The sequence below is a fragment of the Dendrobates tinctorius genome, unplaced genomic scaffold (assembly GCF_039654945.1).
Source record: "Dendrobates tinctorius isolate UK_male_01 unplaced genomic scaffold, ASM3965494v1 ptg000093l, whole genome shotgun sequence".
In the NCBI taxonomy this organism is placed as follows: domain Eukaryota; kingdom Metazoa; phylum Chordata; class Amphibia; order Anura; family Dendrobatidae; genus Dendrobates; species Dendrobates tinctorius.
Window position 1 is genome coordinate 5,918,111 of NW_027361761.1, and position 72,089 is coordinate 5,990,199.

A 72,089-nucleotide genomic window follows, 5' to 3' on the forward strand; every position below is an offset into this window, starting at 1 on the left:
CAGTGCTCTGTGGTGCGGGGGGCTCCGCCGGCATGTTGTGAAAGCCCGGAGATCCCCTGCACATCCATTACTGCGCTGCAGTGGCCTCCGGGAAAATGCTCAGACTGAGATCTTGGCAACATCACAAGATCTCGAGAGACTGCTGCCAGTACAGATCCCTGCGGTCCCCACTGCTCCCAGTACAGATCCCTGCGGTCCCCACTGCTCCCAGTACAGATCCCTGTGATCCCCACTGCTCCCAGTACAGATCCCTGTGGTCCCCACTGCTGACTATATGCCATTTAGGGAAAGTACCATTTATGATGACTTTTTTTCCTGTAATTTAACCAATTCCTTACCCATCTGCATATATTTTCCCCCAGTCCCTGCTTCTGTGGCTTCAGTATAAGGCTGTTTTGTGGACCAGTATCAAATACCTTTGCAAAGTCCAGATAAATCACATCAGCCGCATTGCCAGCATAGAGAACTCACCAAATACCCATCGTGTGCACGCAGCCTTAATGCCATTTCTTCTTTTTTTAGGCCTTGATCAGATCATTCGCCCCATTGAGAAACCCGTGTAAGACTGACTATGAACCGATTAAATTGATCGGCAGTGGAGCTTTTGGGTGAGTTTTACTTGTGAATAATCTATATTTCCCAGGGATCCTAATGACGATCCTCAATCTCTGTGCCCGGCCCGCACAATGTTACCATAAAGGAATGATGAGTCCACGTCACCGTCCACATCTAATTATCACTGTTACGGTGAGTCAGGAGGTGACACAGATGAGGACCTCCGAGAGATGATCATCGATGTAGTGACGGCTGCGCATCTGTTATTCACCATTAGTGCTGGAGACATGTGATGAGGTCTATAGGCAGACTGCTAGTAAGAATTTATTATAAACCATGAATTTTTCTTCTCTTCAGATCCGTTCACTTAGTGCGCCAAAAAGACTCCAACCAATTATATGCCATGAAGAAAATAGACAAGAAGAACCCGAAAATTAAAAATAACCTGGAATGGATCTTTGTAGAGAGGGACATTATGTCATTCATTGATTGTCCCTTTCTGGTCTCCATGCTCTGCTCCTTTACGACTCCTCATCACCTATGTATGGTCATGGACTATGTACCAGGTAGGCCGCCCTGCAGTAAATAGTATATGCTCTGCAGGATACAACATATCTCCTTGTATCTCTAGTTTTCATTCACACTCATCATGTTCAATTTACACTGTAACGAACCATCTCCTGTCATATTTTCTTTTTGCTGTAGGAGGAGACTGCGAGAGTCTTATAAAGAAGAATGGTCGTATATGTACCACCAGTGCCCGCATGTACATTGCCGAAACAGTTCTGGCTTTGGAATACCTGCATAGCTATGGTGTGGTGCACCGAGATGTGAAGCCGGAGAAGTAAGTGCCCCCTGTAGTAGAATAAAGGGGATGACATTTAGAGTTTGTTATACCATTTACAAGTTATTACTTGGGACTGACACCATCTTTTTTTCACAGTCTGCTGATAACATCAACCGGTCACATCAAGCTAACCGATTTTGGGATTTCCAAACTTGGCCTCATGAGAGTCACATCAGACATCTACAAGCCTCCAACTGAGGACGTCACCAAAGAGTTCCGTGACAATGAGGTTAGCTTTACCTACAGGATCTTGTTCTTTACTGATCTCATCTGTTTCTCCATCTCTGATATTTTCTCATCTAGAAAACATTTTCCAACTGTTATCTTCTCTGATCCTCACCTTCTTCTTCTGTTGGTTTCCAGGTGATTGGCACCATTAGTTACTATGCCCCAGAAGTCATCCTAATGGAAGGCTATGGACGGCCTGTCGACTGGTGGGCAGTAGGAATCACCCTACATAAATTCCTTACAGGCCGTCTACCATTTGTTGGGAAATTTACACTTCAGATTTTATACAAAATTCAAACTGGTAAGTAAGAGAATCTGCCTTCTATGATCTCCTTGTGATTTGGTCAGATTAGTTCTTTGGTTTAGGTGTTTGTTGTGTTAACCAGTTCATGACCAGGTCATCCCCACTTGACCCAACTTCTTTTCCTAGGGGACCCAAAAGTTCCCTTTGGATCATTTGAAAAAAGTACTAGTATTAAAGACTTGAAAAAATTAGGGGCCCCATTGGAGCTTTTGCATTAGGGTCCACAAGCTTTAAGTTACACTTCTGTCAGTGCTTCCTAATCCGTATACACAACGGACCAACGTTCAGTGTTATGCATACGATGAAAAGAACCATGTTTAGATTCTCTCTGCGGAGTGTGGCTGTGTGCGACAGTCACTTCACTCATCCACAGCTTCACCATGTTGTGCAAGCTGTTTACTCTGCACTGATGTTTTAGAATGTCAGTGCAGAGATAAGTGTGGACTGCCTACAAGTTTATAGTCTATGGCCAATCCAGAAGTAGTTAAATAAAAGGTTTGTTTATGAAAGTAAATAAAGAGAGGTTTTCTTTACTGTAATATTTTGCTTTTTATATAACAGCTGACGTAACGTGGACATTTGATAATGATACTCCTCCACCCGATGCTCAGGACCTGATAACTGAACTGCTGAGAAAAAATCCAGCCCATAGACTTGGGACAGGTAATGTATATAACAGTATTAATAATGACTTATGACACCTCTGGGACCAGATAAATGATCATGCCCTTGAGGATCAGCACTGAGGTTCTATGCTTTACCTGCTTATCTATTCCCTTTCTTCAGGGTATGACTTTCAGTACATTTTCTTCACATAGGCTCTGTTACGTCTTCAGTTCAGATTAACATAAATGGTTGAGATATGGAGTTGTCTCTCTGACAATGGTTTACCATTTTCTTTCTTTTCTTTTCCAGGAGGAGCAAAAGAGATCAAAATGCATCCGTTTCTATGTGACTTAGACTTTGATAATCTTCTAAGTCAGAAGCCCCTGTTCATTCCGGAGCTTGAGTCTGATGAGGACACTAGATACTTTGACCGTAAGTAGAATGAGATGTCATCTGCAGAAAACTGTTGTGTGTCTTGTTTTCCATGTTATGTGTCAATCAGTTCCCACCATTATTCATGATAACACGGTGACTGTCTTATACTAACAATTTCTGATAACACTTGTACTTTGCAGCTCGCTCTAGCATACATAAACATATGGATTCAGACGAGGACGTCAGAATAGAGAATGACTTGCCAGAAATCCAGAACTTTTTATCAGCTTCCCAAAGGTTCCTTGAAGTAAGTGTGTGACTGATAAAATCCATAAAACCTTACAATTATAAACAAAAACGTTTAAAAAAATAAATATATATATTAATTTTCTTTGTTTGTTTTAGCCATATAACAATACCAGGATGATGAATGATGAGGATCCCACGTCATCAGGGTTATCCCCAAAGAGCAGAGACAAGTGCTCAGACGAGTGAGTAGATGATTATTATGGGGTCTGTTTCTGGTAAATGTCCAGAAGACCAACTACAAGACAGGTGTAACTCAAGACTAAACAAGCACCCACCAGCCAATGATCACCAGGTTTAAGGCTCGTAATGACGCCGGCGATAACAGCTGATCATTGCAACAAGCCAATCATATACAGCTCATTACAGGCCAATATTATAGTGATTCTCCATTCTTGTTGGTAGATGGGGGTCCATAGCAGGGTGTCTCCACCATGTTGTCCATATAGGCCTTATAGATGGGTGTTCTTCTCTTTTGTGCCGTTTTTCCTTCTAATTTATTCTTCTTCCTTTTACCAAACAGGCAGAAAAAATCTTCCGCTTCTAAAACTGGTAGAGACAATATGAGCTTCAGTACTCTAAGCAGCAAGTCATCCTCTTCATCCTCATGTTCAGGTGTGTACAGGTCTATAGGACATCCTACTACAGCCTGTGATCAAAAAGTCTAATGTGAACATGCACATAAAGGCTCACAAAATTACTACTTTTTTGTGCCTTTCAAACGGTGAACAGTCCAGAACTTCAGTGTGCAAAAATTCTCACTTTTATGCCTCACAAGGTATAAGCGGCCATTCTTGTGCTGAGCTGATCCCAAATACTGCGCCCACGGCCCCATATGGGCTCATACTGACCTTTATGCTCTTAATGTTACCCTGATGCTTTATCTAGCTGATTATATGATAACACGGTGGCACGCTGACAGTAAGATCATGTTGATAATGGAGGGGAGACACTAGAGATGAGCAGATCAGGCAAAATAAAAATTTACCTTTTTGTGTGGATTTTACAGAGAAATTTGGTTTGTAGAGAAGTTGTTCTCCATCAATATGACGTTCATTATTATGGTCTGGGTTCTCTCTAGACCTCAGAGTGTAATCAACGAAATAGGAAAAACATTTAAAAAAAATGCTCACGTTCACCTCACCGCTCCCCTCTTTGGCCCCTCCGCTCCTCTCCTTCACCCAATTGGACGTCATTGTATCTTCAAATTGCCGCCACTCGCACTGAAATCCCAGAGTCTCTCACGGTGGGGTTGTATAAGCTAATTACAAAAATCCACATTTTGGAGAATGTGGATTTTTGGAAAAAGCAAGTAGAAATCAATTCCACTCAAATGTATTGGCTCCTCTCCAGGAGACCCCACATGGCGGCCCACAGAAAACCTATGGGAGACATTAATCATTGCCCTGGACAATCTAATTCTCACCCCCTCGGCCTATGTTATGTATATGTGACGTATTCTCACCATTATGGGGCAATAATCGATTACCAGGACTACAGGACACAAGAAGAACAGAATCCGACAGAACGATGCAACGATCATCTTTTAGGAGTTTATAATTAACATCTTTTTCTTGTCTTTTCTTTAATAGAACCTCCAGTTCAGGGGAAAAGAAAACTGAAAAAACAACAAAAACCTGAGAGAGTAGAAGAAGGGAAAAGAAGAAGAGGTGAGTGTGACAATAAGCCCCATGTTGTGTGATGTCGGCCATGGAGCAGATCTGTCAGTAGTGGGATTGTCACATGTATGATGGCGGACAATCACCCCGTACCTGTGTATGGATGATTCCTCTGCCGTCCGGCCACAGTGACAGCACAGCGGGATCCTCTGATATGGAGTCCTGTTACTTACATTAGTGTTACGTCTCTTCTCATAGGTTCCATCTTCCGCCGGGTGATCTCATCCTGCCGGCGAGGATTATCGAGGGTGGCTCACTCCATCAGAGAAAGCTGCCTATTTGCAGCCTGTCAGCGCGGCTCCATAAACATCGCGAGGGCAGAAGAACTCAACATCTAACGCCACGAGCATGTCAACTGTGTGTACAAAGAAGTCTTTTATTAAGATACTGAACAATTGTAAAAGCCCCATAATTTTGTACACACAAGCGGGACTAACTCCTAGCCGCGGTCTACGGACCAAACATTGGGCATGGGCAGGGCCTTGGGGGCAGATCCCAAGTGCGCTCAACCATGTGAAATAGCTTACTCTCAGGAACATTGAGGGATAGCGCTATCGAATAGCTCTACCTTAGTGTTGCGTCTCTTCTCATAGGTTCTATCTTCCGCCGGGTGATCTCATCCTGCCGGTGAGGATTATCTAGGGCGGCTCACTCCATCAGAGAAAGCTGCCTATTTTCAGCCTGTGAGCGCGGCTCCATAAACATCACGAGGGCAGAAAAACTCCACGTCTAATGCCACGAAGAAAGTACAGCATGTCCACCATCAATGCTGTACCTGTATGGGAGGACTTGTACCATCCAAATGTAGCCTACAGACCAGCAAGGAACATCTGCAAAAGAAGAAGAATGAGGTTCCTCCAAGAACATCTCCTCATCCTTCCATGCAATTCTTAATTATAAAATAAATTAATACAAATTTGAAAATGATTAATGAACTTTGAATTTATTAGACATTTATGGGCCGTCAATGCTATACGTCATACATGTGGAGGGGAGAAGACCGGACATTGAGTGCTGACAGGGCAACGGGTCCGGAACTACTGGGCAAAACCTATTGGGACCGAGCCTAGTGTTGCAGTAGGGAAGGAAATTGAGAACGGAGGAGACCCATGACCTGTGTAGAGGGGGCGTGGTGAGCCAGGAGAGGATAAGGGTGTTTGTGTGGGAAGAGAGAGAGGGTTCCTGCCAGAGAGAAGTGACAGTGAGGACCTGCGCCGTGCCGCGAGTAACGATAGGCTGCGTGCAGAAAGGACCCGGACATGTTGTCGGGCATACAGAGGATTGCACGCCGAGTGGGAGACTGCTGTGAAATACTCTTGGCTGCAGAGCAGCGTAACGGACTAGGGGCTCAGCGGGTCAGACCGGTGACCGCCCGCTGCCGCCAGAAGAGAAAGACCGACTTGATAGGCGGAAGACCTCAGCCGGCAGCCGGCATTCAACCCAGAGGAAGTGACAGGCACCCAACTCACGTTAAGTGAAACCGACTTACATATAGACTGCCACCTTAAGTTGCTCTTTCCTTTTGTAATTCCTCGCATCTGATTTATTCCCTGTTGCTCCCTGCAAGGAGATTTATCCCTGTAACTACTAAATCAAACCACTGTTTTCCCCTGTTAACCCTTGCTCTGTGCCTTTGTGTCGCTGCATCCAATTACCTGTGTTACACATGTCTGATGGGCGGGCTACAGACATTAATCCTCTAACCCCGGACAAAAGTGGCGGAGAGGAGACGTGATTGTGCTCCACCTAGGAATGGCCGTCAATCTGGGCAGAAACCTGTTCTGATCCGCTGATGTTACTGGAGCTCAGAGCCTTTTACCTAAATGTGGCGTTATTTTCCGTTCTCGGCATTGTCTTACTACTGTACATGTATAAAGTATACCACATTACAGTAGGCAGAATTAATGCTGCCATTCTGAACATTTAAGTAATGCCGTCATAAATCACTCATTAATAACACAATTATGCAGTGCACGGTACAAATAAATTACACTGGCATACTGTACAAGTAAATGATACCGCCATACAGTACACAAATTAAACTGGCATACTGTACAAGTAAATGATACCACCATACAGTACACAAATTAAACTGGCATACTGTACAAGTAAATGATACCGCCATGCAGTATGCATAAATTACACGGGCATACTGTACAAGTAAATGATACCGCCATACAGTACACATAAATTACATTGGTATACGGTACAAGTAAATGATACCGCCATGCGGTACACATACATTACACTGGCATACTGTACAAGTAAATGATACCGCCATATAGTACACATCAATAAAACTAGGGTCTGTGGTACCGGATCATCACTTCCAGGACTCCCGCTGGATGTTAGGGTTCATTGTCCAGCTGCAGAATAAATTTGGAGCCAATCAGACGCCTCCTGATGGTATTATATGATGGGTAAGTATCGTCCTGTATTTCTCAGCATTGAGGTCACCATAAATTCTGGCCAAATACAGTACACAGAAATAATGGCACCATGCAGTGCAGAGAAATAACTGTGCCATACTGTACAAATATATGGTGCTGTTATACAGTATATAAATAACACAGCCATATAACGGAGTCCATAATGCCCCCATTACTAGCGCTATCTTAGCCAGCAGAGATTACCCCATAGACTGTAGTGTCAGTACATCACGTAACAGTGTCAGAAAAAGGGTTAAAGTACACCAGGGGGTGAAAGGGGGAAATGCTTAGGGTGATTGTCACTATGCTGCAGATCTGGGGGGGGGCGCTCTTTTGTCCTGGAGCCCCATGATTTCTGTGTATGCCCCTGTGTATTTCTCTGATTACTAGAGACCCTGCAGAACTTAGCAGACGGACGCTCCGTCCCATTTATACCGCAATCCTGTGTGCAGGAAACGGTTTACACTGACATGTAGGTTATTTCTGAAAATTAATGTTTAACCAATGAGCTCCCAAACCAATTTATTCCAATCTTCTGAGTCTCGTGCATAACCCCGGATGTTATCCCAGGGCAGAGAAGACTTCCCTCACAGGGATTTTTTTTTATAGTTAACATTTGGAAAATTTTTATATATATATATAAATGCTCACTGACTGACCGATCCAAAGGACAGGTGATAACTTCTAGATGGGTGAGGGTCCGACTGCTGGGACTTGCACTGACCATCGGGACAGGGCACTTTTCCAGAGTTCCTGGTCCAAAAAGACTCAGTGTGGACACAACCTAGAATGGTCGACCACTGGCATGGTGCCACGAGTTGGTGACCGCACACACGAGGGACGTCCTTGTTCGTTGCTGTGATGTTATCTGAATTATTTATTTCTAAGCTCAGAGACTTGTCAGACATTTTGCCCCTTAGGCCGGGGTCACACTCGCGTGTGGAATGCGAGAAACTTGCGTGAGTCTCTCGCCTCAATACCCAGCACTGCCGCCGGCACTCGGGACCGGAGTGTGCGGCTGCATAGAAATACATGCAAAGCCTGCGCTCCACCACTGTTAGGCGTCGGATTCCTGTAGCTACACAACAGGAGTCCAGAGCCTCACATACAGCTTTGCAGCAAGTCATTCCTGAGGCTAAGTCCCGCTGCCGCTCCACTGAGCATGCTCATGAGACGATCTCCCATTGGAGCTCGGGAGTCATGTGTTCAGGTCCTTCCCCTGATCTGATTGGTCTATCTCAGAGATCTGGAAGGTCCTGGCAGCACACGGCTATAAAAGGACCGTTTGGCCATGCGCTAGTATAGACATTACTTGCTAGATGTGTGAATGGTGACTGATGTATGATTCTGGTGACTGACTTATTTGAAACCCCTTCCCTCTGATATTACGCATGTGGACAGTTCAGCAGTCAGCGCCAGTCAGTGGCAAGCCTTAGGCCACTGTGCACACCGCGCCTCTACACTAGCGTCCGATTGTGCTACTCCACACGGCACTATCGTCTCGCGGCAGTGTCCTACGCCGCGCTGCAGTTGCAGCTCTTTTTGCTCCCGCAGTTGCTACGCCGCACACACGGTAGGTCTAGACGGACGCAGTTCCTTCTGCCTTTGGTCCTGCACCTGTGACCTGATACCGTGTGTGCATATATCTGAGACCTGTGACGCTAACAGGCTCAGCCTTTTTGTGTTCACTCCTCCTGGAATCTCTGTGATTAAACAGTGATTGCTTTGCGCACCTGGGTGATGTTTAACCCCGTGCGCATTATATCGCCATATAGCACGTCTGCTATTACTGAGCAGCAGTTATAACACCTTCTGCACGGTGGACCCCGAGCGGCGATCGCACTTTATTATTTTATTTAGTGCGTTCCGCCGTTCCTAACAACCACTGAGCCACATCCCCTGATGGATGTGACAATGACTCATGTCACAAAACATGATGAGCGCGCCGCCATTGTGCGCGTTCAATTATAGGTGGAGACTAGAGAGGGGCGAATCATATTTACAGGATCCGGGACCACTCCTGTGGCTGCTAGATGGGAGCCCCGCACACATCCTCCTACCTGACGCTGTTCCCAGCACATCTTTTTTGTAGGCCTTCTGGGACATTATGGTTGCGGCATGATGTCCACTTGATGTTACACCAGACCTACTAATCAGGGGTGTTGACGGGTAGTAGCAGGATAGCTGGGCTCTCGTATGGTGGCCACAGAAAACTGATGTGACCACTGAGCCAGGGTAATGCAAATTGATTCTACTAGAAACATATTGTGATAAATTATGTTGGCATTTTATGTTGTGAACTCTATATAGTAGTATTATGTATGCTCTGTATGGTAGTATTATGTGGGCTCTGTATGATAGTATTATGTGGGCTCTGTGATAGTATTATGTGGGCTCTGTATGATAGTATTATGTGGGCTCTGTATGATAGTATTATGTGGGCTCTGTATGATAGTATTATGTGGGCTCTGTATGGTAGTATTATGTGGGCTCTGTATGGTAGTATTATGTGGGCTCTGTATGGTAGTATTATGTGGGCTCTGTATAGTAGTATTATGTGGGCTCTGTATGGTAGTATTATGTGGGCTCTGTATGGTTGTATTATGTGGGCTCTGTATGGTAGTATTATGTGGGCTCTGTATGGTAGTATTATGTGGGCTCTGTATGGTAGTATTATGTGGGCTCTATATGGTAGTATTATGTGGGCTCTATATGGTAGTATTATGTGGGCTCTGTATGGTAGTATTATGTGGGCTCTGTATGGTAGTATTATGTGGGCTCTATATGGTAGTATTATGTGGGATTTGTGTGGTAGTATTATATGTGCTTTGTATGGTTGTATTATGTGGGCTCTGTATGTTTGTATTATGTGAGCTTTGTATGTTTGCATTATGTGGGCTCTGTATGCTAGTATTACAGTGGTTTTGGAAAGTATTCAGACCCCTTTAAATTTTTCACTCCTTGTTTCATTGCAGCCATTTGGTAAATTCAAAAAATGTATTTTCTTTCTCATTAATGTACACTCTACACCCCATCTTTACTGAAAAAAAACAGAAATGTAGACATTTTTGCAAGTGTACTAAAAAAGAAAAACTGAAATCTCACATGGTCATAAGTATTCAGACCCTTTGCTCAGTATTCAGTAGAAGCAACTTTTGAGCTAGTACAGCCATGAGTCTTCTTGGGAATGATGCAACAAGTTTTTCACCCCTGGAATTGGGAATCCTCTGCCATTCTTCCTTGCAGATCCTCTACAGTTCCGTCAGGTTGTATGGTGTACGTTGGTGGACAGCCATTTTCAGGTCTTTCCAGAGATGCTCAATTGGGTTTAGGTCAGGGCTCTGGCTGGGCCAGTCAAGAATGGTCACAGAGTTGTTCTGAAGACACTTCTTTGTTATTTTAGCTGTGTGCTTAGGATAATTGTCTTGTTGGAAGGTGAACCTTTGGCCAAGTCTGAGGTCCAGAGCACTCTGGAAGAGGTTATCATCCAGGATATCTCTGTACTTGGCCACATTCATGTTTTATTCAATTGCAACCAGTAATCCCATCCCTGCAGCTATAGCATGATGCTGCCACCACCATGTTTCACTATTGGGATTGTATTGGGCAGGTAATGAGCAGTGCCTGGTTTTCTCTACACATGCCGCTTAGAATTATCACCAAAAAGTTCTATCTTCGTCTCATCAGACCAGAGAATCTTATTTCTCATAGTCTGGGAGTCCTTCATGTGGTTTTTTTTTAGCAAACTATGCGGGTTTTCAAATGTCTGGCACTGAGGAGAGGCTTCCGTTGGGCCACTCTGCCATAAAGGCCCGACTAGTGGAGGGGCTCCAGTGATAGTTGACTTTGTGGAACTTCCTCCCATCTCCCTACTGCATCTGTGGAGCTCAGCCACAGTGATCTTGGGGTTCTTCTGTACCTCTCTCACCAAGGCTCTTCTCCCACGATTGCTCCGTTTGGCTGGACGGCCAGGTCCAGGAAGACATCTGGTGGTCCCAAACTTCTTCCATTTAAGGATTATGGAGGCCACTGTGCTCTTAGAACCCTTGAATACTGCAGAAATTCTCTTGTAACCTTGGCTAGATCTGTGCCTTGCCACAATCCTGTCTCTGAGCTACTTGCCAGTTCCTTTGACCTCATGATTCTCAATTGGTCTGACATGAACTGTGAGCTGTGGGGTCTTATATAGACAGGTGTGCGCCTTTACAAATCAAGTCCTATCAGTGTAATTAAACACAGCTGGACTCCAGTGAAGGAGTAGAACCATCTCAAGGAGGATCATAAGGAAATAGACAGCATGTGACTTAAATATGAGTGTCTGAGCAAAGGGTTGAATACTTATGACCATGTGATATTTCAGCTTTTCTTTTTTAATAAATGTGCAAAAAATTTCTACATTTCTGTCTTTTATCAGTCAAGATGGGGTGCAGAGTGTACATTAATGAGGAAAAAAATGAACTTTTTTGGATTTACCAAATGGCTGCAATGAAACAAGGAGTGAAAAATTTAAAAGGGTCTGAATAGTTTCCGAACCCACTGTATGTGGGCTCTGTATGACAGTATTATGTGGGCTCAGTATGATAGTATTATGTGGGCTCTGTATGGTAGTATTATGTGGGCTCTGTATGGTTGTGTTATGTGGGCTCTGTATGGTAATATTATGTGGGCTCTGTATGGTAGCATTATATGGGCTCTGTGTGTTTGTATTTTGTGGGCTCTGTATGGTTGTATTATGTGGGCTCTGTATGTTTGTATTATGTGGGCTCTGTATAGTTGTATTTTGTAAGCTCTGTATGGTAGTATTATGTGGGCTCTGTATGGTAGCATTATATGGGCTCTGTGTGTTTGTATTTTGTGGGCTCTGTATGGTAATATTATGTGGGCTCTGTATGGTTGTATTATGTGGGCTCTGTATGGTTGTATTATGTGGGCTCTGTATAGTTGTATTTTGTAGGCTCTGTATGGAAGTATTATGTGGGCTCTGTATGGTAGTATTATGTGGGCTCTGTATGGTTGTATTTTGTGGGCTCTGTATGGTAATATTATGTGGGCTCTGTATGGTAGTATTTTGTGGGCACTATATGATAATATTATGTGGGATCTGTAGGATAGTGTAATGTGGGATCTGTATGGTAGTATTATGTGGGCTCTGTATGATAGTATTTTGTGGGCTCTGCATGGTAATATTATGTGGGCTCTGTGTGGTAGTATTTTGTGGGCTCTGTATGGTACTATTATGTGGGCTCTGTATGGTAATATGTGGGCTCTGTATGGTAGTATTTTGTGGGCACTGTATGGTAATATTATGTGGGATCTGTATGATAGTGTAATGTGGGATCTCTATGGTAGTATTATGTGGGCTCTGTATGATAGTATTTTGTGGGCTCTGTATGGTAATATTATGTGGGCTCTGTATAGTTGTATTTTGTCGGCTCTGTATGGTTGTATTCAGTGTCGGACTGGGGTACCAAGGGACTGCCAGTAACATTGACTTTAGGGGGCCCACTTTTCACCTGCATATAAATATAAAAATATTACACTGCCATCACTGACAAACCTATCTACATCTCTAATAAACTGGGTAGTTTTGTTAATGAATGATGAGATGCTGCTTTTTTCCAAGTGAATTATGCCACATACTGCCCATACAGCGGGATTGGTGGCCCAGAGCTGCACAGGGGCACATCGGGGGATTCCCCTGTTACCTTTTGTGACTGTCCGAGCCTGGTTTTATTATGTGGGCTCTGTATGATAGTATTATGTGGGCTCTGTATGGTTGTATTATGTGGGCTCTGTATGGTTGTATTATGTGGGCTCTGTATGGTAGTATTATGTGGGCTCTCTATGGTTGTATTATGTGGGCTCTGTATGGTAGTATTATGTGGAATCTGTATAAATGTATTATGTGGGCTCTGTATGGTTGTATTATGTGGAATCTGTATAATTGTATTATGTGGGCTCTGTATGGTTGTATTATGTGGGCTCTGTATGGTATTATTATGTGGGCTCTGTATGACAGTATTTTGTGGGCTCTGTATGGTTGTATTATGTGGAATCTGTATAATTGTATTATGTGGGCTCTGTATGGTAATATTATTTGGGCTCTGTATGGTAGAATTATGTGGGTTCTGTAGGGTAGTATTATTTGTGCACTGTATGCTAGTATTATGTGGGATTTCTATGGTAGTATTATATGTGCTCTGTATGGTTGTATTATGTGGGCTCTGTATGGTTGTATTATGTGGGCTCTGTATGGTAACATTATGTGGACTCTGTATGGTTGTATTATGTGGGCTCTGTATGTTTGTATTATGTGGGCTCTGTATGGTTGTATTATGTGGGCCCTATTTGGTAGTATTATGTTGGCACTTTATAGCAGTATTTGTTATGCACTGAACTTAACCCATTGTATTGTGAACATTTAGAAACACTCCCATCTATTATTGTTCCAACACCACAGTGCCATACAATACTGTCTGTATGTTTCCACTCCAGGACCTGTCTCCTATAAGACATATATTTTAAGATTCATCATTTTTTGACACACATTCTTTTTCTCTTGTAGTTTATAAGCCAGTAGCTTCCAGCTCCACCTTTTCTTGAAAGTGAGTGCAGCTTATCCTGGAATTGCTGAAGCCAAGCGCATTTGAAAAATTCATCATAATTTAGAGCACAAAAGTTATTAGTGCTGCAGCCAATCAGTGAGCTCAGCGGCTCGTGCTGCCTACCCAGGTAGAGCTCAGTGATTGGCTGCAGCACTGTATGTTCTCTTAGAGTGTTACCAGATAACTTTCAAATTATTCAGAAATCTGAAAAAATGTGAGGAAACTCCCTGATCATCTGTGTGGATGTAGCGCAAGGATCGGACTCACCACTAAGTATCAGAACGACTCACTTTTAAGAATTTGATGTCAATTATGTGTCAGACACTAGGGGGCGGTGTAATCAGCACATACCGGATGAAAAATTATATAGTTTCAAAGTATAAAAATGATTTTGTTATTTTTTTTCTCTTACACTCGAAACTTTTTATTTTACACTTCTCATAGGGGTGAACATGTGATCATGTGATTGCACTGATAATACACAGTACTACTTATGTACTGCAGTGCACTAACCTGTCTGCAGCCTACGAGGGATCTTATAGAATAATGTATAGGGCAAAAACAGAGGCCAAAGTTAGGACTTTGGTTACCGTAAGAATCCAATCAGGGGGGTGCCGATGTGCTGACAGAGGGAGCGATCTTCATCTGTCCAACTACTTAGATACCTCAATCAGTATTGATAGCAGCATCTGAGGAGTTAAAGTGCTGGGATCGGGGTTAGGTCTGGTCCCAGCACATACAGAAGGAGATCACCTGTGTATAACCACTGGCTCTTGCTGCAGATGGTAACAACTTTTGAGCCCGTGCCATCCCCCCAAAAATAAGATTTCTAAAAAGAAGGATTCCCGGTGCACAACCTGAGCGTAAAATATGACAGTGCCATTGTTAGCCTACAGGCTGCTTATATTAGTTGCATCTGGAGTTCTCTTTGCCTATTTATCATGAGATCTCACTAATAGATTCACTAAATCATAAAATTCTCTCTGCGTTCAGCCACCACTAGAGTAATTAACAAAAAAAGAAAAAGAAATAGGCCACACACAGGGGCTCACCCCAGGCAGGGAATAGCATATACAGTACCAATTTTATTGGACACAGAAAAACAGGCACAAAAGGTATTAAAAACATTAAAAATGGTCACACATGTGACACATACACAAGCTGCACAGAGCTCATAATAGAGCAAAAAACCTGCTACCAAAAAACCCCACCGGGAATAATACTTATAACCCTAGGTCCATGTAAACAGCATACCCAAATGAAAGGTATCTGCACCCTCACATAGAAACATTGACCCATACATGAGTTAGGAGAATAGACAATATGTGATTATAGTGGGCAACAAATTCATAACCTACAAAGGATGAACACTGGTAGCATGGAGCAGCACACATAGAATAACATTGCCTAGGAAATGTCTTCATCAAATAAGGTACATAGATCATAAAGGCAATGCAATCCCAATCATCCTCCGTCAGGAGTATAAATACCCCAACCTAAAGGCTAGGCATGTAACATACAAATAACCCACATAGTCTGAATCCGTAGGGGGGATAAAGTAGGCAAAAATAGCCACCCTCAATAGTCAGCACATGTACATGTCAGCAATATACAAAACCCATGTGGAGTGGAGCAGGCAGAGTGGAAAGCCCCGACGCGTGTCGCCACTCTGGGTGGCTTCGTCAGGGGTACTAACTGCCCGTCTGCTGACTATTTTTTCATGCATTTACCGTGTGGGATAGATCACATAATTTTTCAATATTTTGGGCTTTTATGGAAAAGGCAAATCTTATTAACGATGAATTCTTTCAGTTTTCTTACACTTAAAGGGATTGGTTCCCACTGTACATTGCTGTAGAGCGCCCTGATGGAGCCCGATACAAGAAGAAAGGTCACTTACCTACGGGATCAGGAGCGATGTCGCCTTTCAGCCGCCGCTGATTGTCTGCAGCCCGTCACGAGATCATCAGGGGGCGCAGCGCTCGGAGATGTTCCCATCCGGGAGGTGTTGTACGCTTTCTTCCTAATTGATTGAGACAATAGAAAAGAGTCGTCCATTAGTGAACAATCCCTTTAAAAATATAAAAAAAGGGGAATTGTATATTTTTAATTTGCTTAAAAAAGATGCAAAAATGGCAAAAATAGAATCCCCTCCTCTTCCCATATTGTAAAAATAACCAAATAATAAAGAATTAAAGACGAGTAGTTTTGCCTCGTCCCTAATAGTCCAGACTGTTGGAAGATGATGTCATTTATGCTGCAGAATTATCAAAAAGGAAAAACTAATTGTGAGAAGATCTATGATGGTAGATTCAGAGTCAGATTCTCGTCATAGATCGTTCTCAGAATTGAGATCACACATCAGACGGTGTGTACAGGGGATGTGGCTCAGGGGTGGAGCGCATGCCTTGCATATATGAGGCCCCTGGTACAATCCCCGGCATCTCCAGCTTTTGTGACAAATAACTAGAAAACTTCCAAAATATTCAGAAATCTGATAAATGTGCGGAAATTCACCAGTCTTCTGTCTGGATGTAACACAAAGACCGGACTCAGCGCTAAATATCAGACAGATTTGCTTTTGTTGAGGATTCTATGTAGAATAACTGTCGGACACCAGGGGGCGCTGTAACCAGCACTATACATGTACAGACCGACATCGCTAGAGACTACAGAGGAGCAGATTGTCTTTGTAGACCCCTGGTCCAGTGATTCTGAGGCTGTGAAATGATAGCCCCCCGAACCTCCCCCTACCTGCCGCTGCTCCCAGATTTGTAGGCTCCGCACAACGTTTTCAAAGATGCAGATCTGATGCTGGCAGGTGGAAGGAGGTTCACATAGTAGCAGTATTATGCAGGCAGTGTATGGTAGTATTATGTGTGCACTGCATAGTAATATTACGTGGGCTCTGTATGGTAGTATTATGTGGGCTCTGTATAGTGGTATTATGTGTGCACTGCATAGTAATATAACATGTGCACTGTATGGTAGTATTATGGGGGATCTGTATGGCAGTATTATGTGGGATCAGTATGATAGTATTATGTGGGATCAGTATGATAGTATTATGTGGGCTCTGTATGGTAGTATTATGTGAGCTCTGTATGGTAGTATAATGTGAGTGCTGTATGGTAGTATTATCAGTCTCCCTTTAACCAAACTTTATCCTCTCCAATCCATCCTGACTGTGGCACCCAAGGACGTATTTCTATCCAGCTGCTCCACCGATACCTCTACCCAGTGCCAGTCATAGCTCTGGTTACCCATCCGCTACAGAGTTCAATATAAACTTATTACTCTTATACACAAAGCTCTCCACAGTTCTGCACCACCTTATATTTACTCCTCAGAGGCGCAGCTAGAGGTTCAGCTCAGAAGGTAAGGTGAAACATCTAAGCGGTAACCCTGATGATTACTACTAAGGTGGTGCACCCTATAGTGGATGTAGGAGAAGCAGATGACCGCGCTGTTACTGAAAATAATCTCTATACAAAGACCAACATTGATATTACGGCCATATGTTCAGTGGTAGATACCAGTCCTGCAGAACATGTAAGACATCACAGCACAGTTATAGATGGTGACTTACAGCTGACGTTCTTTCTGGTGGAGTCATTCACTTTTCCCTTCTTTTCCATCTGACCCGGACCGACATGACAACTTCTCCAGCCAGGACTCGTCTGCAGAGAATACAACACAGACACATCTGACTTCTCACATTTCCAGCCCCATCACCATCTATTCCCAACCTGTACAGACCCCTCATCCCGCTGATACCCCAATACTAAGCCCCTATGACTGCACCTGTTGTGTGGTCCAAAAACAGTGCTCCTCTTACAGCCCCTCATAGTAACGCCATCACTGTGCCCTTTACAAAGTAAAATGCCTCTTTTATGCCCCCGGATGGTAAAATTACCCCTTTGAAAATTAGAAAATATTAATACCCTGTGCGAGTGCCCTAAAAAACAGTGTCCAGATTTTGCTTCCAGAAATTGATAATCACCTTTGACAGTCACAATACTTTGAGTGCCCCTATAACAATAATGCTTCTTAAGTGCCGACTTAGCATTTAATAATGTCCTCATGTACAGCTCCCTTATGCACAGTATAATGAACCCCACAGTAGCCCCAACACTGTATGAGGGACCCCACAGTAGCCTCAACACTGTATGAGGGGCCCCACAGTAGCCTCAACACTGTATGAGGGACCCCACAGTAGCCCCAACACTGTATGAGGGACCCCACAGTAGCCCCAACACTGTATGAGGGGCCCCACAGTAGCCCCGACACTGTATGATGAGCCCCACAGTAGCCTCAACACTGTATGAGGGGCCCCACAGTAGCCCCGACACTGTATGAGGGGCCCCACAGTAGCCCCAACACTGTATGAGGGACCCCACAGTAGCCCCAACACTGTATAAGGAGCCCCACAGTAGCCCCAACACTGTATGAGGGGCCCCACAGTAGCCCCGACACTGTATGAGGGGCCCCACAGTAGCCCCAACACTGTATGAGGGGCCCCACAGTAGCCCCAACACTGTATGAGGAGCCCCACAGTAGCCCCAACACTGTATGAGGGGCCCCACAGTAGCCTCAACACTGTATGAGGGGTCCCACAGTAGCCCCGACACTGTATGAGGGGCCCCACAGTAGCCTCAACACTGTATGAGGAGCCCCACAGGAGCCCCAACACTGTATGAGGGGCCCCACAGTAGTCCCAACACTGTATGAGGAGCCCCACAGTAGTCCTTATAATGTACTTACAATGTATGAGATACCACCGTACTTTATGATGCCCTCACAGTCACATGATGCTGCAACACTTTATGATGCCCCTGCACTGCCCCATACCTTATGATGCCCCCATACTTTGTGAACTTTGTGATGCTCCCACAATGCCCCATAGCTTATAATGCCCCCATACTTTGTGATGCCCCCATACCTTATGATGCCCCCACAATGCCCCATACCTTATGATGCCTCCATACTTTGTGGTGCCCCCACAATGACCCCATACCTTATGATGCCCACACAATGCCCCATATCTTATGATGCCCCCATACCTTATGATGCCCACACAATGCCCCATACCTTATGATGCCCCCATACCTTATGATGCCCCCACAATGCCCCATGTCTTATGATGCCCCCATACCTTATGATGCCCCCACAATGCCCCATACCTTATGATGCCCCCACAATGCCCCATACCTTATGATGCCCCCACAATGCCCCATATCTTATGATGCCCCCACACCTTATGATGCCCCCACAATGCCCCATACCTTATGATGCCCCCACAATGCCCCATATCTTATGATGCCCCCACACGTTATGATGCCCCCACAATGCCCCATACCTTATGATGCCCTCACACTTAATAATGCCCCACACATTTTAATTTAAATAATAAACACTATATACTCACCTAATCCAGGACCCTGACAAGTTCTCCTTCCTTGAAAGCTCCACACCAGGCACTGGCCATCAGAGCGCTGTCACGGCGTGATTATCTATTCTGCGTTGCTTACATCGCACCATCACATTCTGCAGCACTTTATATACATCATCATCATCAGTGTCCCCATTGCGGGTCACAAGCTGGACTCCCCATCAGTACGTCGTTGGAGCGTGGGATGAAAACCGGAGGAAACCCACACAAACACGGAGAGAATTGACAAACTCCTGGCATATGTCTTCCATGGCGGGATTTATTTTGCCTTATATACAAGTCGTTATACAGGAAAGAATGTTTCTTTACATTGTTTCCTGTAAAATCCATTTTATCTTCGGTTTTGTATGTTTGTCAGTCCATAAAAGTGGCGTAATCCTCTGACTCCCAGGTCGCTCCTGGGGACGATGTTGTCAGAGACGCATCCAGGGGTCTTCCCTACGCTTTTCCCATTCCATTTCCATCCTTTTTATTGATTTTCCAGTCCCCCTCCAGACCTCCTGGTGGGGTCAGCCGAAAAAATGTTCACGTTTCCCCACTGACTTCCATTATGCTTGTTACTTGGGTCGAGCACCCGATCATTACGGTCTGCTGGATTTTAGTAGAGAATTATGGAGCATTTCAGCGCTCGCTCATCACTACTGCTCAGTAATGGACGAATATGAGAATGAGATGAAGGGGAGGACTTGTCTTCAAATTCCCCAGATCTAAATCTGATCGAGTGCCTGCAGGATCTGCTGGAAACAAAGTCCGATCCATGGAGGCTGCAGGGAGCAATGCACAGAAGTTATAAACCTGACCTTCCTTTGAGCTAGTTGAGAATCTGGAGCATTACATTTGTTGGTTCCATTAATCTCTCAAAATGGCCAGAAAAAAAGAACTTTCATGTGAAACGCGACAGTCTATTATTTTTCTTAGAAGTGAAGGCTATTCCATGCGAGAAATTGCCAAGAAACTAAAGATTTCCTACAACGGTGTGTACTACTCCCTTCAGAGGAGAGCACAAACAGGCTCTAACCAGAGTAGAAAGAGAAGTGGGAGGACCCGCTGCACAACTGAGCAAGAAGACAAGTACATTACAGTCTGTAGTTTGAGAAAACGACGCCTCACAGGTCCTCAAGGCAGAGGCAGAGGCAGAGGCCCGGAAGTCAATTAAGGCCGGAAGCCAGCAATTGTTGACGCGTCATCATGACGAAAGCGGCAATCCGCCGGCCCGTTCACTACCCAGCATCCGACACCAGAAACACGTGAGGCCCCACGTGAGCCGGCACCGAGTGCATCGCATGCACAGATGTTATGAATGGGTCACCGAGGAGGACAGCAGGAACAGACTAAGCCACCAGAAGACCAGAGAAGTTGGTAACTAAGCGGATTTCAGACCCCTGATCCTAGCAACACAACTAGCAGTAGCCGTGGAGCGTTCCTACGATGCCCTAGACCAGTGGTCCCCAACCTTTTTTCACACCAGCAAGACCATTCTTCCATGGCCCAGCGGGGTGAAGGTGGGGCGGGGGGGGGCTTTTTGGCTTTTTTTTATTTTTTTATATATATATATATATATATATATATATATATACACACACATACAGTACACACACATACATATATATATATACACATACACAGATAAACATATAGATACACACATACAGTATACACACACATACATACACACAGATACACACATACATACATACACACACACATGCACAGATACACACACAGATAAACACAGATACAGATACACACATACACAGACATACATACACACAGATACACACATATAGATACACACACATACATAAACACACACACATATACATATATACAAAAAAAATACCTCTCTTCCGCTCTTCATTCCCTGCTGCTTCAGTCGGGCCATGGCTGCAGGGTTACTATGGCCATGGGCGGGAAAGCAGAGGGCTTGTTCCCTGCCCACAGACAGCGCTGCCGCTGACACATAACAATGTCAGCGTGTTCCCCCGCCTGTACGCGCGACTCGCCCCGGCAATAATGAACAGCCGCCGCAGAGCACACTGCCGCCTGTACGCGCGACTCGCCCCGGCCCCCGGTGATAATGAACAGCCGCAGAGCACACTGTCAGTATTTACTGCTGGTCTGCGGCAGCTCCGCGGACCGGCAAAAGAAACCCAACGGCCCGGTCCTGGGCCGCGGACAGGTCGCTGGGGACTCCTGCCCTAGATGCTTCGTCACAGCCGGAGAACTAACTAAGCCTAAACACAGAAAGGTGAAATCTAAACTGCCCCGGAGCAGATCCCCAAAGGAATAGACAGCCCCCAAACATATAGTGTCGATGAGACAAGATGAGACACAAACACAGGCAGAAAACAGACTGAGCAAACGGTGGGGCCCAAAAAAAAGGCACAACCAGATTAGATGCAAAGAATTAGCAAAAGAATCATTTAACTGAACATGCAGATCAGGCAGGGGAAAAAAGAACTCCAAATGCACAAGGAGGAAAAATCACCAGCAACCTTCAAGAGCAGCCAGCTCCATTATATGCTCCCAGCCAGTAATCCCAGGTTCCCAATTATTGTCGTCAGGTGGAGAACTTCCATCCACCTGGCCAGCTCCACTACTCTCAGTAACCACCAGAGGGAGCAGAGGGAACTTCGACTCAGAAATGCGAGCAAGGGAGTTCGCAACACCCAGAAGCCGATAGGGGACGGCGGCAGCAAGGAGGTGCATGCGCACTATTGTGCAACAGATGGAGAACCATATAAAGTACTGGCAAAACCGGGGTACATACAAATAAAAAAGAATATACATATCAGCAGCAAACTAGTGCATAAATATATATAAGGGCTGTCAAGCAGCCATCAGAATTCACAATACCTCAAAAAGTTAATATAATAATACAAAATGATATAAATGCAGAAATTAACAAAGCACACGGCTGCCAATCAGCCATCAGATGATTATATCCAAACATTATAGAAATTTATATAGGAAGCAACAATACATCATATCGTATACAATTACAGACGGGGAAAGATACTGCTAAATCACCATATACAGTTAATAATTGGTTAGATAAATCCTAGTTAAAATGTACAATGCAATGGATCAACCACGAAGGAAAAAGAGAAAAATATTATAGCAGATACTACTGGTTATATTGAATATATAGACATTCATACTTGTATATAGATATAAGTACTTGCAGATTATATCAGGATGGATATTGTATATAGAATTTAAGGAAAGGACACAAAAATGCCTCAATACACAATAAAAATTCTATATTCAAGGATTAACCGAAAATCAGTGTATACAGTGCAGTCAGTCAACCCCCAAACATGTTACAGTATATATTATCATGAAAATATTTTTTTTTTTAAAGTTTAATACATTTTTACAGAGGCGACCTGAATACACAATATCCACCCAAAGAGTTATTGGACACCTCATCAAAATTGTCAATATACAAGGACAGAAGAAGACCATATATATATACAGCTCTGGTAGAAATTAAGAGACCACTGCACAGTTTTATAAAAATCAGCTTCTCTCCACGTCTGACAGCCATTCCATTCCACTGTCAGGTGAATTCCAACCAGAGCACACCTCATTCTATTTAATGTGCTTCTGATTAGTTGATCACCTGAACCAAATCTTATTTAATGAAGGAAAGTATAAAAACCACAGCTGTGGTGTTCACAATCCTTTTGCAATAGGACAAGTTGGATGGAAAACAAGTGCTAGTAATATCCCAAAAGTAATAGGAATGAAAAAATAACTTTTATCCATGCCAAAGGAGTTGAAAAGTGTTGAGTGAGGAAAAGAAGGGTTCAATTCTCGCTTTACTAGCAGAGGGATACAATGAGCATCATGTTGCCTCCATCCTTAAAATTTCTAAGACAGCAGTCCATTACAACGAGGTCAAGCAGCAGACATTGGGGACAACAAAGCTACAGACCGGCAGAGGATAAAAATGACTCTCCACTGACCGGGATGACCGTCATCTTATTCGAATGTCACTTGGCAACCGCAGGATGACATCAAGTGACCTACAAAAGGAAAGGCAAATGTCAGCTGGGGTGAAGTGCACGGCAAGCACAGTTCATAACAGGCTCCTAGAGGCAGGGCTCAAGACATGTAAAGCTAGAAAAAAGCCTTTCATCAATGAGAAGCAAAGGAGAGCCAGGCTGAAGTTTGCCAAAGACCATAAAGATTGGACCATAGAGGACTGGAGTAAGGTACCGTATTTTTCGGACCATAAGACGCACTTTTTTCCCCAAAATTTTGGGGGAAAGTGGGGGGTTGCGTCTTATGGTCGCAATGCATGGTACCTGGTGCGCTGGAGGCAGCGGGCGAGGCTCTGCGGTGCGGTGGTGGCAGCGGGCGGCGCTCTGCGATGCGGTGGTGGCAGCGGGCTGTGCTCCGGTGCAGGGGCGGCGGCTCCGCCGGCGTTTCTTCGCAGCCCGGAGGCCCCCGCACACCCCTTGCTGGGCGCCACCATGTTGCGGTGGCCTCCGGGAGCATGGACGCCGGCAAGATGGCCGCCGGTCCGGGGACGGAGCATGCGCAGCTTCAGATCTCGTGCCAAGATCTCGGGGGACGAGATTCAAATCTCGGCAACGAGATCTCGTCCCCCGAGATCTCACGACGAGATCTGAAGCTGCGCATGCGCCGTCCCCGGACCGGCGGCCATCTTGCCGGCGTCCATGATCCCGGAGGCCACCGTAACATGGCGGCGCCCAGCAAGGGGTGTGCGGGGGCCTCCGGGCTGCGAAGAAACGTCGGCGGAGCTGCCTCCCCTGCACCGGAGCACAGCCCGCTGCCACCACCGCACCGCAGAGCGCCGCCCGCTGCCACCACCGCAGAGCCCACCTGCCCCAGCACAGCTGCCCCTGCCCCAGCACAGCTGCCCCAGCACAGCTGCCCCTGCCCCAGCACAGCTGCCCATGCCCCAGCACAGCTGCCCCTGCCCCAGCCCACCTGCCCCAGCACAGCTGCCCCTGCCCCAGCACAGCTGCCCCTGCCACAGCTGCCCCTGCCCCAGCACAGCTGCCCCTGCCCCAGCACAGCTGCCCCTTCCCCAGCACAGCTGCCCCAGCACAGCCCACCCACCCCAGCCCCAGCGCAGCTGCCCCAGCACAGAGCCGCCACCACCGCACAAGCCTGGACCACTGAATGACCCCTGTGACTACTTCTCCACCTGTGCCGGATCCCTTCCCAGGTAAGCTGAATTCGGACTGTAAGACGGACCCCCATTTGACACATTATTATTTTTTTCCCTATTTTCCTTCTGAAAATAGGGGTGCGTCTTATGGTCCGGTGCGTCTTATGGTCCGGTGCGTCTTATAGTCCGAAAAATACGGTAATCTTCTCTGATGAGTCTAATTTTCAGCTTTGCCCAACACCTGGCCATCTAATGGTTAGATGGAGACCTGGAGAGGCGTACAAGCCGCAGTGTCTTGCACCCACTGTAAAATTTGGTGGAGGATCGGTGATGATCTGGGGATACTTTAGCAAGGCTGGAATTGGGCAGGTTATTCTTTGCGAAGGATTTATGAATCAAGCCGCATACAAGGTTATCCTGGAAAAACAGTTGATTCCTTCTGCTCAGGCAATGTTCCCCAACTCTGAGGACTGGTTTTTCCAGCAGGACAATGTGCCATGCCACACAGCTAGGTCAATCAATGTGTGGATGAAGGACCACCACATCAAATCCCTGTCATGGCCAGCCCAATCTCCAGACCTGAACCCAGGGGCTTGCTGGCACTTTTCAGCCTGGGGGGCAATCACAAGGCAGTGGCCCTCCAGTTGCGGTGCTTTTGCCCTGCTTATCTCTGGCTGCTGCATTAAAGCAGCAGAGATAACAGGCTTTAAAAACAGGCTGGTACATAGATATGAGAACAGAACAGAGCTTGCTGCATATATATGGGAGCAGAACCAAGCTTGCTGCCTACTTAGATAATGTAACAGAAGCAAGCTGACTACATAGACACAAGACCGGAGCCTAGATTGCTACGTAGATATGGAAACTGACTGGAGCTTACTACAGAGATATAGGAAAAGAACTGAGCTTACTACAGAGATATGGGAACAGAACGGAGCTTACTACAGAGATATGGGAGCAGAACAGAGCTTACTACAGAGATATGGGAGCAGAACGGAGCTTACTATGTCTACTACAAAGTACGGAAGCAGAACCAAGCTTACGGCATACATATTGTACCAGAATCTAGATTACTACATTGATACTGTACCAGAACCAAGGTTACTGCTTAGATATGGTACCATAACTGATATAGTTACCGTATAATACCATATACAAGGAACAAATACCTCCACACCATGACCAGACCACATATTACCATTACATAGTCACCAAATAATACCACATACAGGGAGAAATATGGCCACATCATAACCATAACCAGATCACATACTACCACCACATTGTGACCGAATACTACAATACTAATCATTAATAAAAAAAACACAACACTAATGCCATTATACACAGGAGCTCTGGATATAGTGTATAGTGTACAGTTAATACAGCGATCACCAATGCCATTATACACAGGAGCTCTGTATATAGTGTATAGTGTACAGGTAATACAGCGATCACCAGTGACATTATACACAGGAGCTTTGTATATCGAGTCAGTTCACAGGTAACACAGTGATCACTGGAGACATTGTACACAGGAGCTCTGTATATAGTGTCAGTGTACATGTAACACAGGGATCATCAGCGATATTATACACAGGAGCTCTGTATATAGTGTATAGTGTACAGGTAATACAGTGATCACCGGTGACATTATACACAGGAGCTCTGTATATAGTGCCAGTGTACAGGTAATACAGAGATCTCCAGTGACAGTATACATAGGAGGTCTATATATAGTGTCAGTGTACAGGTAATACAGTGATTACCAGTGACATTATACAAAGACGCTCTGTATATAGTGTACAGTGAACAGATTATAGTATATAGTGTCAGTGTACAGATAACACACTGACTCACCAGTGACGTCTCTAGCTGAAGTCCCTCATCTTTGCTTTTCTTTTTTCATCCAGCACAGACCGCCATCATTTTTTTCAGTCAGGACTCGTCTCTGCGTAAAATAACACAGTTACCTAGAGCACCGCTTCCAGAGCACATTCCCCACTTTTCCCTTTCTTCTACACTACACATCTAAATACAGACGTGCACCCAGCATTAATATATAATTAGTTATTATGCAATCCACCATTCCAAATATAAATTATAATTCACCACTGCGCCCCCACCAACAATAAATAGCAATTTCCCCTCCTAATAAATATATACATTAACCCCTTCATGACCAAGCCTATTTTGACCTTAATGACCAGGCCATTTTTTGCAATTCTGACCAGTGTCCTAGCGATTCTGAGATTGTTTTTTCGTGACATATTTGGCTTCATGTTAGCGGTAAATTTAGGTCGATAATTTTTGCGTTTATTTGTGAAAAAATCAGAAATTTGGTGAAAATTTTGAACATTTTGCAATTTTCAAATTTTGAATTTTTATTCTGTTAAACCAGAGAGTTATGTGACACAAAATAGTTACTAAACAACATTTCCCATATGTCTACTTTACATCAGCACAATTTTGGAAACAAAACTCTTTTTTTGTTTGGAAGTTATAAGGGATAAAAGTTGACCAGCGATTTCTCATTTTTACAACAAAATATACAAAACCATTTTTTTTAGGGACCACATCACATTTGAAGTCACTTTGAGGGGTCTATATGGCAGAAAATACCCAAAAGTGACGCCATTCTAAAAACTACACCCCTCAAGGTGCTCAAAACTACATTCAAGAAGATTATTAACCCTTCAGGTGCTTCACAGGAACTAAAGCAACGTGGAAGGAAAAAATGGACATTTTAATTTTTCCAACAAAAATTTTCTTTCATCATCAATTTTTTCATTTTCACATGGGCATCAGGATAAAATGGATCCTAAAATTTGTTGGGCAATTTCTCCTGAGTACACCGATACCTCATATGTGGTCATAAACCACTGTTTGGGTGCACGGCAGGGCTCGGACGGGAAGGAGCGCCATTTGACTTTTTGAATGGAAAATATGCTGGAATATTTAGCAGTTGCCATGTCGCGTTTGGAGAGTCCCTGTGTGCCTCAACATTGGAGCTCTCCCACAAGTGACCCAATTTTGGAAACTAGACCCCCCAAGGAACTTATCTAGATGCATAGTGATCACTTTGAAGCCCGAGGTGCTTCACAAATTGATCTGTAAAAAAAAGTACTTTTTTTTTCACAAAAATTTTCTTTTAGCCTCAATTTTTTCATTTTCACATGGGCAACAGGATAAAATGGATCCTAATATTTGTGGGGCAATTTCTCCTGAGTACACCGATACCTCGTATGTGGTCATAAACCACTGTTTGGGCGCACAGCAGGGTCCGGAAGGGAAGGAGCACCATTTGACTTTTTGGGAATTAGCTCCAATCGTTATCGGACACCATGTCGCATTTGGAGAGACTCTGTGTGCCTAAACAGTGTAAATCCCCCACAGGTGACACCATTTTGGAAACTAGACCCCTTAAGGAACTTATCTAGATGTGTAGTGAGCACTTTGAACCTCCAAGTTCTTCACAAAAGTTTATAACGCAGAGCAGTGAAAATAAAAAAATCATTTTTTTTTCCTCAAAAATGATTTTTTAGCACGCTATTTTTTATTTTCACATGGCTAACATGATAAATTGGACCACAAAAGTTGTTGTCCAGTTTGTCCTGAGTACGCTGGTACCTCATATGTGGGGGGGGACCACTGTTTGGGCGCACAGCAGGGCTCAGAAGGGAAAGAGCACCATTTGACTTTTTGAAAGGAAAATTTGCTCCAATCGTTAGCGGACACCATGTCGTGTTTGGAGAGTCCTTACAGTTGTGGCCAAAAGTATTGACACCCCTGCAATTCTGTCAGATAATACTCAGTTTCTTCCTGAAAATGATTGCAAACACAAATTCTTTGGTATTATTATCTTCATTTAATTTGTCTTAAATGAAAAAACACAAAAAGAATTGTCCTAAAGCCAAATTGGATATAATTCCACACCAAACATAAAAAAGAGGGTGGATAAAAGTATTGGCACTGTTCGAAAAATCATGTGATGCTTCTCTAATTTGTGTAATTAACAGCACCTGTAACTTACCTGTGGCACCTAACAGGTGTTGGCAATAACTAAATCACACTTGCAGCCAGTTGACATGGATTAAAGTTGACTCAACCTCTGTCCTGTGTCCTTGTGTGTACCACATTGAGCATGGAGAAAAGAAAGAAGACCAAAGAACTGTCTGAGGACTTGAGAAACCAAATTGTGAGGAAGCATGAGCAATCTCAAGGCTACAAGTCCATCTCCAAAGACCTGAATGTTCCTGTGTCTACCGTGTGCAGTGTCATCAAGAAGTGTAAAGCCCATGGCACTGTGGCTAACCTCCCTAGATGTGGACGGAAAAGAAAAATTGACAAGAGATTTCAACGCAAGATTGTGCGGATGTTGGATAAAGAACCTCGACTAACATCCAAACAAGTTCAAGCTGCCCTGCAGTCCGAGGGTACAACAGTGCCAACCCGTACTGTCGAGGTAGCTATTTTGGGAGGGCTAAATTAACCCTTCACGGTCGAGCCAGTGATGTCCAAATTATTCCAGTGTTGCTAGCAACTCAAATGACCACACGCAGACTGGGGTCTCTGTACGGGAGGATCGAGGCAGATCACTAAGCCCCTTTATTTTAGTCACATCTTTTATAATCTTTTGCTTAATTATGCAAGGTTCTCAAGTACCCATAGCATCATTTCACTTTATAAGCCAATAATATTGCAAGGAAACCGGAAACTACATATATGTCCGTATCCAAATAGAGAGTAGTATAATGGCATATTCTTCAAAGTTTTACACTCCTGCCTCCCTTATCTTGTACAGATGGGAACAGTCTGGTTTCATGACAGCCCATGCCAATTATAAAAATTTATCTTACAGCAACAAAAATGAAGAAACTAAACCTTCAGAGAATGGATAAAACGAAACTTCAGCTCTGATTTTAGTATTAACCCTTCACAGTACTATCCGTCGGCGTCTGAATGAAAAGGGACTGTATGGTAGGAGACCCAGGAAGACCCCACTTCTTACCCCGAGACATAAAAAAGCCAGGCTGGAGTTTGCCAAAACTTACCTTAAAAAGCCTAAAACATTTTGGAAGAATGTTCTCTGGTCAGATGAGACAAAAGTAGAGCTTTGTGGGCAAATGTATCAACATAGAGTTTACAGGATTAAAAAAGAGGCATCCAAAGAAAAGAACACGGTCCCTACAGTCAAACATGGCGGAGGTTCCCTGATGTTTTGGGGTTACTTTGCTGCCTCTGGCACTGGACTGCTTGACCGTGTGCATGGCATTATGAAGTCTGAAGACTACCATCAAACTTTGCAGCATAATGTATGGCCCAGTGTGAGAAAACTGTGTCTCCCTCAGAGGTCATGGGTCTTCCAGCAGGACAATGACCCAAAACACACTTCAAAAAGCACTAGAAAATGGTTTGAGAGAAAGCACTGGAGACTTCTAAGGTGGCCAGCAATGAGTCCAGACTTGAATCCCATAGAACACCAGTGGAGAGATCTAAAAATGGCAGTTTGGAGAAGGCACCCTTCAAATATCAGGGACCTGGAGCAGTTTGCCAAAGAAGAATGGTCTAAAATTCCAGCAGAGCATTGTAAGAAACTCATTGATGGCTACCGGAAGCGGTTAGTCGCAGTTATTTTGGCTAAAGTTTGTGCAAGCAAGTATTAGGCTGAGGGTGCCAATACTTTTGTTTGGCTCATTTTTCGAGTTTTGTGCGAAATGATCAATTGTTTGCTTTTTGCTTCATTCTCTTTTGTGTTTTTTCATTTAAGACAAATTAAATGAAGATAATAATACCAACGAATTTGTGTTTGCAATCATTTTCAGGAAGAAACTGAGTATTATCTGACAGAATTGCAGGGATGTCAATACTTTTGGCCACAACTATATGTGCCTAAACTTTGGATCGCCCCCACAAATTACCCCATTTTGGAAACTAGACCCCCTAAGGAACTTATCTAGATGCATAGTGAGCACTTTGAAGCCCCAGGTGCTTCACAGAAGTTTATAAAGCAGAGTGGTGGAAATAAAAAATATTTTTTCCTCACAAAATTATTTTTTAGTCCGCAATTTTTTATTTTCACAAGGGTAACAGGACAAATTGGACAGCTAAAGTTGTTGTCCAGTTTGTCCTGAGTACACTGGTACCCCATATGTGGGGGGGGACCACTGTTTGGGCACACGTCGCGGCTCGGAAGGGAAGTAGTGACACTTTGAAATGCTGACTTTGATGGAATGGTCTGCGGGCGTCATGTTACATTTGCAGAGCCCCTGAAGTACTTAAACTGTGGAAACCCCCCACAAGTGACACCATTTTGGAAACTAGACCCCCCAAGGAACATATCTAGATGTGTGGTGAGCACCTTGAACGCCCAAGTGCTTCACAGAAGTTTATAACGCAGAGCCGTGAAAATAAAAAAATAATTTTTTCCTCCAAAAAATGATTTTTAGCCCACAATTGTTTTTTTCCACAAGGGTAACAGGAGAAATTGGACCCCAAAAGTTGTTGTCCAATTTGTCCTGAGTACACTGGTACCCCATATGTGGGGGGGAACCATTGTTTGGGCACACGTCAGGGCTCGGAATGGAAGTAGTGACATTTTGAAATGCTGACTTTGATGGAATGGTCTGCGGTCGTCGTTATGTTTGCAGAGCCCCTGATGTGCCTAAACAGTAGAAACCCCCCACAGGTGACCCCATTTTGGAAACTAGACCTTCCAAGGAACTTATCTAGAAGTCTGGTGAGCACTTTCAACCCCCAAGTGCTTCACAGAAGTTTATAACGCAGAGACGTGAAAATAAAAAAAACATTTTTTTTCCCGCAAAAATAATATTTTAGCCCCCAATTTTTTATTTTCCCAAGGGTAACAGGAGAACTTAGACCCCCAAAGTTGTTGTGCAGTTTGTCCTGAGTACGCTGATACCCCATATATTGGGGTAAACCACTGTTTGGGCACACGTCGGGGCTTGGAAGGGAGGGAGCACCGTTTGACTTTTTGAACGCAAAATTGGCTGGAATCAATGGTGGCACCATGTCTCGTTTGGAGACCCCCTGATGTGCCTAAACAGTGGAAACCCCTCAATTCTAACTCCATCCCTAACCTCAACACACCCCTAACCACAACCCTAACTCCAACACACCCCTAACCCTAATCCCAACCCTAACTATAACCCTAACCACAAGTCTAACCCTAATCTTAGCCCTAATTCCAACCCTAACTCTAATTCTAACCCTAACCCTAATTCCACCCAAACCTTAATTCCACCCAAACCCTAATTCCAACCCTAACCATAATTCCACCCTAACCCTAATTCCAACCGTAACCCTAACCGTAGCCCTAACCCTAGCCCTAACGGAAAAATAAAAATAAAAATATTTTCTTTATTTTATCTTAAGTGCCTACCTATGGGGGTGATACAGGGGGGGTTTATTTCTTTTTATTTCCTTTTGATCACTGTGAGAGTGATCAAAATGAATGAATTGAATCTGCAGCCGGCAGATTCGGGCAGGCGCAGTGCGCTTGCGCCCATTTTCCAAGATGGCGGCGCCCATGATCCGGGAGCGCGGGACACCGGGAGCGACAGCGGCACTCGGTAAGCACCGGGGGTTAGGAGGGGGGTCATCGGACAGCAGGGGGGAGCACAAGGAAGGCGGGGGGCAGATGATGACAGCAGCGGCACATCGCCGCTGTCATTCAGTGGCGGGGGCCGATCGCCCCCCACCAGCCAGTGTGTGGGGGGGTCAGGTAACTTTTTCCGGCCATGTCCGATGCTACTGCAGCATCGGCCATGGCTGGATTGTAATATTTCATCAATTTTCATTGATGAAATATTACTATCGCTCTGATTGTCTGTTTCACTTTTAACAGCCAATCAGAGCGATCGTAGCCACTTGGGGGCAAAGCCACAACCCCTGTGGTGAAGTACAAAGCCCGCTATATCTGCGGGTCGGGTGACCTTTTAGTGACCCCGGTCACCCGACCCGCAGGGGGGCTTTAAACTCATGACACAGCATATGCGTCATTGGTCGGATTGGCACCGACTTTCATGACGTATACGCTGTGTCACTGGACGTGAAGGGGTTAATTAGTCCCAGCGTCGGACTGGCCCACCGGAGAACCGGTGGATTCTCCGGTGGGCCCTGGCATCTGGTGGGCCCTGGCACCTGCTGGCATACAGGGCCAGCAGTTGCCTAGGGCCCCCGCTGCTCCAGGGGCCCCCAGCCAGTGGTGTGTTGCACACCATGCAGCTGCTATGGGGCCCCTGCCAGCGGAGCAGCAGCGGGTGTCAGGAGGCAGGAGCCCCTGTCCCCGCTGCTAAAGAGAAATGAATATTCACTGCGAAGCAGTGAATATCATTTCAGGTCTCCACCCCCCAGAGGCCCCGCCCCCAGCCCAGTAAGCTGCTCTGCATCAGGGCCGGCGCCGCCCTCAGCCCTCTCTGCTCCTGGCTCACAGCCAGTGCGCGATGACGTCACTACATCGCGCACCCGCTGTGTGTCTGGCAGAGGGGGCAGCTCCTGACACTGAAGCCGGGATCAGCGTGGGAGCGAGGAGGAGAGGTGAGTATTGTGTTTTGTTTGTTTTTTTTATATCTCTCTCGCTCTCTCTATCTGTCTCTCTCTATCTGTCTCTCTCTATCTATCTCTATATCTCTCTCTTATATCTATCTATCTATCTATCTATCTATCTATCTCTATATCAATCTCTATCTATTATCTATCTCTATCTATTTCTATATCTATCTCTATCTATCGCTCTATCTTTATATCTATCTTTCTATCTCTACATCTATCTCTATATCTATCTATCTCTATATCTTTCTATATATATCTCTATATCTATCTATTATGTCTATCTATCTATCTCTATATCTATCTATCTTACTCTATCTATCTCTATATCTATTATCTCTATATTTATTATCTATCTAGCTACCATCTATATCTATCTATCTTTATCTATATATATCTCTATCTAATATCTATATCTATCTATCTCTATACCTATCTATCTATTTATCTATCCGTTATCTATCTCTATATCTTTTCTCTGTATCTATCTATCTCTATATCTATATCTCTCGCTATCTATCGCTCTATCTCTATATCTATCTCTATATCTATCTTTATATCTATATCTATATATCTATCTCTATCTATCTCTATATCTATATCTCTCGCTATCTATCGCTCTATCTCTATATCTATCTCTATATCTATCTTTATATCTATATCTATATATCTATCTCTATCTATCTCTATATCTATCTCTATATCTATATCTATTTCTCTCTATATCTATCTCTATAGCTATCTATCTATATATCTCTATCTATCTCTATATCTATCTATCTTTATCTATCTATCTATTTATCTCTATCTATTATATATATCTATCTCTATCTATCTATCTATCACTCTATCTCTATATCTATCTTTCTATCTCTACATCTATCTCTATATCTATCTTTCTATCTATCTCTATATCTATCTATATCTATATCTATCTATTATGTCTATCTATCTAGCTATCTCTATTATCTATAGCTACCTATCTCTATATCTTTCTATCTTACTCTATCTCTATATCTATCTGTTATCTCTATATTTATTATCTATCTTTATCTATCTATCTCTATTATCTATATCTATCTCTCTATCTATTTATCGATCTCTGTATCTATCTCTCTATCTACCGCTCTCTCTGTCTCTATCTTTATATCTATATCTATCTATCTCTATATCTATCTATTATCTCTATATCTATCTACCTATCTATCTCTATATCTATCTCTATATCTATATCTGTTTCTCTCTATATCTATCTCTATATCTCTCTCTCTATAGCTATCTATATATTATCTCTATATCTATCTATCTATCTATATATTATCTCTATATCTATCTATCTCTATATCTATCTATCTATCTATCTATCTCTATATCTGTTATCTCTATATCCATATCTATCTCTATCTATCTCTATATCTATCTTTCTATCTAACACTATATCTCTATATCTATCTCTATATCTCATTATCTATCTCTATCTCTATCTCTCTCTCTTTATCTATCTATCTATTGATCTATCCATCTATCTCTATATCTATCTCTATATCTATCTATTATATCTATCTATTATCTCTATTATCTATATCTATCTATCCATCTATCTATCTAGCTATCTCTATCTATCTATCTTTCTAACTCTATATCTATCTATCTCTATACATATCTCTATATCTAGCTATTATCTCTATATCTATCTCTATATCTATCTATCTTTCTATATCTATCTGTCTCTATATCTATCTATCTATCTATCTATCTATCTCTATATATATCTCTATATCTATTTTTATTTATAGCCATCTATCTATATATATTTATCTCTATATCTATCTATATATGTCTATATTATTATTATTATTATTATTATATCTGTATATCTCTATCTATTATCTATCTCTATCTATATATCTATCTATCTGTATATCTCTATCTATTATCTATCTCTATCTATATATCTATCTATCTCTATATCTATCTACCTATCGATCTATCTATCTATCTATCTATCTATCTATATTTCTTTCTATATCTATCTTTATATCTATCTCTATCTATCTTTATCTATCTCTATGAATCTTTCTATCTATATCTATCCATTATCTACTTTCTATCCATTATCTACTATCTATCTATTTCTACATCTATCTTTCTATCTATATCTATCTAACTCTATATCTATATATCTATATAGCATTATACCCTATGATGGGGCAGCGTTATACCCTATGAGGGGGGCAGTATTATACCCTATGAGGGGGCAGCATTATACCCTATGAGGGGGCACCATTATACCCTATGAGGAGGGCAGCATTATACCCTATGAGGGGGCAGCATTATACCCTATGAGGAGGCAGCATTATACCCTATGAGGAGGGCAGCATTATACCCTATGAGGAGGCAGCATTATACCCTATGAGGAGGGCAGCATTATACCCTATGAGGGGGCAGCATTATACCCTATGAGGAGGGCAGCATTATACCCTATGAGGGGGCAGCATTATACCCTATGAGGAGGGCAGCATTATTCCCTATGAGGAGGGCAGCATTATACCCTATGAGGAGGCAGCATTATACCCTATGAGGAGGGCAGCATTATACCCTATGAGGAGGCAGCATTATACCCTATGAGGGGGCAGCATTATACCCTATGAGGGGGGCAGTATTATACCCTATGAGGGGGTGCATTATTCCCTATGAGGGGGTGCATTATTCCCTATGAGGGGGGCAGTATTATACCCTATGAGGGGGGCAGTATTATACCCTATGAGGGGGCAGCATTATTCCCTATGAGGGGGTGCATTATTCCCTATGAGGGGGTGCATTATTCCCTATGAGGGGGTGCATTATACCCTATGACCTATGAGGGGGGCAGTATTATACCCTATGAGGGGGGCAGTATTATACCCTATGAGGGGGTGCATTATACCCTATGAGGGGGTGCATTATACCCTATGAGGGGGTGCATTATTCCCTATGAGGGGGGCAGTATTATACCCTATGAGGGGGGCAGTATTATATTCTATGAGATGGCTGCATTATATTCCATGAGATGGCTGCATTATACTATGTGAGGGGGCTGCTTTATATTCTATGAGGGGGCTACCCCAACTCCTGCTACATAATTAAGACATGTACAACCTTATATTATACCCGGATATTAGCGTGTTTTACCGCATAATTGGTGGTCTGGTATTTAACTCTATGCAGCTACATAGTGGGCCCCAAGAATGATTTTCTCTGGTGGGCCCAAGGTGTTCCAGTCCGACGCTGATTAGTCCCTGTACTCTTCCTCCAGTTCATTACCAGTCACTGCATTCTCAATGTCCCCCACTATGTGCCTCCCGCTCCCCTCGATTCATTATATTTACATGCCCCTTCCACCCCAATTCATTGTCATGTCTTCTCTCTCTCCCACCCTCTATTCATTCTCAACTGATCTCCCCCCACATTCAATACATCATTTGCTCTCCCATCCCCCAACTTCAATTCAATTGCTGTCCCCCAACCCTCACTTCATCATTTGCAGTCCCCCATTCTCCCATTTCATCATGTGCAGTCCCCTGTCCCCTCCCTCACATCATCATTTGCAGCCCCCCCGCCATCATTTGCAGCCCCCCCGCCATCATCATTTGCAAATTGCAGCACCCCCTCCATCATTTGCAGACCCGTTTATCATTTCCAGCACCCCCGCCATTATTTGTATCCCCCATCATCATTGGCAGCCCCGCTTTCATCATTTGCAGCCCCCCCTCCATCATTTGCAGCCCCCCATCATTTGTACTGCAGTACCCCCTCCGTCATTGGCAGCCCCCCTCCATCATTGGCAGCCCCCCTCCATCATTGGCAGCCCCCCTTTCATCATTTGCAGCCCCACTCACACATTTAATTCATTTTATAAAGAAAAATTAATGTTTTTCACACTTAGCTGAGCAGCGATCCCCAGCAGGCACAGCTCCTCTGGAGCCCATACATTGTATCACTGTCAGCAGTGAATCAGCGGATCCATAGCTGCACAATTATTAATGCTGCTATATAAGTGGATTTACCTTGCATTACTTGCACAGACTCATATGCAATTGATACGTGTGTTGCTTTTTTGTGTTTATGTTATTTAAGTCCATGTTAGGCTATGTGCACAAGCTGCGGATTCTGCTGCGGATTTTTCCGTGCAGAACCGCAGGTAAATTGACCAGCGGCTTTACCTGCAGATTGGCCAGCGGTTTTCCCCTGTGGTTTGACACCTGGACAATGGAATAGATGTCAAACTGCAGCGGAATCCGCAGAAAGAATTCACATGTCAATTCTTTCTGCGGATTCAAAACCGCAGCTTTTCCGCAGTGAATAATCTGCAGTGTGTGCACTGCGGATTTGCAATACCATTGACTCACATGGTCCTGTACACTGTCTGCAGAACTGCTGCGGATCCGCAGAGGCCAAATCCACAGCTGATCCGCAGCAGAGTCCGCAGCGTGTGCACAGGGCCTTATGGAGTTATTAGCACATTGCACTTTCTTTTAAGGATTGCCACTTGCAAAGGCCTTTAAGGTAAAACTAATATTTCAATAATGGATGGTTCAACCGTTTATTGTGTGGTGATATGGTAACACCCTGTCCTCATTTACTTGGTGTCCAGTAGTTCCTTCTGGTGTATATTCATTATTTGTATTTAATAAAGAGTGAATTTTAAGGATTAGACTTTTTGGTGGTAGTTTATTCACCTGCATTTGATAGTGGTATACTTACAGCTATATGTCTGTTATAATTATTGTGTGTCACCTTCCCCATCCCCTATGTCGTCCCTATCACGGCATATATCACATACAGGACCACCACTAAATCTCCATGCAGATCCTTTTACCTGAAAGTTCCTTGGTAGTCATTGGACCTGGGAGATGGACACTGAATTGTGCGGAGATCTCTGCTGGAACGTGGACTTTTACGACTTTCATATATCGGCTTGTACAAGACACTGTCCCTGTGGAAGAAATGATATATTGTCACCCGGGCCGGTTTTAGGCAAAGTGGGGCCCTAGGCAAAGTTTAAAATGGGGCTCCAAATGCTGACATATTGCACATCACACAGAAGCATTTCGGTTGTAGTTACATGCGCTGAGTTCAGGACGATAAATGAGTGTGATCGACAATACATTCAACACTGGTTTCCCAGGCCTCTTTCCACCATCTGAGAAAGAATGATGGGGCCAGAACAATCACTAATGGATCACTAACAGATCACCATACAGTATCATGTTATCAGCAGCACATCTACAGTTTACACCCCATAGTCCTCCATATAATATAATCTTCCCCATAGTCCTCCATATAATATAATGTGCCTCCATATTTTATAATAGACGCCTCATAGTCCTTCATATATTAAAATACACTCAGTCCTCCATATAGTATAATACACTCCTCATAGTGCTACATATAGTATAATGCACCGTCATAGTCATCCATGTAGTACAATTCACTTCCCATAATATAATGCACCCCATAGTTCTTCATATAATGTATTCCCAATAGTCCTCGATACAGTATAATGCAGCCCACATATAGTATAATGCAGCCACCCCATAGAGCATAATGCAGCCACCTCAGAGTATAATGTAGCCTCGCCATACAATATAATGTAACCCACCATAGAATATAATGAAGCCCCCCTCTTAAAGTATAATGCAGCCACCCCTTAGAGCATAATGAAGCTATCCCACAAAGTATAATGCAGCCACTTCACAGAATATAATGTAACCCCCATAGAATATAATGCAGCCCCCCTCATATAGTATAATGCAGCCCCTCCATAGAATATATGGCAGCCCCTCAGAGTATATTGCAGCCCCCCATAGAATATAATGCAGCCCTGTCAGGATCCTGTCAGCGCCGGCGTGCAGCCTCCGCTGAGCAAGGACTCACCCGCACTGTAGGGGGCCCGGGGTCAGGTACAGCTGGAAAGTACAGATACACAGGACCTGTGGACGCTGAAGTTTAGGAAGCAGTCACAGGACCTCCGGTCATGTGACTGCAAGGGGGCGGGGCTTAGCATCCTGCTTTCAGAGATGGCAGGACACTATGCAGAAATACTCAGAGTCAGGCAAAACGGAGGTCATACACAGAGATATCAGTAAAGTACCAGGGATGAGAAAGAACGGATAGTCAGGGCCAAGCAGAAGTCAAAACCAAACAGACATAGAAGGTACCAAGCAGAATCCAAAGCAATATCCATAGAACAGACCGAGTCGTACACAGAGAATCAAGCAACCAGAACACAGCACAAACACACTCAGGGGTCACCACACAATGCCAAGGGCGAAAGTATAACTGACGGGGATGGGAGCATCCTGAGGCTATAAGAAGCCTCTCCCAGAACCAGGGAGAGGCTACAGTCATAGCCCCAGGTGTGCAGGTAAGCCTGCACTGGGATCACAACCTTTAACCACAGAAATGCCAGTCATCAGCACTGGTTCCAGACATTAACCCCACGTGTGCGAGTCAAACCCGCACTGAGATCATGACAGTACCCCCCTCTCAACGGGGGGCCTCTGGACCCCCAGGTTTGCCTGGGTACTTAGCATGGAAAGCCCGCACCAGGCGATCAGCATGCATCAAACGGGCCGGTACCCAGGACCTATCTTCCGGTCCATACCCCTTCCAATGAACCAGGTACTGTACCAACCGCCGTACCAACCTGGAATCTACGATATGACCAACTTCGTACTCCACCTGCCCCTCGACCAAAGCAGGAGGAGCAGCGGACTCGGAGTCTCCCCAGACTGCTTCAAAAGGTTTCAGTAGAGATTTGTGGAAGACGTTAGGGATCTTGAAAGAGGGTGGAAGGCACAGCCTATACGCCACTGGATTGATTTTTTCCACAATCTTGTATGGGCCAATGAATTTGGGCCCCAACTTGGCTGAAGGAACCTTCATCTTAATGTTTCGCGTGGAGAGCCAAACCTTGTCTCCAACCTGAAACGAGGGCCCTGGTGTTCGTTTCCTGTCCGCGAAAAACTTATACCTGCTCTGAGACCTAGATATACTCCGCTGAACTTCTGCCCACGTATTCTATAATCGCTGAACAGAGCCCTCTGCCCCGGGACACCCCAAGTCCAGACGAGAAAACTCACCAAAATGAGGACTGAACCCATAATTGATCAAAAAAGGAGTCATACCCATGGATTGACTCACCCTACTATTGAAGGCAAATTCAGCCAATGGCAGTGCATCGCACCAGTCATTCTGTCTAGCAGAGGTTAGACACCTGAGGATCTGTTCCAGGGACTGGTTAGTGCGCTCCATCTGACCATTGCTCTCAGGATGGTATGCAGACGAAAAGGACAGAGACATCCCTAGTTTTTTGCAGAAAGCACGCCAAAACTTAGCCACAAACTGCACACCACGATCAGACACCACATTCAGGGGTACCCCACGCAACCGGATCACATGCTGCGCAAACAACCTGGACAACGTCTCAGCTGACGGTAGTGCGGACAGGGGTACAAAATGAACCTGCGTAGAAAACCTGTCCACCACTACCCATACTGATGTATTACCCTTAGATGGAGGGAGATTGGTAACAAAATCCATGGATAAGTGAGTCCATGGTCTTTCGGGCACTGCCAAGGGCATCAGCTCCCCTGCCGGCCGGCTATGAGAGCTTTTAGAACGAGCGCAGACCCCACAACCAGCAATGAATTTTTTTATGTCCGAACCAAGGGTAGGCCACCAAAAGATCCTAGCCACCGCCAGAAGCGTGGCTGAAATACCAGGGTGAGCACTCAGCTTGGATTCATGGAACTCCTGCAAGAGTTTCAGGCGAAGTTGCTCTGGGACAAACAACTTCCCCACCGGCTTGGCCGCCGGGGCCCGCGACTGGGCCCCCTGAATCTCCCGTTCCAATTCAGACGAGACCTCTGCTATCACAACCCCAGGGTGAAGAATGGAGGACGGTGGGTCAGGGGGCGATACCGGCTGAAAACTTCACGATAAGGCATCAGCCTTGACATTCTTAGACCCTGGACGAAATGTAATCGTAAACTGAAAACGGGAAAAAAAAGTGACCAATGGGCATGTCTGGGCGTTAGTCTTTTAGCAGACTCAATGTATGACAAATTTTTGGCCCCCTCCAAAAAGTGCCTCCATTCTTCAAATGCCAATTTGACCGCAAGAAGCTCTCTATTGCCTACGTCGTAATGTCTTTCCGCACATGGCCTGAGGTTGGTTAGAGTGGCAGGCCCTTGGGACAACACCGCCCCCACCCCAACCTCAGAGGCGTCCACTTCCACGACAAATGGTTTCGACGGATCTGGCTGTACTAACACGGGAGCAGACATAAAGCTCCTTTTCAGGGTCGCAAAGGCCTCTTTTGCGAGCGAGGACCAGTTTCTCACATCCGCACCTTTACAAGTAAGATCTGTGAGTGGTTTGACCACCTGTGAAAACCCCCGAATAAATTTGCGGTAATAATTGGTGAACCCCAAGAAGCGCTGAAGACCCTTAAGGTCTCGGGGTTGCACCCAATCCGCAATGGCCTGCACCTTCTTGGGGTCCATGCGAAAACCCTCACAGGACACAATTAATCCCAAAAAAGACAATTCTTGAACAAAAAACACACATTTCTCCAATTTGGCATACAGATGATTTTCCCTCAGTCTTTGGAGAACGGTTTGTACATGATTCAGATGAGATTGACTGTCGGGAGAGTATATCAGAATATCGTCTAAGAAAATAACAACAAAACGACCAATGAGATAAGAGAATACCACGTTGATGAAATTCTGAAATATGGCTGGGACATTGGTAAGACCAAACGGCATGACTAAATTTTCAAACAGTCCCTCGGTCGTGAAGAACGCGGTTTTCCATTCATCCCCCTCCCGGACCCTAATCAAATTATATGCCCCCCGAAGATCCAGTTTGGAGAATCATTTTGCCCCTGAAAGTTGGTTACACAAATCGGGAATCAACGGAAGGGAGAACGTATTACGTACAGTAATCTTGTTGAGCTCACGAAAATCGAGGCAGGGACGTAAACCACCATCTTTTTTCTTTACAAAAAAAATCCCTGCCGCCACAGGTGAGACTGAGGGACGTGTGTGTCCTTTGCGAAGACTCTCAGCAATGTAATCTTTCATGGCCAAGCGCTCAGGGCCAGACAAATTAAACAGACGGGCTTTAGGCAGTTTAGCCCCCGGGACTAACTTGACAGCGCAGTCAAAGGGTCTATGTCGCGGCAACGTCTCGGCCTCGCTTTCAGAGAACACATCTTCGAATTCTTTCAGGTACTCCGGAATACCTTCCAGCTCGACAGATGACACAGATACAGATTTAACAGGTTCAACCAATAGTGCAGACTTATCACATAACATCGAATCATTAAACCCCCACTGAACAATCTCCCCCGTTTTCCAGTTAATGACTGGGTTATGGCGTTGTAACCAGGGCATGCCCAACACCAATCCTGCTGGTAGATTGTCCAGAACCAAACAACTTAAGTTTTCCACATGGGTAGCGCCCACTTTGAGTGAAAACAGGTCAGACATAAAGAGAATTCCTTCTTTAGTGAGGGGGGAGGAGTCAATGGCCACCACTTTGATTGGAACCTTAAGTCTAACTGTCCCTATCTTACAGCGTGTGACCAATTGGGAGTCAATGAGATTGATGGATGATCCGCAGTCCACAAAAGCTGTAGAGGGAAAACAACAATCGTCCACTAACAGTTCCACATGAAGCAACACCTTAGAAAACGAGGAAAAGGGTAGCTGAGGGTCTGAGTAGTCTCCCCGCTGACTACCCAGATGTAGTCATTTCCCGTCGACCGGGTTGAGGATGGACAATCAGGACACTCCCTTTTCCAATGTCCCGTTTTACCGCAGTAGAAGCATAACTGCTTTTCTCTCCGGCGTTGTCTCTCCTTTTCCTTCAGGGAGAGAGCCCCTACGTCCATGGGCACAGAAACAGTCTCCTTTCCACTAGGGAACAATGGAGTCTCTGCCTGCATCACCCCCCTGGCCCGCAGCCTGCGGTCCATCCGGATGGCCTGGGTCATGGCGTCCTCGAGTGAGGTGGGGGATGTAATGCCAAGGCATCCTGTAACCGCTCTGACAAGCCTCTGTGAAAGAGTCCTCGGAGTGCGTCGTCGTCCCAAGAGACCTCTGCGGCCCAGCGGCGGAATTCTGTACAAAACCACTTAGCCGAGTGTTTCCCCTGACAGACACTCATCACCATGTCCTCTGCCAATCGCACTCGGTCCGGCTCATCATATATGTGCCCGAGGGCCTCAAAAACCGCATTCACAGACACTCTCTCAGGGGCAGTGGGAGGAAGGGAGAAAGCCCAAGCTTGTGGGGACCCTCTTAACAGAGACATAATGACCCCAACCTTCTCACTTTCGTCCCCAGAGGAACGTGGCCTCAAGCTAAAGAAGAGTTTACACCCCTCCATGAAGACCCTGAACTCCTTTTTGTTCCCAGAAAAGAAATCAGGCAGTTTAACAGGTGGTTCTAGGGACACCAAAACAACATCACTCACCCCAGCCCCCAGAGACCCAGCAGCTAAAGCCCCCCACACTGTCTCAGAAACCTGCTGCTGAGAACGAGCCAGAGCTTGCTGCTCCAGAGATAAACCCTGAAACATTTGACTCAGATTTTTCATTTGCTCAGCAAGAGATTGTATGGGATCCATATTTCTCAGCAGAGAAAGAAAAAAAAAACCCAAAAACTTAACGGTCAGTTATAATGTCACGGTCCTGTTAAGGTCGGCGTGCAGCATCCGCTGAGCAGGGACTCACCCGCACTGTAGGGGGGCCCGGGGTCAGGTACAGCCGGAAAGTACAGATACACAGGACCTATGGACGCTGAAGTTTACCTACGGTCATGTGACTGCAAGGGGGCGGGGCATAGCGTCCTGCTTTCAGAGATGGCAGGACACTATACAGAAATACTCGGACTCAGGCAAAACGGAGGTCATACACAGAGATATCAGTAAAGTACGAGGGATGAGACAGAACAATTTTGCCCCTATCTACGTAATGGCGAAAAAGTGTGTGCGTATCAAGCCCCGCCCTTCATTATGATGTCATAATGGTTGCCATGGCGACGCTGATGTCATCATAGGTTGCAAGCACCCCCGCTCATGATGATGTCATAATGGTTGACCATGGGATGGAGGATGTGTGATGGGTATACGGGCACGGGACTATGGGATTGCAGATATGTATGATGGGTATATGGGCACTCTACTATGGGATGGTGGATATGTATGATGGGTATATGGGCATGGGACTATGGGATGGAGGATGTGTGATGGGTATATGGGCACTGGACTATGGGATGGAAGATATGTATGACGGGTATATGGGCACGGTACTATGGGATGGCGGATATGTATGTGTTGTGAGTTCATTTTCCCCTCCGTCTCTGAGGCCTGGTGAACTCCCTATCCTAGTGAAGGAAGGTAGTGAGCCTGATTATCAGGCACCTGGGACTAATGAAGACGATTGGCTGAGTGGAGTCTCTGACTGGATATAAGGCTGCCTACGCCCTTTCTGCCCTGCGGGTGAGTTCTCTGTGGACTCTTGGACACCAGTCTGATTCCTGCTCTCCTAAAGCTAAGTTTTCTGCTTTGCCATTTGCATTTAAGATTTGTTTTTGTTTTTCTTGCTTTTTGGATTCTGCCACTCCCTGCTGGAGTGTGCAGTATTCCTTTAACTCTGTCCTCTGAAAATACCTGAGTGCTAATTTAGTTTTGAAGCTTAGTTGCTTCAGGGCCATTTTTATATCAGCTGGTTGGCTTTGTCTTTGATAGGGTTTTAGCAGATTGCAGACAGCAGCTTTCCTATCCGTTCCTATCTAGGTAGTTTTTGGGCCCCATCTTTGCTCACTCTGTCTTTCTGTCTGTGTAAGTGTTTCCGTCTTGCTTCACCGTCATTATATGTGGGGGGCTGCCTATTGCTTTGGGGTCTGCTCTGGGGCAGTTAGATTTCCCCTTTCCTTCTTTAGGCCTATGTATCTCTCCGGCTGTGATCGAGGGGTCTAGGTCATCGTAGGAACCCCCCACTGCTACTACTAGTTGTGTTGTTAGGTTCAGGGGTCTGCAATCTGATAGTTGCCAACTTCTCCGGTTTTCTGGACTTAGCTAGCATTTCTGTTTTTGCCTCCTGCGGTGACTCAATCATAACAGAATCACCCGCCATACCGCAGATCCAGGGGTACTCAATAGCGGGAAAGAATTGTGTTTAAAAAAAAAAAAAAAAGTGTGTATTCTTTCCTCTATATCTCTGAGGCCGTAGGGGGAATTTTTTTTTTTTCTCTCCATGGAGATAAAACAAGTGTCTGATCGTGTGGAGCAGCTCGCTGCTGAGGTGCGAGGAATTTCTGCCTATCTTGCTCGTTCACATGCTGTTGAACCAAAGATCCCCATACCTGATGTATTTTTTGGGGATCGATCTAAGTTTTTGAGTTTCAAAAATAATTGTAAATTATTTTTTGCTTTGAAGCCTAACTCGTCAGGGAGCCCCGCGCAGCAGGTTAAAATTGTCATCTCTTTGCTGCGCGGCGATCCCCAGGATTGGGCGTTTTCTTTGAAACCAGATGACCCTATTCTGACTAATGTGAACGCATTTTTTCAAGACTTGGGGTTGCTGTACGACGAACCCAATGCTATTGATCAGGCTGAAAAGACCCTGTTAGCATTGAACCAGGGTCGAGAATCTGCAGAGTTGTACTGTCAAAAGTTCCGAAAGTGGACGGTCCTTACTACCTGGAATGATAGTGCCTTGGCTGCTCTCTTTCGGAAGGGTTTGTCAGAAGCCGTAAAAGATACTATGGTGGGATTTCCTGTTCCCTCTGGTCTGGACGATTCTATGTCTTTAGCCATTCAGGTTGATCGACGTTTACGTGAACGCAGGATTACACGAGAGGTGTTGCCGCCGGTTGAACAGACGTCTGAACCTATGCAATGTGATAGAGTTTTGTCTAAGGCGCAACGTCAGGAATTCAGAAGGCGTAATAAGCTGTGTTTTTTCTGTGGAGATGCCTCACATATTATTTCTGTTTGTCCTAAACGTGAGAAACGCTTTGCACACACGTTTTCTGTTGGTGGGGTTCAGCCTAAGTTTCTTTTGGCGATTACTCTGATCTGTTCCCTGTCCACATTTTCCGCCAAGGCTTTTGTGGATTCGGGAGCAGCGCTAAACCTAATGGACTTGGATTTTGCTAAACGTTGTGGATTTCCGTTGACACCTCTGCAGACGCCTATCCCTTTGAGGGGGATTGATGCTACCCCTTTGGCTAAAAATAAACCTCAGTTTTGGACCCAGGTGGTCATGCGGGTCGCTCCAGACCACCAAGAAAATTGCAGATTCTTGGTGTTGCATGGTCTGCATGATGCCGTTGTTCTGGGGTTTCCCTGGTTGCAAATTCATAATCCAGTTTTGGATTGGAAGTCTGTGTCTGTGGTGAGTTGGGGTTGCCGGTGTACCTTTAGTGAGGCTCCGGTTTTTTCCACCTCTACTCAGTCGCATGAGGTTCCTGACTATTTGGCGGACTTCTATGATGTATTTAGTGAGAATGAGTCTGCGTCCTTGCCTCCTCATAGGAGTTATGACTGTGCGATTGAATTAAGTCCGGGGTGTAAATTTCCTAAAGGTCGGCTCTTCAATTTATCTGTACCCGAGCACGAGGCTATGCGGTCCTATATTAAGGAGGCGTTGGAGAAGGGCCATATTAGACCATCCTCTTCACCCTTAGGTGCCGTTTTTTTTTTTGTGGCCAAGAAGGATGGTTCTTTAAGGCCTTGTATTGATTATCGTGCCCTCAATAAAATTACTATTAAATATCAGTATCCGTTACCCCTGATCTCGGATCTATTCTCTAGAGTTAGAGGTGCTTGCTGGTTTACCAAGCTTGACCTCAGAGGGGCGTATAATCTTATCCGCATTAAACAGGGGGATGAATGGAAGACGGCGTTTAATACTCCGGAGGGACATTTTGAGTACCTGGTGATGCCTTTTGGGCTCACTATTGCCCCTTCTGTCTTCCAGTGCTTCATGAACGATATTTTCCGAGACTTTGTCGATAAATTTTTGATTATTTATCTGGATGATATTTTGATCTTCTCCAAGGATTGGGATTCTCATGTGGAACATATTCGGACTGTGTTCCGGATCTTGAGAGAGAATTCCCTGTATGTCAAAGGATCGAAATGCCTTTTTGGAGTACAGAGGATTTCTTTTTTGGGATTTATTTTGTCTCCGTCAACTATTGAAATGGACCCGGCCAAGGTACAGGCCATTTATGATTGGGTTCAGCCCACTTCTTTGAAGGCCCTCCAGAAGTTTTTGGGTTTTGCTAATTTTTATCGGAAATTTATAGCAAAATTTTCTAGTATTGCCAAACCATTGACTGACCTGACCAGGAAGGGTGCGGATGTGTTGAATTGGTCTCCGGAGGCTGTTGCCTCCTTTCAGGAGCTGAAGCGTAGATTTACCTCCGCCCCGGTTTTGCGGCAGCTTGATGTCTCACTCCCGTTCCAGGTAGAGGTGGATGCTTCTGAGATTGGTGCAGGAGCGGTTTTGTCCCAAAAGGATCCGGTAACATCTAAAATGAACCCCTGTGCATTCTTTTCCCAAAAGTTCTCTTCATCTGAACGTAACTATGATGTGGGGAATCGGGAACTGTTGGCCATGAAATGGGCATTTGAGGAGTGGAGACATTGGTTGGAGGGAGCCAAACATCAAGTTGTGGTCCTCACTGACCACAAAAATTTGATTTACCTAGAGTCGGCTAAACGCTTGAACCCTAGACAGGCTAGGTGGGCCTTGTTTTTTACACGTTTTGATTTTGTGGTCTCTTTTCTTCCTGGAACTAAGAATGTCAAGGCAGACGCCCTCTCTAGGAGTTTCTTTGCTGATTCTCCTGTGGTGACCAAGCCTGCTACCATCTTAGGCGAAGGGGTAGTTCTTTCTGTCATCTCGCCCGATTTGAGACTTGCTCTGCAAGAGTTCCAGGAGGACAAACCTGAGCGTTGTCCCAGTGGAAAGTTGTATGTTCCTGACCAGTGGAAGAAGAGAGTGATGTCTGAAGTTCATTGCTCTGCATTGGCTGGTCATCCTGGTATTTTTGGTACTAGAGATCTGGTGAGTCGCTCTTTTTGGTGGCCCACCTTGTCTCATGATGTCAGGAATTTTGTGCAGTCCTCTGGGACTTGCTCCCGGTCTAAATCTTGTTCTCGCTCTAGTGGGTTGTTGATGCCTTTGCCGGTCCCCAGGAGGCCATGGACCCATATTTCAATGGATTTCATCTCTGATATGCCGGTTTCTCAAAGAATGACTGTTATTTGGGTGATTTGTGATAGGTTCTCTAAGATGGTTCATCTTGTACCACTCCCTAAGTTGCCATCTTCCTCTGAGTTGGTGCCCCTATTTTTGCAACAGGTGGTTCGCTTGCACGGGATGCCTGAGAACATTGTATCTGACAGAGGAGTTCAGTTTGTGTCTAAATTTTGGAGGACGTTCTGTTCCAAGTTGGGAATTCAGTTGTCCTTCTCCTCTGCTTTTCAACCTCAGACCAATGGGCAGACAGAGAGAACAAACCAGGCCTTGGAGTTGTATTTGAGATGTTTTATTTCCGCTGATCAGGATGATTGGGTTTCATTTTTGCCCTTGGCCGAATTTGCTTTAACCCCTTCCTGACATCCGACGTACTATCCCGTCCACGGTACCCGGGCCCGTATGACCGTGGACGGGATAGTACGTCGGGCCCTTTAATGCGATACTGCGACTAAAGTCGCGGTGATCGCATTAAAATTCCGACGCCATCTCACCTTAGAAAAGATGGCGTCGGCATCCCGGGCTGCGATCCCGCCCCCCCGGCATCCAGAGCGCTGTGATTGGCTGTTCAATTCTGAACAGCCAATCGCAGCGTTTCTCATTGTTTCAGCCAATCAGCTTGGCTGAAACAATGATGTCCTAGGCGGGGATCGAGTACCGACGTACTCGATCCTAGAGCCGGTGCCCGGCAACGCCAGGCACCGGCAAAAAGCACCCGGATTGGCGCGATCGCCGATCTGATCGATCGCGCCAATCGCAGTGCACAGCGGCGCTATATCGCTGCTGTGCCCTGCCAGTACCGGCCAGGATCGGTGCTATATTAGCAGGGCCTGCAGGAGTTGGCTGGAGCGATCGATTAGATCGGCGATCGCGCCAACCACAGGGCACAGCTGCGGTCACCATGTGACCGCTCTGTGCCCTGCTGGTGACCTGGGCATGACCTGCCTTGTAATCGGAGCTGTGAGCTCCGATTCTAGGCAGTTGCCATGGTCACCAGGCAGATCAGGGATTGGTGGGATCGATGTAATCATTCGATCCCACCAATGACAGGTCACAGCAGCGAGGTGACCGCTCTGTGACCTGCCCCCTGACCTGCCTCTGACCTGTCTGACCTGTCTGCAGGGGTCCTCACTCTAGCTGAGGATTCCTGCAGAGAGGTCGGACGCAGCAAGAGCTCCTGTGCTGGGTATTGTGGTGCCACAGCTTGTAGCATCACAATCCCTGCAGAAGAAAGAAGAAGAAGAAAGAAAACTACAATTGTAAGTGTTAATTGATCCCTGATCCCCTGCCCAATCTATCTTCACCCTCCCTCTTACCCCCCTTCACCCCCCTTTTACCCCCCTCCACCCCACTTTTGCGCCACCTCCGTGCGCAGCCGGCGAGCGTTGATCGGTGACGCAGTTCACCGATCAACACTCGCGCTCGCTTTTTTTTCCTTAGCCCCCTTTGCGCCACTTCCGTTCACACATTCCGCAGCCGCAAAAGTTGGATAAGTGACACACGTCACTTATCCAAGCTTGTGCCTGCCGTTTTTCATTTTTTTCACCCCCCTTTGTGCCACCTAACTACAACCCTAACTGTTGATCCCTGCCCAATCTATCTTCATCCACCCCAATCCCCCCATCCCCCTTCCCCCTATTTTTACCCCCCTCCACCCCACTTTTGCGCCACCTCCGTGCGCAGCTGCCGAGCGTTGATTGGTGACGCAGTTCACCGATCAACACTTGAGCTCGCTTTTTTTTCCTTAGCCCCCTTTGCGCCACTTCCGTACACACATCCCACAGCCGCAAAAGTTGGATAAGTGACACACGTCACTTATCCAAGCTTGTGCCTGCCGCTTTTCATTTTTTTCACCCCCCTTTGTGCCACCTAACTACAACCCTAACTGTTGATCCCTGCCCAATCTCTCTTCATCCACCCCAATCCCCCCATCCCCCTTCCCCCTATTTTTACCCCCCTCCACCCCACTTTTGCGCCACCTCCGTGCGCAGCCGCCGAGCGTTGATTGGTGACGCAGTTCACCGATCAACACTTGAGCTCGCTTTTTTTTCCTTAGCCCCTCCGTACACACATCCCGCAGCTGCGAAACTTGGATAAGTGACACAGTTCACTTATCAGAGTTTGCCGTTTTCCTTTTTTTTTTTTTTCCACCCCCCCTTGCGCCACCCCGTGCGCACATCCAGCAGCCTAGTTTTGATAAGTGACACTTATCAGCTAGGGCCTGCTGTTTTAGACTTTTTTCCACAGCTTTTTCTTTACAGAAAGTTTACACCAATCACTCCCCCCCCCCCTCACGTACACATACAGTTTTCAATAAAGTGTACACCCAAGCACCATATTTACACAAAAATGTCATCAAATTCATCCCAACAGCGCTATTCAGTGGAGGAGGCATATGCTTTACTTGCCTCCGAAACTGATAGCGATTTGGATGACGATCCGACTTTTCTTTATTTTTCGGATTCTTCATCCTCTTCTTCTTCCTCTTCCCCCTCCTCATCTTCCTCCTCGGGTCCTGCGGAACCGCCACGCAGACGCTCCAGGACAGAAGATGAGGCAGCGCCCACCATGCCCGCAGCTGACCCAGTGCTCCCCGTATGGACCTCGCCCCCCGAAAATTACGAGCCACTGATTCCTGATTTTGTGGCAGAATCAGGAATCAAGTTTGACACCACCGGCCTCACAGAAATTGACTTTTTCACAGTCTTTTTCTCTGAGGATTTTGTTAACCTCATGGTGGAGCAAACTAATTTGTACGCTCGTCAATTTTTGGAGCAAAACCCGCGTTCAACATTTTCAAACTGGTCTCCTGTAGACGCAGTTGAAATGACGCAGTTTTGGGGCCTGGTCCTCCATATGGGGATACTGAAGAAGCCGGAAATTCGGCAATATTGGAGTGTTGATATTTTATACAACACTCCAGTGTTCCGAATGGTCATGGCCCGGACGCGTTTTGAGGCCATCCACAAGTTTCTGCATTATACTGATAATGCAGCGTGTCCCGCACAAGATGACCCCAACTTTGACCGTCTGTTCAAAGTTCGGCCGGTCATCGAACACTTCAACAAAAAGTTTGCTGAAGTGTACGTGCCCCAAAGGGACATCTGCGTGGATGAGTCCTTGGTTCACTTCAAGGGAAGGCTGCGATTCCGTCAATACCTGCCCAGTAAGAGGGCCAGGTACGGAATCAAACTCTATAAGTTGTGTGAGAGTACCTCAGGGTACACCCACAAGTTTAGAGTTTACGAAGGGAAGGACACCTGGATTGAACCCCCTGAGTGTCCTCCTTTCCTGGGAGTGAGTGGGAAAATTGTGTGGGATTTGGTGCACCCACTGCTGGATAAAGGTTATCACCTCTACACTGATAACTTTTATACCAGCATCCCACTCTACAAATCCCTCTCTGAGCGACGTACCGCAGCCTGCGGTACTGTCCGCAAAAATCAGAGAGGCCTCCCGAAGACGCTACTTGGGCAGATGCTCCGAAAAGGTGAGAGCAGAGCCCAATGTAGCGACCACCTGCTGGTGGTCAAGTACAAGGACAAGAGAGATGTCCATCTCTTGACCACCATACACGGTGATGGCAGTACCCTCTGCGCTGTACGGGGTACCTCTACACAGGTCCTCAAACCGACAAGTGTAGTGGGGTACAACAAAAAAATAGGGGGAGTTGATCTCTCCGATCAACTCCTCCAACCGTACAATGCATTGAGGAAGGCCAAGGTGTGGTACAAAAAGCTGGCCGTGCACATCGTCCAAATGGCAATGCTCAACGCATTCCTGCTGTCACAATGTGCATGTCCCAGCGATACGGCGTACCTTCATTTCCAGGAGGTAGTGGTTAAGGCCATGATGTTTGGCGCTCAGGAAGGAGCGGGCCCCAGTACTTCAGGAACTGAAGGTGCTCGTATTGTCCCAGGTCAGCATTTTCCGGGGGTGGTCCCGCCAACCCCAAGAAAAGGTAAGCCGCAAAAAAGGTGTCGAGTGTGTTACAAAAAAGGAATACGCAGGGACACCACTTACCAGTGCGACACCTGCCCCGAAAAACCTGGCCTGTGCATGAAGGATTGCTTCAAATTGTACCACACCTCCATGCACTACTAATTTACATTAGATTAGTTGGGGGCACATCTAGATTTGTTCATTGGGGGTCTAGTATCCAAAATGATGTCATATGTGGGGTTTTTTCCTGTTTAGGCACATCAGGGACTCTGCAAATGGAACATGACGCCAGCAGACCATCAAAGTCTGCATTCCAAAACAACACTACTTCCCTTTCGAGCCCCAACGTGTGCCTAAACAGTTTTTTCCCACATGTGGGGTACCAGAGTACCCAGGACAAATTGGACAACGACTTTTGGGGTCCAATTTCTCCTGTTACTCTTGGGAAAATTAAAAATTGGGGACTAAATGATCATTTATGTGGGAACAAAACAGGATTTTATATTTTCACGCCTGGGCATTATAATCTTTAGTGAAACACTTGGGGGTTCAAAATGCTCACCACACATCTAGATAAGTTCCTTAGGGGGTCTAGTTTCCAAAATGGGGTCACTTATGGGGGGTTTCTACTGTTTAGGAACATCAAGGGCTCTGCAAATGGAACATGACGCCCGCAGACCATTCCATCAAAGTCTGCTTTCCAAAACGTCATTACTTCCCTTTCGAGCCCTGACGTGTGCCCAAACAGTAGTTTTCTCCCACATGTGGGGTATCAGGGTACTCAGGACAAATTGGACAACAACTTTTGGGGTCCAATTTCTCCTGTTACTCTTGGGAAAATTAAAAATTGGGGACTAAATGATCATTTATGTGGGAACAAAACAGGATTTTATATTTTCACGCCTGGGCATTATAATCTTTAGTGAAACATTTGGGGGTTCAAAGTGCTCACCACACATCTAGATAAGTTCCTTAGGGGGTCTAGTTTCCAAAATGGGGTCACTTATTGGGGGTTTCTACTGTTTAGGAACATCAAGGGCTCTGCAAATGGAACATGATGCCCGCAGACCATTCCATCAAAGTCTGCTTTCCAAAACGTCATTACTTCCCTTTCGAGCCCTGACGTGTGCCCAAACAGTAGTTTTCTCCCACATGTGGGGTATCAGGGTACTCAGGACAAATTGAACAACAACTTTTGGGGTCCAATTTCTCCTGTTACTCTTGGGAAAATTAAAAATTGGGGACTAAATGATCATTTATGTGGGAACAAAACAGGATTTTATATTTTCACGCCTGGGCATTATAATCTTTAGTGAAACACTTGGGGGTTCAAAGTGCTCACCACACATCTAGATAAGTTCCTTAGGGGGTCTAGTTTCCAAAATGGGGTCACTTATTGGGGGTTTCTACTGTTTAGGAACATCAAGGGCTCTGCAAATGGAACATGACGCCCGCAGACCATTCCATCAAAGTCTGCTTTCCAAAACGTCATTACTTCCCTTTCGAGCCCTGACGTGTGCCCAAACAGTAGTTTTCTCCCACATGTGGGGTATCAGGGTACTCAGGACAAATTGAACAACAACTTTTGGGGTCCAATTTCTCCTGTTACTCTTGGGAAAATTAAAAATTGGGACTAAATGATCATTTATGTGGGAACAAAACAGGATTTTATATTTTCACGCCCGGGTGTTATAAACTTCTGTGAAGCCCTTAGGGGTTCAAAGTGCTCACCACACATCTAGATAAGTTCCTTAGGGGGTCTAGTTTCCAAAATGGGGTCACTTGTGGGGGGTTTCCACTGTTTAGGCACATCAGACGCTCGTCAAACGTGACATGGCGTCCGATCTCAATTCCAGCCAATTTTAGGTTGAAAAAGTCAAACGGGGCTCCTTCCCTTCTGAGCCCTGCCATGTGCCTAAACAGTGGTTCCCCCCCACATATTGGGTATCAGCGTACTCAGGACAAATTTGACAACAACCTTTGGGGTCCAATTTCTCCTGTTACCCTTGGAAAAACAAAATATTGGGGACTAAATGATCATGTTTGTGGAAAAAATATGATTTTTTATTTTCACGCCCGGGTGTTATAAACTTCTGTGAAGCCCTTGGGGGTTCAAAGTGGTCACCACACATCTAGATAAGTTCCTTAGGGGGTCTAGTTTCCAAAATGGGGTCACTTGTGGGGGGTTTCCACTGTTTAGGCACATCAGACGCTCGTCAAACGCGACATGGCGTCCAATCTCAATTCCAGCCAATTTTAGGTTGAAAAAGTCAAACGGGGCTCCTTCCCTTCTGAGCCCTGCCATGTGCCTAAACAGTGGTTCCCCCCCACATATTGGGTATCAGCGTATTCAGGACAAATTTGACAACAACCTTTGGGGTCCAATTTCTCCTGTTACCCTTGGGAAAACAAAATATTGGGGACTAAATGATCATGTTTGTGGAAAAAATATGATTTTTTATTTTCACGCCCGGGTGTTATAAACTTCTGTGAAGCCCTTGGGGGTTCAAAGTGGTCACCACACATCTAGATAAGTTCCTTAGGGGGTCTAGTTTCCAAAATGGGGTCACTTGTGGGGGGTTTCCACTGTTTAGGCACATCAGACGCTCGTCAAACGCGACATGGCGTCCGATCTCAAGTCCAGCCAATTTTAGGTTGAAAAAGTCAAACGGGGCTCCTTCCCTTCTGAGCCCTGCCATGTGCCCAAACAGTGGTTCCCCCCCACATATTGGGTATCAGCGTACTCAGGACAAATTTGACAAGAACCTTTGGGGTCCAATTTCTCCTGTTACCCTTGGGAAAACAAAATATTGGGGACTAAATGATCATGTTTGTGGAAAAAATATGATTTTTTATTTTCACGCCCGGGTGTTATAAACTTCTGTGAAGCCCTTGGGGGTTCAAAGTGGTCACCACACATCTAGATAAGTTCCTTAGGGGGTCTAGTTTCCAAAATGGGGTCACTTGTGGGGGGTTTCCACTGTTTAGGCACATCAGACGCTCGTCAAACGTGACATGGCGTCCAATCTCAATTCCAGCCAATTTTAGGTTGAAAAAGTCAAACGGGGCTCCTTCCCTTCTGAGCCCTGCCATGTGCCTAAACAGTGGTTCCCCCACACATATTGGGTATCAGCGTACTCAGGACAAATTTGACAACAACCTTTGGGGTCCAATTTCTCCTGTTACCCTTGGGAAAACAAAATATTGGGGACTAAATGATCATGTTTGTGGAAAAAATATGATTTTTTATTTTCACGCCCGGGTGTTATAAACTTCTGTGAAGCCCTTGGGGGTTCAAAGTGGTCACCACACATCTAGATAAGTTCCTTAGGGGGTCTAGTTTCCAAAATGGGGTCACTTGTGGGGGGTTTCCACTGTTTAGGCACATCAGACACTCGTCAAACGCGACATGGCGTCCGATCTCAATTCCAGCCAATTTTAGGTTGAAAAAGTCAAACGGGGCTCCTTCCCTTCTGAGCCCTGCCTTGTGCCCAAACAGTGGTTCCCCCCCATATATTGGGTATCAGCGTACTCAGGACAAATTTGACAACAACTTTTGGGGTCCAATTTCTCCTGTTACCCTTGGGAAAATAAAAAAATTGTTGCTAAAATATTATTTTTGTGACTAAAAAGTTAAATGTTCATTTTTTCCTTCCACGTTGCTTCTGCTCCTGTGAAGCACCTGAAGGGTTAATAATCTTCTTGAATGTAGTTTTGAGTAGCTTCAGGGGTGCAGTTTTTAGAATGGTGCCACTTTTGGGTATTTTCTGCCATATAGACCCCTCAAAGTGACTTCAAATGTGAGGTGGTCCCTAAAAAAAATGGTTTTGTAAGTTTTGTTGTAAAAATTAGAAATCGCTTGTCAAATTTTAACCCTTATAACTTCCTAACAAAAAAAAATGTTGTTTCCCAAATTGTGCTGATGTAAAGTAGACATGTGGGAAATGTTATTTAGTAACTATTTTGTGTCACATATTTCTCTGTTTTAAGGGCATACAAATTCAAAGTTTGAAAATTGCAAAATTTTCAAAATTTTTGCCATATTTCTGTTTTTTTCATAAATAAACGCAAGTTATAGCGAAAATTTTTTACCACTAAAGTGAAGTACAATATGTCACGAGAAAACAATTTCAGAATCGCCTAGATCCGTTGAAGCGTTCCAGAGTTATAACCTCATAAAGGGACAGTGGTCAGAATTGTAAAAATTGGCCCGGTCATGAACGTGCAAACCACCCTTGGGGGTGAAGGGGTTAAATAACAGAGCTAGTTCTGCCACTTTGATGTCACCTTTTTTTTGTAACTTTGGGTTTCATCCCCGATTTTCTTCAGGGCAGGTGGAGCCTTCTGCCTGTCCAGGGATTGACACTGTGGTGGAGAGAATGCACCAGATCTGGGACCAAGTGGTGGATAAGTTATCTCTCTCCCAGGAAAAGGTCCAGCGGTTTTTCAATCGACATAGGACCATTGGTCCCCAGTTTAAGGTTGGTGATATGGTGTGGTTATCATCAAAAAATATTGCTATGAAGGTGGCTTCTCCTAAGTTTAAGCCTAGATTTATTGGACCTTACAAGATTTTGGAGATTATTAATCCGGTCTCTTTTCGTTTGGCTCTTCCTGTCACATTTAACATCCATAATGTGTTCCATAAGTCCTTGTTGAAGAGGTTTGTTGAGCCAGTTGTGCCTGAGGTGGCACCTCCGGACCCTGTATTGGTTGAAGGTAACTTGGAATATGAGGTAGACAAAATTCTGGATTCCCGTCTGGCTAGACGGAGACTCCAGTATTTGGTTAAGTGGAAGAATTATGGTCAGGAGGATAATTCCTGGGTCTCTGCCTCTGATATTCATGCCAAAAGATTGGTGCGTGCCTTTCATCGGGCTCACCCTGATCGCCCTGGTAGCGTTGTTGAGGGTTCGGTGACCCCTCCTCAAGGGGGGGGTACTGTTGTGAGTTCATTTTCCCCTCCGTCTCTGAGGCCTGGTGAACTCCCTATCCTAGTGAAGGAAGGTAGTGAGCCTGATTATCAGGCACCTGGGACTAATGAAGACGATTGGCTGAGTGGAGTCTCTGACTGGATATAAGGCAGCCTACGCCCTTTCTGCCCTGCGGGTGATTTCTCTGTGGACTCTTGGACACCAGTCTGATTCCTGCTCTCCTAAAGCTAAGTTTTCTGCTTTGCCATTTGCATTTAAGATTTGTTTTTGTTTTTCTTGCTTTTTGGATTCTGCCACTCCCTGCTGGAGTGTGCAGTATTCCTTTAACTCTGTCCTCTGAAAATACCTGAGTGCTGATTTAGTTTTGAAGCTTAGTTGCTTCAGGGCCATTTTTATATCAGCTGGTTGGCTTTGGCTTTGTCTTTGATAGGGTTTTGGCAGATTGCAGACAGCAGCCTTCCTATCCGTTCCTATCTAGGTAGTTTTTGGGCCCCATCTTTGCTCACTCTGTCTTTCTGTCTGTGTAAGTGTTTCCGTCTTGCTTCACCGTCATTATATGTGGGGGGCTGCCTATTGCTTTGGGGTCTGCTCTGGAGCAGTTAGATTTCCCCTTTCCTTCTTTAGGCCTATGTATCTCTCCGGCTGTGATCGAGGGGTCTAGGTCATCGTAGGAACCCCCCACGGCTACTGCTAGTTGTGTTGTTAGGTTCAGGGGTCTGCAATCTGATAGTTGCCAACTTCTCCGGTTTTCTGGACTTGGCTAGCATTTCTGTTTTTGCCTCCTGCGGTGACTCAATCATAACATGTATGATGGGTATATGGGCACTCGACTATGGGATGGAGGATGTATGATGGGTATATGGGCATTGGACTATGGGATAGCGAATATGTATGACGGGTATATGGGCACGGACCTATGGGATCGTGGATATGTATGATGGGTATATGGGCATGGGACTATGGTATGGAGGATGTGTGATGGGTATATGGGCACTGGACTATGGGATGTCGAATATGTATGACGGGTATATGGGCACGGACCTATGGGATCGTGGATATGCATGATGGGTATATGGGCACGGGACTATGGGATGGAGGATGTGTGATGGGTATATGGGCACTGGACTATGGGATGGAGGATATGTATGATGGGTATATGGGCACTCGACTATGGGATGGTGGATATGTATGATGGGTATATGGGCATGGGACTATGGGATGGCGAATATGTATGATGGGTATATGGGCATGGGACTATGGGATGGAGGATGTGTGATGGGTATATGAGCATGGGACTATGGGATGGAGGATGTGTGATGGGTATATGGGCACTCGACTATGGGATGGAGGATATGTATGATGGGTATATGGGCACGGGCCTATGGGATCGTGGATATGTATGATGGGTATATGGGCACGGGACTATGGGATGGAGGATAATTATAATTTGCTATAACTAACCACAGCACAGTTAGCTACTTTGCCCGGGCAGCGCCGGGCTCTTCAGCTAGTACTGATATATAATGGAATCATACAATGGAGATAAATACCACTGTCTTACTGCATGTATAAATTCTGCCACAATTTGGTTGACAGAATTAATGCTTGGGGCCAGATCATCACTTCCAGGACTCCTCATTCTTAATGACGTTGGCTGGATGTTGGGGGTCATTGTGCGGCTGCAGAATAAATTTGGAACCAATCAGACGCCTCGGTGATGGTATTACATGATAGATAAGTATCAGCCTGTATTTCTCAGCATTGAGGACGCCTTTAATCCTGGCCTAATGCAGGACGCAGAAATAATGGCGCCGTGTAGCGCACAGAAATAACTGTGCCATACTGTACAAATTTATAGTGCAGCCAGAGGTGTATCTAGGTTTTCTGGCACTTGGGGCAGAATTCAGCTTGGCGCTCCTCCCTCCTTCCCAAGCACACTTAGTCAAGTGCCAACGAGCTGCTCTGAATTCTCACAGCGCATTCACTGCACACTTTTAGAATTCTCCCTTGCACAAGTATGTGATTTGTATACTTCTGGCCACATTCCAACTAGACGTGTCCGGCCTCAATAAATTCATTTTCATTAAGTGAGGCCACGCATGTCTAGTCGGCATGTGACCGCATGTATGCAAATCGCCAGCACGAGAGAATCCTGACAGTGTGCAGTGAGCACTGCGAAAATTCAGAAGTCTGCAGTCACTTACAATGACTGCAGACTCAGCACAAACCTGGACAACCCCTTTAATGCTCCTAACATAAATAACAACATGAGAATTAGTCAGTATCACAAATAACATTTACATCCAGGTACCTGATAGATTATGTCGTCTCTGGAGTCGCTCTCTTACTTTTCTTCATCTTGTCCAGACCCCATGATGAGTTTTCTCATCCACAGCCGTCTCTGCAGACTTCCATCTTCTCCTGTCTTCTGCACACATCCCCACACGATGCCCTTAAAGATAGAACTGTCATTATAATGCTCCCGAATAAAAATATCTGCCTTATGCTGAGCCCCTAAATAAATTGTTGCCCTCATTATATTCCTTGCACAAAATATGAGCCCCAGAATTTCCCTCTTATGGTACATGCCCTCCACACTGCCCACTCCTTTCCATATTGGGCCCCCTCTTCACATTGGCTCCCCCTATAGGGCCCAGTCCCCATACTATGCCCCTCACAGATCAGTGTGGTGCAAACCCCTCATTTAATGACAGAAAAACCCACAATGGTCACAGAAATAATTTGAATCTGACAAAAGTAATAATAAATAAAAAATCTATGAAAATTAACAAATGAAAGTCAGACATTGTTTTTCAGCCATGCTTCCACAGAATTTAAAAAAAAAATAAAACTCATGAAATAGGCCTGGACAGAAATGATGGCTTTCCTCTTAGCCATTCTTGGGTGTTTTTAGCTGTGTGTTTTGGATCATTATCCTGTTGCAAGACCCATGACCTGTGACTGAGACCAAGCTTTCTGACACTGGGCAGCACATTTCTCTCTAGAATCGCTTGATAGTCTTGAGATTTCATTGTACCCTGTACAGATTCTAGACACCCTGTGCCAGATGCAGCAAAGCAGCCCCAGAACATAACAGAGCCTCCTCCATGTTTCACAGAAGGGACAGTGTTCTTTCCTTGATATGCTTCATTTTCCATCTGTGAACATAGAGCTGATGTGCCTTGCCAAAAAGTTCCATTTTAGTCTCATCTGCCCATAGGACATTCTACTAGAAGCTTTGTGGCTTGTCAACATGTAGTTTGGCAAATTCCAGTCTGGCTTTTTTATGATTTGTTTTCCTTGGTTGTCTCCCATGAAATCCACTTTGGCTCATACAATGACGGATGATGCGATCTGACACTGATTTTCCTTGAGCTTGAAGTTCACCTTTAATCTGTTTAGAAGTTGTTCTGGTCTCTTTTGTTACCATTCGTATTATCCGTCTCTTTGATTTGTCATCAATTTTCCTCCTGCGGCCACGTCCAGGGAGGTTGGCTACAGTCCCATGAAGCTTACATTTCTGAATACGTGCAGCTGTAGTCACAGAGACATCAAACTGCTTGGAGATGGTCTTATAACTTTTACCTTTAACATGTTTGTCTACAATTTTCTTTCTAATCCCCTGAGACAACTCTTTCCTTCGCTTCCTCTGGTCCATGTTGAGTGTGATACACACCATGTCACCAAACAGCACAGTGAGTATCTGTAGCCTCTATACAGGCCACTCACTGATTCCAAGATTGTAGACACCTGTGATGATAATTAGTGGACATACCTTGATTTATCATGTCCCTTTTGTCACATTATTTTTTTTTAAAATTCTGTGGAAGCATGGTTGAAAAGCAATGTCTGACTTTCATTTGTTCATTTTCATAGATTATTTAGTTATTTCTTTGACCATTGTGGGTTTTTCTGTCATTAAACGAGGGCTACCAACAATTTTGACCACGTGTGTATATTGTGACAAACTCACTGGTAAAGTTCTGGAGGGGAGATATGTTTCACTGAGTTTAATGGTGTCAGTGATATAAAGCCCAGAGTTTTTCCTCCAGCACACTAAGTGTGGTGAGGGGTTAACTAATTTGCATAGCTCCCAAGTGTCCCGGATTTGGCGCGACAGTCCCGTTTTTTATTGCATTTCCCACTGTCCCGGGCGGTAGCTTATTTTTCCTGCATTTCACTGAGCCACCACGCCCCCCCCCCAGACAGACCCACCGGCCACCGCAGCCCCAGAGTGATGAATCCCAGTGTCGATCGCTGGGTTCTTCAGTGCACACAGGACCTGTGATGAGGTCACAGGAGGGGAGGAGTCAGGGGTCACATGATCAGGGGCGTCCGATGCCCCTGATCATGTGACCTCCTGTGACCTCATCACAGGTCCTGTGCGCACATCCCTGACCCCTGAGTGCCTGCAGGACTCTGTCGTGCTGGTTGTCATGGTGCTGGATGAGATGAAGTTTATGTGTGGGGTCAGGAGGGGTTTTCAGTGTGGATGTAGCAGAGCTGCGCGTGTACAAGGTGTACGAAGCAGAGTCGCATGTGTACGAGGTGTACAGAGCAGAGCCGCACGTGTACAAGTTGTACGGAGCGGAGCCGTGTGTACAAAGTGTACATAGCGGAGCCATGTGTACGAGGTGTACGGAGCAGAGCCATGTGTATGAGGTGTACGGAGCAGAGTCGCACGTGTACGAGGTGTACGGAGCAGAGTCGCACGTGTACGAGGTGTACAGAGCAGAGTCGCACGTGTACGAGGTGTACGGAGCAGAGTCGTACGTGTACGAGGTGTATGGAGTGGAGCCGTGTGTACGAGGTGTACGGAGCATAGTCGCACGTGTACGAGGTGTATGGAGCAGAGTCGCACATATACGAGGTGTATGGAGCAGAGTCGCACGTGTACGAGGTGTACGGAGCATAGTCGCACGTGTACGAGGTGTATGGAGCAGAGTCGCACATATACGAGGTGTATGGAGCAGAGTTGCACGTGTACGAGGTGTACAGAGCGGAGCCGTGTGTACGAGGTGGACGGAGCAGAGCCACATGTGTACAAGGTGTACGAAGCGGAGCCGCACGTGCATAATATAGGTTTGCACATGCAGAGCCGCACGTGTACGAGGTGTACGGGGCGGAGCCATGTGTGTACGAGGTGTACGGAGCAGAGCCGCACGTGTACGAGGTGTACGGAGCAGTGCCGCACATGTACAAGGTGTGCGGAGTGGAGCCATATGTGCAAGGAGTGGAGCCGCATGCATTCGAGGTGTACGGAGGGGAGGCGCGTGTGTAGGTGTATGGAGCGGAGCCGTGTTTGTACGAGGTGTACAGAACGGTGCCATGTGTGTGCAAAGTGTACAGAGCTGAGCCGTGTGTTTATGGAGCAGAGCCACGTGTGTACAAGGTGTATGGAGCAGAACCACGTGTGTTAGGAATGGGTCACCGAGGAGGAAAAAACCTAAACATGCTAAGCCCAGAAAAAACAGAGAGGTTGGTAACTATGCAGATTGCAGATCCCTGATCCTAACCACACAACTAGCAGCAGCCGTGGAGCGTACCTACAATGAACCTAGACGCCTCATCATGGCCGGAGGACTAAATCAGCCTAAAGCAAGAAAAGGGGAAAACTAACTGCCCCAGAGCAGACCCCAAAGGAATAGACAGCCCCCACACATGTATTGACGGTGAAACAAGATGAAAACACAAACACAGGCAGGAAAATAGGCTGAGCAAACGATGGGGCCCAAACTAACTAGAAAGGAGAGGAAAGGAAAGATACTGTCTGCAATCTGCCCAAAACCCTACAAAATAATGTCCAAAACTTCTGATAACAAAATTAACCCTGAAGTTACTAGACTTCTCCCACTATATCAGCACTCTGAAATATTCTGAGACAGAGCAAAAAGAGGCCAATCTAATAAGGGACAAAAAGCAAATTGGCAAATACAGATAAATAAGAGTGGAAATTCAGCACAGCCCCAACCGGGGCTGGCTGACCACGCAATAAACTAAATAGAACAACAAAATCAAGTGTGAACATTAGCAGAGAAACTTAGCTTGAGCTGACTGGAACAGAGCTGAGAACCAAGACCTGACAAGCAGAAGGAATCACCAGCACCAGAGTAGAGCGTTGGCTGTCTTAAATCCAATCTGAGATTCCTGAGGTCCAATCGTCATCCTCATTATCAGGTGGCAGATCTCTACTGATTAAATCAGCCTCACTACCTCCTGCTACCACCAGAGGGAGCCTGGAAGGAGAACTCAATGAACTCACAACACGCGTGTGTACGAAGTGTATGGAGCAAAGCCGCATGTGTACAAGGTTGACGGAGTGAAGCCATGTGTGAACAAGGTGTACGGAGCAGAGCCGCATGTGTACAAGGTTTACCGAGTGGAGCCGTGTGTGTGCGAAGTGTATGCAGCGGAACCGTGTGTGTACGAGGCATACAAAGCGGAACCGTGTGTGTATGAGGTGTCCCAGATCCAGCGGGACAGTCCTGATTTTGATAGTCTGCCCCGGCCGGGAGCTTACTTTTCCCGTGGACACAGGAGTACATGGCGGAGACCCAAAGAGAACTTTAAAATTCACACGTGACATTCCACCGGAAGCAACGTGCTAGAAGCTGACCGGAAATGAGGTAATTTCGGGAGGAGATTGTGACAGAACCATGGAGGCACTTCAGGGAATGCTTCAGATCCATCACCATGTCCTCCTCCGATAGCGTGGACCGCAAGATCACCTTGGACTCAGGGATGCTGGCCATGTGAGTGGATCATGATATGTCCTGCACCGGGAGGCTCAGGGGGGCATTACAATGGGAGCCGGGCTGCTATAGTATCTTTATAGAATCTTTTTTTCTCACTGTTTCTTTCTTTCTCTCTAATCTTTCTTTCTTTCATCTGTATCTTTCTTTCTCTCTGTTCTTTCTTTCCCCTCTTCCTTTCTCTCTGTTCTTTCTTTCTCATCTTTCTTTTTCTCTCTAATCTTTCTCTCTGTTCATTCTTTTTTTCCCCTCTGTCTTCTTTCTTTCTGTTCTTTCTTTCTTTCCCCTCTTCCGTTATCTCTCTCTCTGTTCTTTCTTTTGCTATGTTCTTTCTTTCTCTTTTCTTTCTTTCTCTCTCTAATCTTTCTTTCACTCTCTGTTCTTCCTTTCTCTCTCTCTGTTCTTTCCTATCTTTCTCTTTCTGTTCTTTCTTTCTCTCTGTTCTTTCTCTCTCTGTTCTCTTTCTTTTTCTTTCTGTACCATCTTTCTTTCCCCTCTCTCTGTTCTTTCTTTCATTCCCCTCTTTCTTTCTTTCTGTTCTTTATTTCTTTCCTCTCTCTCTCTCCGTTTTCTTTTTTCTCTCTGTTCTTTCTTTTCCTCAGTACCAGTCAGTGTGCCCAAAGTACCAGCCACTGTGCCCTCAGTACCAGTCAGTGTGATCAGCAGTGCTAAATGGGTGTGCTTTGGGCATGGACATGGGTATGGCTAGTTGTGAAATGGGTGTGGTTGGGAATGGCCTAAAATTTGCCGCGACGCGCTCAGCACGCCGCAGCCTTTAACCCTCTTTCCCTTCTTCAAAAGTTGGGAGGTATGAATTTGTACAATGGGCTGGCTTTTATGTGGACATCCATAGAGTGGGTGAAAGGATGTTCACCTTATCACCACCTCATGGTGTGGTCTGGGGCTTAAATAGCTGGACTGCAGAGGCATTCTTGGTTCAGCAGGGCTAGAGGAAGGATTTCCAGTGGTTTGTGTCTTGAGGAGGAAAGACTGAACCTGGGTTGCTCCAGAGCGGGCAGCTCCCCACAAATGTATGTACTGTTTTGCAGGATTTTGTTTGCTTTCCTGTTTTGCCCCAAAGCGCTGTTTTTACTTTTCCCTTCACATTGGTTTATGCCGTCTGTAAAATAAACCATCAGAAGATTTAAAGAGACAGTGTTCCTGTTTTCTACTCCCATGTACCGCTGAGTGAGCTGAACTACCACAATATATATTTTAAAATATTCACTGACTGACCAATCCAAAGGATAGGTGATAACTTCTAGATCGGTGAAGGTCCGACTGCTAGGACCTGCACGGACGGATAAGAATGGGGGGATAAGAATGGGGCACCAGTGCGTATGCTTGGAGAAAGGGCAACGTTGAGCAGTTCCATAGTGATTGAATGGAGTAGTGGATGAGCATGTGCAATGCATGCCCATTCGAATGGCATAAAAGTTCCCGATTCTGGTGATCTGTGAGGGTCCCAGTGCTCGGACCACCGCCAATTAAAAAATTCTCACGTATTCTGATTGACAAAAATTGTGAACGTTTTAGGCCATGTTCACACGGAGCATTTTGAGGTGTTCAAAAACTGAGTTTCTCACGTGGAAACTGCTCAGGGAAATTCTCCTTCTTTGGGAAGTTTTTGGAGGAGGTTTTCTTTTCTTGAACAGAGTTTTGAAAGAGGCACACATAATACTACCATACAGAGCCCACATATTACCATACAGTGGACACATAATACAATCATACAGAGCCCACATAATACTACCATACAGAGCCCATGCAATGCTGCCATACAGAGCACACATAATACTACCATACAGAGCCCATGCAATGCTGCCATACAGAACACACATAATACTACCATACAGGGCACACATAATATTACCATACAGGGCACACATAATACTACCATACAGGGCACACATATTACCATACAGGGCACACATAATACTACCATACAGAGCCCACATAATGTTACCATACAGAGCCCACATAATACTACCACACAGAGCCCACATAATACTACCATATAGTGTCCTAATAATATCTTTATGTGGTGGAAATGTAAAATCACCTCTGTCTAAATAATGGCAGAAAAATTAGTAATTACATAATACGGTACAATGTGCATTTAATGACACCAAACTGTTCTCAGATAATCCGTCATCACGTTATGGGTGGATGTCGTAAGGGTTTGCACCGTCATATCACTTCATCTGATCACGCTGCTGACGTTGCACTGACCCGGTAGTGCCGGCGGTCAGGACTTCAATTGTGTTCACATGTGAAAGACGCTAGTACAATTGCTCACTGGGAGCCGGCATTCTGCGCCTTCCCGCTATGGGGGAGCGGCAAAATGCAGCCGCTGCGCTGGCCGGCAGGGGGATTCATGACCGCATGATGCCGGTGGTCGCCCCTTAGGTTCTGAGCAAACTACGTCATTTTTCAGGAAGATTACTCCTACAAACAATGGAAACACTGCAGTGCAATGTGAGAGCGGCCTGCTGCGCACACGCTCCGTCTTGTGTCACTTCTTCAGTAGCGGACGCTGTGTGCACATGGCCTTTGTTGAAACCAAACCAAACAACATGAGGGCACCACCAAATGTCAAAGAGGATCTACGACCACAAACATATAGCATATACTGAAATAAGGAGAAAGAAGTGTGTATGAGCGACGTGATCAACCCTATAATAGTAACATGGTAACATAGTTATTAAGGTTGAAGGGAGACTTTAAGTCCATCTAGTTCAACCCATATCCTATCCTAACTTGCCCTAACATGTTGATCCAGAGGAAGGCAAAAAAAACCATGTGGCAAACAGTAAGCTTCACATTGGGGAAAAAAATTCCTTCCCGACTCCACATACGGCAATCAGACTAGCTCCCTGGATCAACGCAATATTAAGGAAACTAGTGTATATACCCTGTAATACTATACTTTTCAAGAAAGGCATCCAGTCCCTTCTTAAATTTTAGTAGGGAATCACTCATTACAACATCATATGGCAGAGAGTTCCATAGTCTCACTGCTCTTACAGTAAAGAATCTGCGTCTGTGAGTATGCTTAAACCTTCTTTCCTCCAGACGTAGAGGATGCCCCCTTGTCCCCGTCACAGGTCTAAGAGTAAAAAGATCATTAGAAAGGTCTTGGTATTGTCCCCGCATATATTTATACATTGTAATAAGATCACCCCTAAGCCTTCGATTCTCCAAACTAAATAACCCCAAGTGTAATAACCTGTCTTGGTATTGCAGACCCCCTAGTTCCCTAATAACCTTGGTCGCTCTTCTCTGTCTTTCTTATACACCGGAGACCAGAACTGGACACAGTATTCTAAGTGTGGTCGCACTAGTGACTTATATAGAGGTAAAATTATGTTCTCCTCATGAGCATCTATGCCTCTTCTAATGCATCCCATTATTTTATTTGCCCTTGCAGCAGCTGCCTGACACTGGCCGCTAAATGTGAGTTTGTCATCCACCCATACACCCAGGTCTTTCTCAGTGACTGTTTTGCCCAGTGTTTTACAATTAAGCACATAATTATACATCTTGTTCGTTCTACCCAAGTGACCTTACATTTATCCCCATTAAAGCTCATTTGCGATTTATCAGCCCAAGCTTCTAGTTTACATAAATCCTCCTGTAATATAAAATTGTCCTCCTCTGTATTGATTACCCTGCAGAGTTTAGTGTCATCTGCAAATATTGAAATAATAAACACTACAATTTTGTTTTAATAGATTAGTAATACATTTTATTCATGCACAAAAAGACACACTAAACATAACAAAAATTAAAAACAATTTAAAAAGCCAAAACAATTGGCCACATAGCAACACCAAAATAGCTCCACATGAGGATCTAATGCTCACCTCCTCCAATATGCTAGGCAAGAAAGAATAAATACATGTGTGGGCAAGAAATAATGACTCGTATAATAATCCCAGTATATACACTTCATATGATCTATGAATTAATAACATATGAAGTCAGACAAAGAATGAAAAAAAAAAAAAATATTTTTTACCTCTATATAAGTCACTAGTGCGACCACACTTAGAATACTGTGTACAGTTCTGGTCTCCGGTGTATAAGAAAGACATAGCTGAACTGGAGCGGGTGCAGAGAAGAGCGACCATACAGTATACCATATAATCCTCCATACAGTATAATGGGCTCCATATAATCATCCATACAGTATAATGAGCAACATATAATGCTCCATACAGTATAATGAGCTCCATATACTGCTCCATACAGAATAATGCGCTCCATATAATGCTCCATACAGTATAATGGGCTCCATATAATGCTCCATACAGAATAATGAGCCCTATATATTGCTCCATACAGTATAATGAGCCCCATATAATGCTCTATACAATATAATGGGCTCTATATAATGCTCCATACAGTATGAACTCCATATAATAATAATAATAATCTTTATTTATATAGCGCCAACATATTCCACAACGCTTTACAGTTTAACAGTTTCAAAACACAAGACATAAGTAACAACTTTAACAATATAATAATTAAAGCAAAATAAGACGAAATAAGATGACCCTGCTCGTGAGAACTTACAATCTACAATGAGGTGGGGGAGATACAGAGTACAGAGGGTGTATTTACAATGGTGTATTTATGATGATGGTCCAGCCATCTTGAGGGAGTGAAAGATGGATGGAGATAGTGAATGGGCTACACCCGCACCCTTACACATAGAATGACTGTGATTAGTGAACGTGATAGGCCGCTCTGAACAAATGTGTTTCGAAGGAGCGCCTAAAACTGTGCAAATTGTGGTTAGCCCTAGTTTCTTGGGGTAGAGCATTCCAGAGGATAGGAGCAGCACGGGAGAAGTCTTGGAGTCGGGAGTGGGAGGTACGGATTAGTGCAGAGGTTAGTCGAAAGTCGTTTACAGAGCGCAGCGATCGGCTAGGCCGATAGACAGAAATGAGGGAGATGTAGGGGGGTGCCGCACCGTGGAGAGCTTTGTGGGTGAGAACATGTAATTTGAATTGGATCCTTTAATGAATGGGCAGCCAGTGTAATGACTGATGAAGAGCGGACACGTCCGGGTACCGATTAGCCAGATGGACAACCCTGGCTGCTGCATTAAGTATGGACTGGAGAGGGGATAGTCGAATGACGGGGAGGCCAATTTATAGAGCGTTGCAGTAATCCAGCCGGGAGTGGATCAATGCTACAGTGAGGGTTTTGTCGGTTCCATGGTGAGAAAAGGGCGGATTCTAGAGATGTTCTTTAGGTGTAAGCGGCAAGAGTGGGCAAGAGATTGTATATGGGATGTGAAGGAGATTGGTGTCAAACATAACACCCAGACAGCGCGCCTGCTGACGGGGTGTTATTGTGGTGCCACTCACGGAGAGGGAAATGTCAGATTTAGGGAGGTTAGTAGACGGCGGGAGCAGAAGAAGTTCAGTTTTGGAGAGGTTGAGTTTCAGATAGAGAGTGGACATGATATTGGAGACTGCGGACAGACAGTCACTGGCGTTCTGTAGTACAGAGGGGGTAAGGTCGGGGAATGACGTGTATAGTTGTGTGTCATCAGCATAAAGATGGTACTGAAAGCCAAATCTGCTGATGGTCTGTCCAATTGGGGCTGTGTAGAGAGAGAAGAGAAGGGGGCCAAGGACTGAGCCCTGAGGTACCCCGACAGCAAGAGGAAGAGGAGATGAAGTGGAGCCAGAGAACATAACACTGAAGGAGCAGTCAGAGAGATAGGAAGAGAACCAGGAGAGAGCAGTGTCCTTAATGCCTAGTGACTGGAGCCTAGAGAGTAGGACATGGTGGTCAACAGTATCGAAAGCTGCAGATAGGTCAAGAAGAATGAGCAGAGAGTGGTGACCATTACGATTTGCTGTCAGAAGGTCATTGGTCACTTTGATGAGTGCAGTTTCAGTCGAATGTAGGGGGCGGAAGCCGGACTGTGAAGGGTCTAGAAGGGAGTGAGTGGAGAGGTAGCGGGTAAGGCGGGAGTAGACAAGGCACTCCAAAAGTTTAGAGATGAAGGGGAGATTGGAGACTGGTCTGTAGTTGTTTGTGCAGGATGGGTCGAGAGCGTGTTTCTTTAGTAATGGAGTAACGATGGCGTGTTTGAAGGAGGATGGGAAAATGCCCGAGGAGAGGGAGAGATTAAAGATTGTAGTTAGGTGGGTTGTGACGACTGGAGAGAGAGACTGGAGGAGATGTGAGGGAATGGGATCGGTAGTGCATGTAGTCAGACGAGAAGAAGAGAGGAGTCTGGAGACTTCTTCTGTGATGGGATCAAATGTGGAAAGAGAGCCAGGGGAGATGCAGGAAGGGATGGGAGTCACAGCACTTGGTGGTTGGGAGCAGATTTCCTGACGGATATTATCTATTTTTTCTGTAAAGTGGGAGGCCAGGTCATCAGCACAAATGTCTGTGATAGGGGCTTGTGCTTTTGGCCTGAGGAGGGAGTGAAAAGTGTCAAAAAGTTTCTTAGGGTTGTTGGCTAGTGAGGAGATCAGGGTGGTGAAGTAGGTCTGTTTGGCGAGGTGAAGGGCAGCGTTATAGGTTCTTAACATAAATTTGAAGTGGATGAAGTCTTCTGGTGTGCGGGTTTTTCTCCATAGGCGTTCAGCACTCCTAGAGCATCGCTGGAGAAGTTTAGTTTGCGATGTGAGCCAAGGCTGTTTTACTCTGTGCTTGGAAGTTCTGAGGGTGAGGGGAGCTACTTGGTCAAGGGTGCTTCTAAGAGTGTCATTGTAGTGATGAACAGCCAGATCAGGACAGGATAAAGAGGAGACTGGGGACAGTGATGAGTGTAGGGAGTCTGAAAGTGTCTGAGGGTTAATGGCTTGTAGATTTCTGACTGTGTGGAAGGTAGGAGTGAGCTGGGGTGGGCGAGGATTTGTGAGCGTGAAGGAGAGAATGTCGTGGTCAGAGAGTGGAAGCGGTGAGTTATTTAGGTGGGAGATTGAGCAGAGCCGGACAAAGACCAGATCGAGGGTGTTACCGTCCTTGTGTGTCTCAGAGGTTGAATGCTATGAGAGGCCTAGAGAGGTGGTTAGTGATAGAAGCTGGGATGCAGATGTGGAAGTAGGGCTGTTAATGGGGATGTTGAAGTCTCCCAGGATGAGGGTTGGAAGTTCTGAGGACATGAAGTGCGGCAGCCAGGCTGAAAAGTGGTCAAGGAAGTGGGTGGGTGAGCCTGGGGGCCGGTATATGACCACTACCCTGAGGGAGAGAGGACGAAAGAGCCTGATGGTGTGGACCTCAAAAGAAGGGAATAAGAGTGATGGAACTGGGGGGATGACCTGGAAAGTGCATTGTGGGGACAGGAGTATGCCAACTCCACCACCATGTCTGTTTGTGGGTCTCGGGGAGTGGGAGAATTGTAAGCCACCGTAGGAAATGGCAGGAGAGGCAGTGTCAGAATCCTGAATCCAGGTTTCAGATTAAGAGAGTTGTTCAGATATAATGCTCCTTACAGTATAATGGGCTCCATATAATGCTCCATACAGTACAATGGGCTCCATATAATGCTAAGTACAGTATAATGAGCTCCATATAATGCTCCATACAGTATAATGAGCTCTATATATTGCTCCATAAAGAACAATGAGCTTCGTATATTGCTCCATACAGAATAATGAGCCCCATATATTGCTCCATATAGAATAATGAGCCCCATATATTACTACATACAGTATTATGGGCTCCATATATGATGCTCCAGTATATGATGGGCCCCATATATGATGCTCCAGTGTATGATAGGCCCCATATATGATGCTCCAGTGTATAATGGGCCCATATACGATGCTCCAGTGTATGATGGGCTCCATATATGATGCTCCAGTATATGATGGGCCCCATATATGATGATCCAGTGTAGTGTATGATGAACCCCATATATGATGCTCCAGTGTATAATGGGCCCCATAAATGATGCTCCAGTGTATGATGGGCCCATATACGATGCTCCAGTGTATAATGGGCCTCATATATGATGCTCCAGTGTATGATGGGCCTATATATGATGCTCCAGT

At 45.2% G+C, this 72,089-nt stretch overlaps 1 long non-coding RNA gene across 2 annotated transcripts; it reads right to left on the reverse strand.

The window, feature by feature from the left end:
• Positions 1–5,472: 5,472 nt before the first annotated feature.
• On the reverse strand, positions 5,473–60,121 carry LOC141098533 (uncharacterized). 2 transcript variants are annotated; one of them, XR_012234278.1, is made up of 5 exons: positions 59,616–60,121; positions 37,962–38,078; positions 26,393–26,483; positions 15,835–15,957; positions 5,473–5,730 (listed from the first exon to the last, which is right to left on the reverse strand). It is a non-coding gene; the product is annotated as an uncharacterized lncRNA (long non-coding RNA). The 2 variants fall into 2 exon arrangements; XR_012234279.1 differs by lacking the exons at positions 5,473–5,730; positions 15,835–15,957 and adding an exon at positions 22,682–23,417.
• Positions 60,122–72,089: the final 11,968 nt, after the last annotated feature.